Here is a 59066-nt window from a genome sequence, read left to right as displayed (position 1 = left end):
CTAATGTTGAAACGCGCATGTTCGAGTAGGAACGGTTAGTTCATCCATATTTTCACAGAGAGAATTTAAGGTGGCGCTACTACACCATCTGTTGTTAGTTCAGCCGTATTTCACATTCCATTTCATGAACTACATTTGGAACCGTTCAGCGTGTTTCCACCGGCATAAACTGGTTTGCAAACCAGAAAAAATTGTTCTCAGCTGGAACCAAAGAACAGTAGGTTCTTCAGCGCAAACTGGCTGAATAATAGGACATAAGACTGCAACACCTTCTGTTTGTTTCTGTGGCTGTGTTTGGCTCTGCGTTGGTTACGTTAGTTAAGCTCAGCAGGACTTGGCAACATTTAAACATGTATTACATCTCACAGAGAGAGGAGGACTGCTGAATTTGTCTTAATTCTCGTGAGTGTGTGTCTTTGTGATGGGGAGATATTTTGTGTTGTTAGTGTGTTTATAAAATTCCATGTAGCTGTGCACAGCCACATTAAACTTCACATGCTTTAACCTGTTACATTGAATATAAAATGAACTAGAAAGATGAACAAGTTATATATTATGAACAAAACTTTGTGCTCCTTTTTTCATGTCTGCATTTATTAGTCCTGCCCTCCATATTTTCTGTACAACACGTTCACAATAAAAACCACACGTAAACAAAGACATTACTTATTATACGTATGGCTAATGGTGGTCCGGCTAAACTGTTTCTTTTTGCTCTTGTTTTTACACTATAGCTAAGCTTCCTCGTTGCTATCTAGACTTTAGAATTTATTTGACCTCCACTATGTCAACTAGGAAATCATTGCACAGAAGCCACTGCCTGCTAGAAGAGAACAGCACTGTGAAGTCCTATTTTAACCTTAACTATGTAAATGCTTGAGGATACAGAGTTGACAAGTTCATTCACTGCAAGCATCTCCCACTATGTAATTTATGACTCCTGCACAGAGAGTATTTAGAGCTAAGAAGCTAATAAACAACAAAAAAGCACTTTAAAGATTCTAGCCAAACCTGTAATAGACAAGCTCCAACTTATAGAGAAATTTATGGGCCACTCAGATGAGATATCCCACTCGACTGGATCCAAATGCTCTTTTGTGTTCTCACGTACCATTCCACAGACACGTTGTAATACCTAAGAAAATCACAGCCAGCAATGATCTTAGAACAATCAGTAGGGAACGTCATATAAATGGCATTGTTTTCCATGCAATTGGCCAGCCTGTCCATTCACACCACCACAAGGGAACGTATGGTGCATTAAATCTCTATCACATGTTAGTTTAGACTCATTTCCTCAAATCCTAAAGAGCAAAGCACAGACCACCTCTTTGTTCACTGGCTTTAAAGTGCTTTAAGAGAGCATGAAGGTGACTGGGTGTGACATTAATACTCTCACCAGCAGAACTTAGGCCTCTCTGGTCAGCCCTTTTTTAGCTCAGCTGTGCTCCATTCACAGACAACAATGAGGCCTGATATAAAATTGGCATAGGTGTAATATACACTGGGGACCTGTACCCATCACTTTTTGAAAGGGCTGATTTAAACCAAAATGTATAATGTTCCTTATAACAGAATCAGAATATGCTTTTGCTTATATTTTATGTCATACTTTGCCGAGATAATAATCACAGCACAACTGACATTTCCTAAAGTGAACAATACATATATACATCCATACATCAAACAATACATAGAAACAATAAAAGAAAATAAATTAAAAACATTTGTACTAGACACTACCAGAAAAAACTTTTTGGAATTTGAATTTGTGTGAGCACACATTTTTGTCCCCAGGCCATTTTCAAAGCAAAGTTCTACCTGTGATAAATGGAGAAGCGCTGAAAGGGATTTTATTATTGTTGTATAATTGATTTAATTTATGAAAAGTCCTATTCATCTAAAGCCTGAGAATCAAGTCATCATTTGAAAAAAAAAATGATTACAAGGTTAAACCCAAATGCCAGTAGAACTAAAGAGATGGGCTGCAACTATTGGCATTTACTTGTGTTAATGTATGTGTATACTGGATACAGCAGGTCTATATTCCTGCCTTACTTATTCCAGCATGTTCTCTCTCATCTGAGGAGTCTCATCTGAATATTAGTGGGTTAATCTCCACTGTACCGCGACCCTGAAATGGATTAAGCAGAAACGATGATGATGATGATAAGTCTACACTGTAAAAATGGTTACTTTCCTTGGTGTCAAATCATAGTAGTTTTTGAGTAAAATAGTTACATTTAAGGGTAGCACGGTGGTGTCCAAAAACACATGTTGGAATGTGTATTGGCGACTCAAAAGTGTCCAAAGGTGTGAGTGAATGTGTGAGTGTGTGTCGCCCTGTGAAGGACTGCTGCCCCCTCCAGGGTGTGTTCCTGCCTTGTGCACCGTGATTCCAGGTAGGCTGTGGACCCGCTGCGACCCTGAGCTGGATAAGCGCTTACAGACAATGAATGAATGAGTTGCATTTAAGTAATTCATGTTAAGCCACTAATGCATAATCAGAGCTTTAACATTTGGTTTTAGTTCCAAAGCATTCAAACATCCTTGAAGTCAAACAAACTTTAGTGCTTATACGGGATGAATTCAGAGGTTCTGTTGTACTTCTAGTAATTTTCCGTTGAATTATATAATAATGGAAAAAGATTAAAGTATACATACAACATAAGAGCACTTTCAACTGCAATATTAAATGTGCTCTTTGTAAAATAACTCAAGTTATAAGAATAAATGTTTGCCAAATGCGAAAATTATGTAAATTATTTTTTATAAATGTAGATTAATAGATTTTAAAACTGTGTTGATTTCATAGGGCTCATTTCATCCCCAGGGCCTATATTATGTTGTTTTATTTTACATAGTTCTATAATAAAAGCTTACAAATATTCACCATTCCTTCTGGAGAATAGAATGTTGTACCATTGAGGAACACAACTGGACTTTAACACCACTATTGTACCTGTAAATGTACATTTTTTACTGTTTGCATTTTAGTAACAATAATGTATTTCTGCTGAAAGAAAACACACGAAAACATGCATAGCATACAGTCACTGGACATGATTTTGAATAAGCACAAAAGCTTCATCATGGAAGAATTGGTTTCCTACAACCCCTTCATCGGAGCTTAACAAACTTGCTCTGAGGACGTTGCTCTGAGTATTTTAGTCCTAGTTTGACATATCACTTTTTCTCCTCCAGTAAACAAGCATGTTTCTTCTCGTGTTTATGGTCCTTGGCTGAAGATTTGTGCGTGATTACATCACAGACATAAGCAGCACAATGAAAGCCATGCCTCTCACAGGGAACTAGATATTGCCAGAAACCATAGGCTTGATAAACAACAGATGACTCTGCTACAAAAAGACACTTTGTCCAAAAAATGTATAAATAAACCAATGCTCATTCACTGGTGGGTCTTTTTCTGGGTGAATCTTTTTCAGATCAGAATCTGAAAACTCAGTTCTGATGTGAAATGTTGTGTTAAATGAGCAGAATGCAGGCACTATATATATATGTATGTATATATATATATATATATATGTATATATTTTTTTCCTTTCAGGCCTCTGTTACAACACCAACAAAGACAATGTACTTTTGACTCTTGGAAGAGCCTTATTTCAGTAATGTGTAAATAATGATCTTTGACTATGTGAGTATATTCTGTTCTTGTATTTTCCAGCTTCAAAACCTGAAGTAAGATTAAGCAAAATTCTGGCCTAAAACTCTAGTCTTTATATCTTTTGTTTTATGTAGTAGTTTATGTTGTGTTAGTAGAGCACTGTATCCCTGAACCTCAAAGATTTATTTATTTATTTTTTTAATCACTCATAGTTTTATTTATGAATGTTCATGTTCTCATAGTGCTTCACTCAGTCATTGACAATCACGTTGGCTTATATTCCTTCAGACAGAGAAAATAAATCAAACTGGGGTTCAACTAATCTACCAGTCGGTGTAAACCAAAAATATCACTGGACATTACTGTGGACCACTGTAGGATGTGAATAGCCATGACTACAAGAGCAATGGTTACATTTATCATTAGTTAAAACAGCTTCTCACTTTTAAAGATAGGACAGATCATATGATACATGTCTAAATGATGACATGTATCATATGTCATAGTTTAAATGTTTAAATGTGTGGAGAACAAGTGCATGAAAGTCAATGTGCCTTGAGTTGCTTTATGAGCAAGTATATCTGAAAATATTTCTGGAAAAAAAAAACTGTTTTCTGGTTTAATTTAATTTAATTTACATTCAATGGATAAGAAGTCTTTTCCCGTGTCCCATTTTTCCTTTTCCATCATGCACAAATGTAATGGCTTTTTTTACCTTATGTTATTCTCAAAAACTAGATTATTATCTAATCCAAATTAAAGCTTGGATGGATATATATATATATATATATACACACACACACAAGATTTTAAACAATTTATTTTTAGGAGTTGTCTGTGAATGTCTATAAAGCAGGAGCAGTTGTTATGATGTAATTGTGACCAGAGTGGACTCTTTCTACTCTGTAAACCTCTTTCACAGAAATCTCTCATGGGCATAATAAAGTAACAACATCTTTTTACAAAGAAACCACAGTGTGGATCGATCTCTCTCTCTCTCTCTCTCTCTCTCTCTCTCTCTCTCTCTCTCTCTTTCACACACACACACGCACAGAGTTCAATGAAACATAGTAAACTTTATTGACATTGGCACCAATAATACATATATATATAAAAATTTGTTTATTTCTAAAAAAATTAAAAAAACTTTTGAATTAGCAAGAATAGACATGATTAAAGGAAACAACAAATTACAATCGGTCACGGTTCCTGTGACTGCAGCTTCTTGAGTTTCACTGTGGGGCTGTGTGTAATATGGAGCATGGCCCTCTCTCAGCTGTTCTCTTTGGAGACCCGTTCCACCTGGTTCTCACACAGATCCCATCTTCGTCTGCACTGCGTCCTCCGGTCACAAGATTGCAGACTGATTGCGTGGGTGGGCGTGCGACTGGAGGCACATGTGTGTAAATGTGTAGGAACCATGCTGGCCTGTGCAATGCCTGACTGAAAGAGTGGGAATGTGTGTCATTAGATTATATCTGCTCTCTGCCTCAACCTGCTTTTGTGGAGTGTGTATTGACCAAATGCAGACGAAGAGGATGTACTATTGTACTTCTACAGGAAGGAGTTATGATGAACAAGTTCTTCAACAATTACAACATATTTTACATAAGACAGACCAGATATTTCTAACATTTGGTCTGACTGGTTAAAATTTGTAGTTATTTAACATTCACAGTTCACTGGTAGCGCTGTTTCCATAAATTCACCTCAAGTTCTCTGTAGAAGAGAAGTATCTGAAGAAGAACTAGAAGAACAACACAGTAATCTCTTTTTACACAAGCACAAAGCATTGTGGTTTATAACCTTTAGAGCTTTTATTTAAGTATACCATTCGTTTAGGGGTTAGCATTAGGATTAATGTGGGTTTAATGTAAGGGTTGGGTTAGGTGTTAGCGACAGCATCAAACAAGCACAAAACACTGCTGTTTTTTTTTTAGGGTTAGGTGTCAACACTGATAAAAGCATCTGTTAAATGCCCTGAATGTAAATGTAAATGAGATTAAAAGCTTCCTGATATTTGGCTTCTTAATAATGTTAGCTATGTAGCTTCATTTCCTCTGTATTAAGCACTTGGCAGGGGCACAAATTTTGAAACATTTTCCACCTTACAGATGCATCAGGAGAAGGTATGTCCTAGGCTTTAAAGTGGAAAAGCACACTTTCAAGATGATTGTGAAATTTCATTTTTATACATGTAACTTCCATTTTGGTCAGAATATTCCTATTATAACAAAATAAAAGTCTTACACTGGCTTTGTTGACTAACGTACTTCACTTCAGAACAGTGGATTTAAAAACAATGTTACTTTCTCTTTAGCTCTTTGGTGGTGGACAGTAGGGAGGCCTAGCACAAGGATCCTATGTCCATGTCTGTCAACGACCAGCAAATAAAGGGGGAGAGAGAGAGAGAGAGAGAGAGAGAGAGAGATGGGGTTCCATTTGTGTTCCAGCAGATTTTAATCTCTGCTAAGAGCTCCTTTGTTGGGCCCTTTAGCTTAAATTTAATTACCACTGAACGTTAAAAGGTCTTACACAGTCTTTCTGAGTTCATTCTCATGTAGAAGTGGGTGAGAGAAAGGAATGTTTTATTTTGGACGTGAGATTCTCACCCTGTGCCATTGAAAAGAGCTGGTGTATTTGTTGAAAAGGCAAAGCACATGAATGTTTGGTGAAAAATCATGAGCAGCCTCAGAGTCACTGCCACAAGGGGGAAAAAGTGTCCCATCATTACACAGTAACGACATGAAAATACAATCACGGTTTCTAAAACAACCTGTGGTTACACTCATCTTTCTTGGATCCTGGAGACAGTATGAAAGGCCAGACAGAGCTGTTACATAAGAGCAACACTCCCTGATCCCCTTCTATGAAGGGAAAATAGACCTAGTGAATGGATAGCTGTCTTCTTTTGTGCTTTATCAGATTATCAGTGTTTTCCATGACCTCAGACAACATTCTGTGACCTCTCCTCATCTTGTGGTTTCATGTTTGGGGATTTGCCAAATCGTTTAATGCCCAGTGGCAGTCTAGACAAGGCCAACCACTTTTTTTTTTTTTGCATCTGGCCATAATGCGCTGTTATTATTCTCTCTTCATGGCTCCTCTTCAATTAAACGGAGCAAGAGTTAAATCACCTTCACCCTTTGCCTGATTATACCTGATGGAAATCACAGGTATAGCAATTTTCCAGTGCTGCTGATAATGAACGCACTGCATCTCTTTAATGTTCTGCTGCACACATCAAACGGCCCCTTCGCTCGCGGCCTCTTATTATTTTCACACACACCCCCAATGCGTGACTAGGCTTGGTTAGGTGAAGTGCCCCTCCCTGGCCTTTACGCCAAGCAGAAGGACAGTGACGTTGGTAGAGTGAAAAGGCATCTAAGATTAGTGGTGCTTTTGTCTCCCTCTCTCTCTCAGTCATACCTCGTCACACACCCACAAACTTATACACAGAAGTGGCAAATTCAGGTCCAGAAAGTGAAAATTCTTTCCAAAAACAATAATAATAATATAATATAATTCATTCATTCATTCACTGTTTATAACCGCTTATCCAGTTCAGGGTGGTGGTGGGTCTGGAGCCTACCCAGAATCACGGGGTGCAAGGAGGGAACAGACCCTGTAGGGGGTGCCAGTTCTTCACAGGGTGAAATAATAATAATAATAATAATAATGATATAAGTAATATCCTCTTTAAGACTTTTATTCCATTTCTTGGCCTCTCTAATGATCTCAAAGCAGGTTAGAGGTGTCAGGGTAGTCGAAGCCAACTCGTCAAGACGATTTTTAACTATATTCATGCTATGTCTAACTAACACACACACAAACACACCTATTCATTCTATGTCTCTATCTGAGACTCCTTCTCTATAGACCTTGTTTATGTATTTTGTCATCTTTTTCATGTCATGATTTTAAAACAAGATCAGACAAAAGGATACTGAGGTTAATAAGACCACATAGAAGCTGCAGAGCATTAAAAGATAAGATTCAACAGCATCAACAATAACCCCAGATGAGCAGATTCCTCAGAGGTACGCAGGAACACTGTTGCACATCACAGTGTGTGGTTAGGACGCTGAAGCCTATCAGTTCATACATCTACCACAGGAGCGTTCTCAGCATGTGTGGCCCACAGCTCTCTGTGGGAGTCCTCTTTAATTCTCATAGTGAGTCTTCAAGTAAAGTTAAGGTTAGCACTTCTGATTTATGAGCAAAGACAACTTTTGGACTCCTAATATTCAGAGACATGTTCAGACAAAAAAAAAAAAACAAAAAAAAAAAAAACAATTTGTTCGTTCATTATAAACGAGTGGGTGTCAGGTTTTTATGGACATCCTCACATCACAGTCTTAAGAGGGGAAAGAGAACCACAGAATTGATGTTCAGGATTAGTGACGGTTTAAATGATGGTTTGCACAAACGTAGGAGTGTTCGTTCTGCATTTGAAAAGCCTCAGATACTCTGCTGTTCGGACAGTAAAAGCTAGTGGAAGCTTGTTGCACCATCTAGAAGCCAGGACCGAGAAGAAACTTGATGCTTATCTGTTATTCAACTTAAAGTATAGTGGTTCAAGCCGAGCCACACTTGAAGCTTGAAGGATTCAAAGCACAGGTTGAGTTTTGAGAAGTGCTGGCAATATGAGTGCAAATTAATATCAGGATTAATTGTACATTTTACCATGATTAAGATTAATGAACTATTATTTTTGTTTTGTTTTTTTATTATGGACCCTCAGAGTTCAGTGACGAGGCTTGTACTGTAAATATGCTCCTGTAGTAAATATGGGATATTTTTTCAAATGTTGCTGGGAGCTTATTCTTAGCTCTGTTTATATTTGGTGTGTGATTGTGCTTTGGTCGCTGTGCTTTGTTTTTTTTCTCAGCATTTACATTTCACTTTTTTTGGTTAGTGTCGTCTTAATTAAAGTCAAATCAAAACACGTCCAAACCACAGACGCGTCCAAACCACGGTATGAGCTGGTCCAGTCATTTGGTCACCCTCGGTGTGTAAGTTGCTTCCGTGTGGCAGATAGGGGGCATAATCACGACTACAGCTCAGTAGTATGGTCTTAAATGGACCGGACATGAACACACAATGGGGACATAACAGAAGAAAAATAATCAATATAATCGATATAGACAAGATTGCACACGTTACAAACACGTTACTGGAAGCTCAACACTTCTGGAGGAGAATCTTAAATAACTTCTCTTAGTTTAGCTAACAGACACCTGGCTACCATCACAATATGAGGGATGAAGGGAGAAGGAGCGAGGTTAACTAGGTTATAAACATATCAAATTATAACGAGAGGTTCTCCAGTTGTACTGGGTATTCAAATGGTTCTTCTAAAATGTTACTTATGGTTCTTTACCACAGGACCATTGAAGAACAACCATTTTAAACAGATGTTTGATTCCCAGCACTGAACTGATGTGAAGTTCTGCCTGGACTCTGGTTAAAAGGTGCAGGGTTAAAGAGTTCAGGGAAGAAATGATTCAGTCTGTGTTTGTTTAGTGTTCCTCCTTTTTGCCGGATGTTCACATGAGCAGTGGAGTGTGAGTGAAGAGGCGATGGGGTTCATATATGAGTGTGGCGGTGGCTGTCCTCACAGCCGGGACTTCAGCTCTGATCTCTGGGTATGTCCATCAGCCGGAGTCTCCGCCGGAATGACGCAGCTGCTGCTAGAGAGCTGAACGCTATTCGACCATATGAGCACAACGAAGAGTGAGCTGTGTTACACAACTCGTGTGTTCTGTTGAACTCAAGGCGTACAGCCTGGGCCTGGGGCGAGTGGCCACAGAAGACTCTGTCCGCTGCTGAAATAGCCAAAGCCAGACAAAGCTGGGCTAATGTGACCTAAAGACTGAGGACAAAAGAAAAGCAGGGGATTTGTTATACAAGCTTATGATGAGAGAAGAGAAGAGAAGGCAGATCAAGAGGAGGAAAGACAAGAGATGAGTACAGAAAAAAATAAAAATGAGAGGAAAAAAGGGAACTAAAAAGAGGAGGACTATGAAGAGGAAAGATGAGGTGAAAAAGAAATGCAGTGGAGAGGACAAGAGAAGTGATGAGAATTAACAAAAACGAAGAGAAGACAAAAAAGGGCAGAGCAAGAGAAGAGAAGAGAATAAAAGGCAGAGCAAGGGAAGAGAAGAGAAGAAAGGGCAGAGCAAGAAAAAACAGAAGAGAAAAAAGGGCGGAACAAGAAAAGAGAAGAATGGGCAGAACAAGAAAGAGAAGTGAAGAAAGGGCAGAGCAAGAGAAGAGAACAAAAGAGAAGAAAGGTAGAGCAAAAGAAGAGAAGAGAAGAAAAGAAAGGGCAGAGCAAGAGAAGAGAAGAAAGGGCAGGAAAGTAGAGGGAAAAAATTAGAAAAAGGGAACTAAAAAGAGGTAGATGAAGAAGAGAAAAGATGAGAAAAAGAAAAGCAGAGGAGGGGATAAGAGAAGAGATGGGAACAGACAGAACAGAAAGAAGAGAAGAGAGAGCAGATCAAGAGAAGAGAAGATAAAAGGCAGAGGAAGAAAAGAGAATAAAAGAAAGGGCAGATCAAATGAAGAGAAGACAAGAAAAGTAGAGGAAAAACAAGAAAAAAGAAAGAGAAATTAAAAATAAGGTGAAAAAGAATCAAAGGGGAGAGGAAAAGAGAAGAGATGAGAATAGAGAGGAGAGAAATATAAAGAAAGGTTAGAGAATGATACCAGATTAAGGGAGAAGAGAGGACAGCAAGTGAAGGAGAGGGGGAGTCGTGTGTGTGTGTGTGTGTGTGTGTTGGGGTTGTCAGGGAGTGATGGATGATGCTCCTCAGTGATTACAGATTGAGGCTGAGGGACAGTGATTAGCTCTGATTGTGTCGAGGTCTCTCTTTCACAGATGGGGGCCGATCGCTTCACTCTCTGCTCCTCCACCTGATCTGAGGTCAGACACTGGGCCAGACACAGCAGCTGATTAGCACAATTACAGAAATCTGCACACACTCCTTCACTATCCTTCGGGAATACACTTATGGCCAAGAGTTTTTGGACACCTGCTCATTCAAAATTTTTGCTTGGAAAAAAAAATGGGATTGAAAGAGGATTTTATCCTTCTTTACTGCAGTTCTGCACTTCTTGGAAGGATATACGCAATGTCATGAATATTTCTGAGAAGATTTGATGGTATTCTGTATGAGAACATTACTGTGGTCAGTACCTGCTTCAATTCATTCCGCAGATATTCAATATTGTGTGATCATTCCAGAGAATGCTGATCACTGGTCCACAGTCCAGTGTTGATGGGCGTTATAGACGTCTAGCCAACACTTGGAATTAAGCATGGAGGACTTAGAATAACATACAGCTTCTCTAAACCATCCCATTTCATTAAATACTTTACTATAGAGTTTATATCAGCTCTGCCACGAGTGGGTACACCTTAAATTAGCTTCATTAATTTCTTATAAGGGGCGGCACAGTGGTGCAGCAGGTAGTGTGACAGTCACACAGCTCCAGGGACTTGGAAGTTGTGGGTTAAAGTCCTAGGCTCTGGACCCACCGTGACCCTGAACTGGATAAGTGGTTACAGATAATGAATGAATGAATGAATTTCTTATAAGAGGTGTCTACAAAACTTTAGAAAAAATCCCACCATGCATTTTCATCCTTCATTCCTAAGCCACTCCCACAAATCACATCACAGTACACTGCCTGACTACAGCTGGAGGAGTCCATGAGAGGTAAAGGGTTTGAAAAAGAAGTTTCTACTTTTGTTTTCTTTCTTCCTTGATAGTGTAAGCCATTGGTGTCAGTGTAAAATGTCCTGCAAACTTTATACAGTTAGTTCTCTAGCATTTAGCAATATGCATATAGAACAGTGTGAAGGACTCCACACACATGCATATGGGTACATGCACAGAATGAGGAGCACTTACATGTCGGCAGATCCTAAGGTTGGCATTTGGATGGGCAAGTAGGCTATCCAATCATTTCATTTTAGAATCCTGCAGGTTTTTTTTTTTTAAACAACAACAATATAATACATGTTACAGAAGTAAAAAGATATTGCAAAAATAATAAAAATGATTTTAAGTTAAAGACAGTGTTCGCAACTTTCTCAGAGCTGAAATTTCCACCCCCTTCCTCCTTTTGTGTTCATTTAGAAGCAATGCATCTTTTAAGGTGGACCAGTATTGTTGAGTAAGAAGCTGACTTGTACATGGTTGAATTTTATCTTATCTGTATGTTTCTATTCACTGTTTGAATTACCACAGAACCTTGTGTGTAACTTAGTCTTGTAGGTCTGTTTTCTTTCGTGTAGTTAGTATTCTCCTGAATTTAGAATCAGTTCCACCTTAAGTAATCTGTAACAGCAAAAACAATTAAATATGACCCACATTTGTAGCAGAAATAGACCAACATCCTCAAATCTTTTCATGATTTTCAACATTAGGAAGTCTGTCCACCACCCAAAATCCTCCAGATGCTGTTTTTCAGGCACGGCTTAGCAAGCGGCGCACAGAAACACATCCATTTCTGACCAAGAGACTTAGGTTTTTCCCATTTACTGAACCGAGGCTGATTAAAGCACTGGAGGTTTTCCAGTATACAAACGGAAAGGAGCGCTAGCAAATGGTGAGGAACATTCGCTGAATGTTATAAAAAAACTATTTAAATGACCCACTCCAACTTTTTTAACTACTGGGGAAATATAACTTTGTGCATGTTTATTGTTTTATTAACAGACTTTGAAGAATATGAAGCTACAGCTTAATTCTTATAATACATAAAGAACTCTGTGTTCTACACTTGTGCATAATGCTGTAGTAACGCATGATATTAATTGGGACACCATGATCAGTGATAATTCTTGGCTACAGTGGTATGAAGCCTGCTAGCACTGAGCTTTGGAGCAATGGGACTATGTTCTCTGAAGTGATTGAGCTCCATCTAATACCTTTGGGTGAATTAAACATACATCAGAAATCAGTCCTAGAGTGGAAGGGTGAAGAGTGAAAACCAGCATGTGTTTCCTATAAGACACAAGCCACTAATAGAGTGTTATAAGACAGCTCCTCATGCTTGGAGGCGAAAACTAAGTCCTGTTGGGAAGGCTTTGGTTATAATTATTATATAATAAATGGGGACACTAATGTTTTTATTAACAGAAATGCAGTAATATAATTCTTACTGTGTATAATCTATCATATTTTAAATATTTTTTTCAGTCATAATTATATATCATCATATTGCCCATGTTCATTTGTACATTTGCTGGTTGCCCTCTGCTGCTCAAACTGACATCACATAAAAAGATTCCCTTACTACAACAATTATGAATCAATAACACAGGATGAAACTATTGATGTCTTTAGTTTGCTCTACAAAATGGATTTCCATGGCTCAATAAGGATTCCCCCTGCAGGCACCGTGGCCTATCAGAACTACCCCTCTATTCTACACAATGAAATTTGTAAAATCTGTAGTAAACACACAAATAAACACAGACTGGATTAAACACATTGTTCTAAAATGACAAATCTATGGAAATTAGCTACAAAAGGCTTACAGCGAAAGAAAAATGTACCTGTACTGAACTGACTGGACTGTCACACCGCTCGAGAGTCCTGGGGCTTTGGGTTCACACCCCTGCCTTGAGTTTGGTGTGTTCTCCCTGTGTGTCCAAAAATACGTTGTTAGTTAGGGTGGCTGTTGTGAAGTGTGTTTGTGTTTGTGTGTGTGTGTGTGTGTGTGTGTGTGTGTGTGTGTGTGTGTGTGTGTGATGCCCTGTATTGGACTAGTGCCCTGTCAAGAATGTTTTCTTGCTTTGTGCCCAGTGATTCATGGACTATGGGCTATGGACACACCATGACCCTGAATTGGAAAAGAAGTTACACACACACAGACACACACACACACACACTAATCAGCCAAAAATGAATAAGGATCTGAGTGACTTTAGCTAAGGTAAAATAGTGCTGGTGAAAATATTTTGGTCAGAGAATCTCCCAAAAGCAGTTTTTTGAGATTTTTCTCAATAAAATGAATCTGTTTAATATTGAGAATAATGTTAAACAATAAGTAATATGTCATATGATAACTTACAACAAAGTTAGAATCATTAACATTACCAACAATGTACTGCATGACACAGGCGTACAGAAACAGTAATGCACTCACCTAAAAACTAAGCTAAAATAAACCCCCCAAAAAACAAAGATTAAGATGGCTATAACAGGAACAGTGGAGCTGTGTTCTCTGGAGTGATGTCCAGTGCCTTTGGGATGATTGAACTGGAGTTTATGATTCATTGCGTCTGAATACCATCAAATTGTCAAATGAAATGTTGGAAGGCCTTTTCTTCACCAGTTCAGTTACTTCAGCTAAAATTGTTAAGACATAACACTTGACCTTTTAACCCCTCTGCTAAGGCTCTGACTGTGAGTTGTACATGTTGATGCTTTAAACAGAAATAGAAAAAGACATTGATTTTTATGCTTCTCTAGTGATTTCCAGGCTTAACCAACAGTGAAGGAAGTCTCCTCTGAGAATCACATTCCGTCACACAGAACTGACCACTCTGACCTCAGTCAGGTCACATTAACATGACCCATGCACTGACGCCAAGACGTCACCTTCAGTCTTCTGCCTCATGAGCTGCTGCTGTACAAATCTCTACTGCTGCGTATATTTATATACATGTCCAGAAGCCTGCAATAAATTAACATAGAGCAGACTCACTTGCAGCATGTTGATGTTTCCATGTTTACTGTGGTAAATGTGGATAAGCCGCTGAACACTAAATCAAGAAAACAAATCAGAAAATATGCAGATCTTCCATGACAGAGAGTCTGGACTTTCAAACTAGCCCTTCCACATTAAAACAGCCCACTGCTGTGACTCAGAGAAATGCATTTTTTATGTATTTATTTATTTTTTATTGATATTGTACAAACCACATTTTTAAAACTGTGGAACAAAGGGTGAAATTGTAGTAAAAAACAATGTCACTTCATATTTGCTTTTTAGCAATACGATGAATATTTATGGGAGTGAAATCCATAATATATATATATATATATATATATATATATATATATATATATATATATATATATATATATGCACAACTCTGCGTAGTCTTCATTTAAGCAGTATGACAGGAAAGGGAGTGTTATTACACTGAATACGGCTGTGATTCACTCATACATAAGCAGAACATAATCAGAGCAGGGCCTTGAGTAGAGTACTGCTGGTATACAACAGGGCTGGGTTTCCCAAAAGCATCTTTGAACAAAGAATATTCTTAAGTGGTAGAGTGAGCATCACACAGAACACTCTCTCTCTCCCTCTTATAATTATCTAAACACTCATTGGTTACTTTATTATGTCCACCAACTTTTTATCTACACCCATTGTCTGCTTTATCAACTCCACTGACTATACACTTTGTAGTTCTACAATCACAGCCAGTAGTCCACTTGTTTCTCTGCATACTTTCTTATACCAATTTCACCCTGCTTTTTAATGGTTAGGACCCCCACAGAGCAGGTACGATTTGGGTGGTGGATTATTCTCAACAGTGCAGTGACACTGATGTGGTCGTGGTGTGTTAGTGTGTGTTGTGCTGCTATGAGTGGATCAGACACAGCAGAACTGCTGGAGTTTTTAAATCCATTCACTGTCCAAACTATTAGACAAAACCTACCATGTTGGTCCAACTTGGGGATGTAGAATCAGAGACCGTAGCTTATCTGTTGCTGCAGAGTTTATGTTGGTCATCCTCCTGTCCTTCACAAGTGGACACAGGATGCTGTTGGCTGGATATACTTAGTTGGGCTATTCTCAGTCCAGCAGTGACACAGGGTTTTTAAAACTCTTGCAGCCCTGCTCTGTCTGACCCTCTCATAGTATTGCATCCATCCAAAGGAGGATAGAAATGCAGAGAAGTAGACAGACTACAGTTTGTAATTGTAGAACTAAAATGGCTCCTATATGGTCAGAGGAGCTGAAAAAATTGACAGTGAGCGAAGATACAAGATAACGGGTTTCTAACAATATGACCAGTGATTGCTTGCTTTATAGTCAAGCAGTAGTACTTCACAGCTTCACATCACACAGGCATCAACTTCGGAATGAGGATGTAGGAGGGCAGTTGATAATGTAAAACATTAAATAGGTTGCATTGCTTTTGTTTTCACTTAAAGTGCACATTTACCTAGCTCTGTTGAAGGCTTATCATGCAGTACAAATACAGAGGGGATTCAAAGGAGAGTGAAAGAGCAAGAGAGACTGAGTGTGGAGGGGGAGAGAGAAAGAGAAGGTTTAAAACTGCAAGGCCAGCAGTGTGTTTATATTACTGATGAATAAGAGCCTGTACTAGCATGAACTTCCTCCTGCACAGCACCAAACACTCCAAACCTTTCACTGAAGGAGCGCTTCACTATCCTCCGCATCACTGCAGCTGAAGAGTACATTATATTATCGACTGATTTTATAAGGAATAGTTGGGGGAAAGCTGGAAGGACAACAATTTAAGAACAATGTCCATTTATCATAACGTCTTATATTCATAGGGGTTCAGCATGTACTGGATCACAGTGCATAAACATACACTTAGTCAGATTATATGAAGTGGAAGGGCCGATAGTTTTGTTTTTATAGCCAGAAAATAGGAAGAAATCTTTAAAAAGACAAACTTTATAATGATTGTGATATTCCACTGACCTGTAATAAGAAGACCTCTGTTGTCCCCATTTCAGAAACTGAACTCTGTAACTTTTGGTCGAGGGTAGCAAACAACCCCCCACTGTCCCTCTCCCCATTAATTTCAGTACAGTGCTGTAAATATGACTTAAACAAGGGGGAACCCCAGACATCAAAAATACCCTAATCTTACCTCTAAAATAATTTGATAATTTAGAGCTCCAGGCTAGGGGGAGAACTCTAAGAAGACTGGGGCGGAGTTCTTGGCTGTGGGCCAGAGTATAGACCCTTATCACTCAGCAGGAGAACACAATCATTGAAGAGTAGGAAGTAATGAGCTGGTGGTGGTGGAATGAGAAGATTTTGGTCACAGCCAAACTTAAACTTTTCTCCCTTAAGAACAAAAGTTTGGGCACCTTTGTTCTATATCAAATTAATGGATTGTATCAGAACAATAAGTCCAAGACAAAAATCATTCAACATTGAACCTTGAGGGCTTTAGGGGCCACAATAAAATAAAGCATGTAAATGATGGTGTTATAAGTGTGAGATACTGTATTTATGTCAGTAAGTCTTTATAGGTTAATTTTTATTTCAATTTAATTTTCATTATAATAAGGTGGCACGGTGGCGCAGCAGGTAGTGTCGCAGTCACACGGCTCCAGGGACCTGGAGGTTGTGGGTTTGAGTCCAGCTCTGGGTGACTGTCTGTGAGGAGTTGGTGTGTTCTCCCCGTGTCCGCGTGGGTTTCCTGCGGGTGCTCCGGTATCCTCCCACAGTCCAAAAAAATGGATGGATTGGCGACTCAAGTGTCCGTGAATGTGTGAATCTCCCTGTGAAGGATTGGCACCCCCTCCAGGGTGTGTTCCTGCCTCGTGCCCAGTGTTTCTGGGTAGGCTCCGGACCCACTGTGACCCTGAACTTAAGTTAAGCGCTTACAGACAATGAATGAATGTCATTATAATACTGAAGAAATAAAAACATTAGTAATTGTGTATAAATGTAAAATGCACTTCTACTGAGTGGCCACTTCAGTAGCTACAAAGTGTGTCACTGAGCACTGCACATCCACATTGTAGCACAGATTTTCAGTCTCCTTCTCATCATCAGTTTCTGATCACAGAATCAATGTCAATGGGACATTATTAGAGTGATAAATTTTCCAACCACAGCTGTAACAATAAGAGTGTATCAAACACAGTGGTGTTTTAATGTCAGTTTAAAGCTCAGTGTCACTGCTGAGTTCAGAGTGTGCTGCTAACAAAACCTCTGCATCAACCAAAGATTCTCACAGTTTCTCACAATACACCAGAATAATGGCCATTTGGACATACACTGCAGGTGTTTCTAATAAATGTGTGCATAGATATATAGATAGAAATTGCATGGCTTCTAATCAGTGCAGTGTAACAAAACACCTATAGCCAAATTCTTGGTGAAAATAGCCGCCAAACTCCACTATATGTTATTGGTGTACTGCCACACTGTGGTGAAGAAGTGCATTGCATTACTCTGTCACAGTCTGCAAAGGTGTTTGAGGCTGTCGTGTCCGTTGTGTAAAAATAAAGAAATGAGAACTCCTGCACCCTCACATACCGAAAAAATCACAGAGTGTAAGTCTGCAAGTAGTGGGATTGTGAAATATGAGACATTAATATTTATATATATTTTATTTATAGATGAGACATGAATATTATGAAGGCTGATAGCCATGATCCACTGCCACCCCATGCCACCATTTTTTTCTCAAAAAATATACCGTTCCACCTTAAAAGGCATGAAGCTTCTGAACATAAACCAATCGGAGAGAATAACATTTCCCCACAGGCGTGAGACGTCCCGGCTCCATGAATGACGCCAACTTACACTATTTGAAAGTTCTGATGCCTAAAACACTGGCAGCAGACTTTCGTGTCATGAAAGCGTTCGCGTCATTGTAGACCTTAGGGCGTAGAGGAAAGTTGGGACAAGGCCTGACTTTGGAGAATTCAACGCGAGCTTGTTTTTCTTAGCACTCCGTGTGAAAGCATCCTTGCCGGCGTGTCTCCATTGGTTCATTCACTTGAAGGACTCACTGCTCGAGGCCACTGCAGGAGAACGAGCTCAGGGCTCTGTCACAACCACAAAGCAAACACACTTGATCCAGACACAAGGAACAGTTCTTCTCTCGCAGCAGATCCACGAGCAGTTATTTGAGGTTAAGTGCTGTCAGCGCAGTTAGCTGGAGCTGAGCCACCATGGGTTAGAGCACACTGAAGATGATAAGAGGGAAAGGATGTGGTTCTGGAGCTCGCTCTGGTTAGATTGAACAACAACTGAAGCATGGATGCTGTCACTACTAAATTCACCAGAATAGGAAACTTTGTGTAATTTTGACAAGGCTCCCACACTAAAGTACACCATGGCTTCTTTTGTTTTCCCCCTCAGCGTTAGCCATGTCTGCTCTTCTAGCAAAATGCACCTTCTCAGAAAGAGCAAAGTCAAATTGACAAGAAAACTTAAATGTACTTACTCCAGATGCCTATCATCCAATAGGCAATGGGCTTATTGGTTTTAGTGTCTGAAGTTGACAATGGATACATTTGATTGTTTCGTTTGGACAGTCATCTTCACGTTTCATTAGAACTGCACACAACTTCCAGCATCTTCTCCTTGATTTTGTTTTTTACATTAGCCAAGTCCAAGGGTGAACAGCCTCTAAACGTGTTGATTCTTCAGTTTTTTCCAGGGCTAGTAAAATTTGTCTATTTGCATTATAAATATTTGGACCCTTGTTGCAGGCTCCACCATTTGGAGGAAGGAGGAAACTGTGTAGATGTGATTTTGTGCAGACCTATCAAGCAGCACTACTTTAGGTGCTTGGTAAACAGTGGAGTAATGTGCTGTATTCTGTCACTACAAAGCCCCTGTCTCTCCATCCATAAGGCATCTTGTACACCGGTTGCCAGGAATAATTACATGCCAAACTTTTCCATTTTAACAAGCTGTGCCAATGAAAACACTGGTCTCTTGTTCACTGTAGCCTTCACACCTTATAATCAAAGACTCCTCTACTCAGACCCTGCCATGCTCTTGTAAAGGAGGTTCATTTTGTTGTGACTGGGTATAAATCAGATCTATTTATGGAATTTGGCAGCTGCTTTTATCTAGAGAGGCATACAATTGTGTGTGGTTACCCAGACAGGGCAGTGAACCATAGACTGCTATGTACAAGACATGGGTGGACATTCAGATACCCAACAGGCTACTCCAACGACTCTTTTCCAGTGACCATTTAAACGCAAGATGAGCACTAAACTTGTCAAAAACAGTATGTAATTTGATAACATATTAAAGCACTCCTCACGAGGATTTTGAAATTATATTGTAAAATCAAACAAAGAACTCATTTTAATGTGTGCATTGCAGTGGCATTCCACATACACTTTCTCAACTCAAAATCTCTGCTTTAGTAATAGACCCAACCCCATCTAGTGGCCATTGTATGGAATTGAACCCCGTCCCACTTTCGGACTTATATTTTGAATGTGATAGTTTCCAAAATGTGTTTGTCCACTCATTCATTATTGGGATTAAAGTCTACAAACAAAATTCCTAAGGGTCGCACTTCATGATTTCCCTCAGACAAACTGTGGCATAGCAGGACGAATCCAAATCAAAAGACAGTTTCAGGCTGGTTGTGGAAACAGGGGGCGACAGTTCTGTGCCGAGCGGCTCCTCGTTGTTAAGAAGGCTGTAATGGACATTGTGGGGATGAGCCAACAGAGGGCGGTAGCACCCAGGGACATTGAGTTTCAGAGAGGTGATTCTGAACCGACACGCACTTAGTCCATCCTGTTCGAGCCTGTCCTGATACCACTTGCCAAGGGTGTTCTCTGGATACTTCACACTGTTGCCTGGCATGGGGAGGACCACCTAGATGAGGAAAAAAAACAAACAATAAAAAAAGGAGACGTGGTAAGTATAGATGTTGCATCTATAATATTTAGTTTTAAATGAAGATTTCAATGACTTTTAAGTTTAAAGAAAAGTTAAAACCAGCAGGTTTTTTTACAGCAATGTAATTTGCTTGAAAGCTTCTGAATGTTTTACATGTTTCTATATTTCTGCATAAATATGACCTAAAACATCATCAGAGAGTCACATGAATCCCAAAAGTAGAAAAGAGAATCCAGTTAAACAAGTGAGACAAAAGCATTGAACTTTTAATTTATTTATTGAGGAAAATTATCCAATATTACACATCTAAGAGATTATGAACCTCTAGGACTAGCAGGTCTCTGGAAGCTGAAATAACAGGTCAGATGTCAAACAATCGGACGTCATGGATGCAAGGAAAAAAAACTGCTCTCCATTAAGAACAATGCAGCCTGTCAACAGTTTGCTAAAGCTCATGAGGTCAAGCAAAAGTGCCACTGGAAAAACATTTTGTGGATTAGACCAACAGAATTTTAAGTCCCCATTGGCTAATGAGTTTGAGTGGCAGCTCTGTGCCCCAGACTTTGTTGCTATGCAGCAAGTGCATACATTTCGTCTGAGCTGTCATTCAAAAACTCATTAGGAAATGTGTACACACTCATGAAATCGTCAGGCAGAGCAAACTAGTTCAGTTTCAATTTTAGCAAAATTCTGATTCCATTGTATTCATGGTAACACTTTATTTTAAGGTCTACTGTGTATTAACTATTAACAAGCTGTTATTAATGATATGTGATTAATGATGATAAGCAGTTAATAGTGACTTAAGATTAACATATTATAACATTGTATATATACATTTATAACGTGTTGAATACTGGCAAATAGACAGACATTCAGAATAGCAATGTTACTGCAGTTAAAAAATGTTTGTAAGCTGCAAAGCCTATTCACTATTATTGTGGATATCAAGGTGCATCGTGTGTTTCTTTTAGTATCTTTTATATTCCTTTTATATCATGGCATAAAATCTCACTGGCCATTAGAATTAAAGGCTTATTTATTACAATTTCAACACTCGTTCTCAATGACAAGCACTTAGTAGGTGCAAACGTTGGTGCTTATTAATGTTCATGAAGAACAACCTATATAAAAAAAAGCATTTCTTGTGGATTTTGCAAGACCATAATTAAAGTGTTACTAATTCACCTTTTATAACTACAGACTTACATTTAGGCAGTTTTTATTAATTCTATGGTTCATAGCAATGGAGTTGCATACCAAACTGGTACCTCTGGTAAATTTATTGCTGGTTCATAGTCACTTCTGAGCAACAGGACACCCGAATATAAACTAATCCAACCATGCACAAGAACCACAAAATGAGTTAATTTACTAGCAATAACTACCATATTAGATCAGTCTGGATTTAAGTATTATTAACCTGTTTATATTCTAGAGACAAATTTGAGGTCTGCTTGCAACTGAAGTATTACAATGAAAGACATTAGTAAATAAACAGGTAATAACCTATTTAAACAATCTAAAATATATATTAAATAAATACATTGTATTTTACACATTTGTAAGTGCTTACTACTGAAATCTTATTATGGAGCAATGTTACTATGGTTACTTGGAACAATGTTTCAGTCATTAGGCAGTGTTTATAAATATTTCATGTAAAAACTTGTGATGCAAGTTTTTGAAATATTAATGACTATGGACTTCTGGTTCCTATCACCACCACTTCAAACAATCCTGACTCTCAAATTGAGCACTTCATAACACTCCTGTATTTTTAGCCTTTAAAGTTATTATAGATTTGATATAAATATGCGGTAGTGGAGTAATACAGAAAGAGAGGGGATACTGAACCTGTTCTATTGAAAACACATTGTCTCTCTCATCTGCAAGAGTGACAACATGGACCTGAGGGAAGAAAAAAAAAAAGACAGTAATTATTAAACACTTCTGTAACATGTACTGACATTAGACTCTGATAAACTGACTGTTGTAAAATGACTCTACATTTCTCAAATACTCATACTTTAAGTTAAAAGTGCATTTATGGAGGAACATACTTTGTACATGGTTCAACTATGTTGTGTATATGTTTATTTTTGTTTTCCATTATTCTGTACTGTTAACTTATTTTCCTCACTACTGCATTACATTGTAGTAAGTACTTTATTTTTGGTAGCTACTTGAATGAGTATTTTACTGATGTAAAAACAAAGGCTTATAAATTGTTAATGTGGAAATTTATGGAAGATAATTATAGTTTGCAAATTAATTGCTATTAAACAATTATAATAGCTCTAATAATGGTGACAGGCCTTCTAAAATGTTGCTCAAGGTTCTTTGCATAATGACTAAACCAGCTAATCAGTGCATACTTGTTCTTTAAGAACTACTTCAGCTGGTGTGTCAGCATTGTCAACAAATGACTCGCCTGTGATGTATATGATTCTTCTGTTGCTGGATTCTCTCTCCTGGGCCTAATACACACCAGATCTCCTTTGACAGGCCTGTGTGCTAGTGTGTTTAGGCGGTGGGATGCTGCCTCGTTCCAGACCCGGCTGCAGTAGGCATGCAGGTAGAATACCCTCATGCCATGGGGCAAGCTGAGCCACGCTCGACCACAGCCCTCCTGACCACTGCAGTAACGGTGCAGTGCCTTTAGCATCAGTCTTTCTCTAGCTTTATATGCAGGCATCAGTGCCAGGCTCTCTTTGGCATTGCCTGAGGAAGAAACATATACTTCATCAGTATCATTTTTCTCACATTCCACAATGCAGTTGCATAGAGTATCCAACAATACTGAAATTCCTGTACAAATTTGATCAAATATTTTGAAAGATATTGATATTTTATACTAGTTTCAAAACCTAAGGAGGTTTGGCCATTTATATTTACATTTCTACCATTCCCAAACCTATAAACAAAACAATGCCCTTAGCAATGCTTATACAGGTGACTAACACAATATGTAAATGAGCGCACTAACAAACTACATTTTATATGGCATGCCGTGACTAATCTCCATTTTCCTGTATAAGTGTTCTATGAGTGTTGGAATATATCACAAGTATCCAGTACCAGAGGGTTAGTATACCAGTACCAGTAGGTTTGGATTTTCTCTTTCAATAATAATTTTGCTAAATGTAAGAACAAATCTAATAACATTAAAGGATTCAACTAATAATCCAGATGCTAAAAGAATTACATTTTAGATGTGTTCAGAATAATGAAGGGCTGTAAATAATAACAAATCTGTAACAATTGAAAAATAAGAAAACACTGAGAATGAATTACACTAAAATTAACTTGAAGAATGTCTTGTATTTTTAGACTCATGAGCAAATCTTATCATTTAATAACCTACTGCATAACTTAAAAAACTTGAAATAATTAATAAGATATATTTAAATTCCATCTGCTTCCTGACATCTGGCTTATATATGCATAATATAACTAATACATACATAATCTATTTCAAATGCTCTGTTCTACATGTTCATTCTCTGATAAAAAATACTGTGACTGACCCAAGACTCGTACAGTTTACTCATTTAATTATTTCAAATCATCGCTGTTCCAGAAAAAAAGTGTAAAAATAGTGTATTTCCATTTTTGTGGATTTTTTGTTTACTACATCATTTGAACACAGCCACTGTCCTTCACATTGTGTGAGCATTTCATGATAAATGGATCAATAGAAATTCCCAAAAATTAAGTGGAATAAAATATTTTTACAGAGACTGGATATTTCCTTCTCATCTAAAGTCACTATTTTGGAGATTTATTTTTTTTTGTACAGCAACGAAATATTCCCACCATTTCAAACCATTAACAACACTGCAGATAAAAAATAAATCTGCTAAAAATTATGGTTATCACAGGGGTACTTACTATCTGCTTGTGGTACCACAAATCCAGCCTCCTGGACTCCCAGGGACTCTGAAAGTCAAAAACTCAAAAGGGACTCCTTTGGTAAGTGGTATTTTCCCTAAGTAAGAGAATGCCTTGCACTCCGTGGAAACGAAAATCAACCAGGAGGAATGGGACCGCCTAACCTTTAAGGTTGGACTGAATTTGAAAACACACCTTCAAGAGACAACCATCAAATTGCCAGAGGTGGAATGTGAACCAAGCTGACTCAGTTGGTAGAGCATCAGCTCACGAACAGAGTGTTTGTGTTTCAGAGTTCCTTGGTGTGTGCTGGGCTGCAGCAAAATTGAAAAGTAGTTCCCCTGGGGCAGTTTAAATGGTGTTGTAGGTGTACTTGCCTGTGACAAGAAAATGCTTCTTTGCTTTATTTTGAAGGTCATCACTTTCATCTGGGCTCAGAAATAATCGAACAGCTGTAATCTGAGGGAGACACACAGGATGTTTAAGTGTTAGACCACAGTTAAGTGAGCACTGTATTATAAGTTCTGGCATCCACCTGTATTATAAGTCCTGACTGGCCACCATTTAAATATCCACACGTAAATTCAAGAATTCAAGGCTATTGCTGGCATCAAATCCCCAGTATTTAGGGTTCTCCCTGTCACACTTCAGCTACACAAGCATGGGCAAGGACAGCACAGCTCAGATTACAGAACCCAAACACAGACCAATCACTGACCATGCAGGAGTACTTTGTAGCTCTACAATAACACACTTTAGTTCATATGTTCCTCTGCATACTTTATCTCCATTTCACTCGGTTCTTCAATGGTCAGGACCCCCACAGACCAACTGTGATTTGGATGGTGGATCATTCTTAGTGCTGCAGTGAAACTGACATGGTGGTGAAGTGATAGTGTGCGTCATGCTGATATGAGTCGATCAGACACAGCAGTGCTGCTTGAGTTTTTAAAGCCCTCAATGTCACTGCAGCATTAGACTGAACCCCCACCCAAATCATACAGTACCTGCTCTATGGTGGTCCATACAGAGTGAAGGGGGAAGGGGTGGCTGCTAAAGAATGTATATTTCATTTCATGCTTTTGAGTATAGATTACACAAGCTGTGTGCACACAATTTAGCACGTTTCCAAAGTGGGTGCACTTTATAGTCGTTGAATTTGCTTATTATAAGGGTTGTATGCAAACGTAGGACATAGAGTGTACATAAACCCTCTAATCACAACAGTTAAAATGAGAAAAGCCTTCTTACCATGTCTTCCTTCAAAAGAGCAAGTCCAATTTGATCGGCTTGAACCCTCTGGCTATTTCCAAACCTCTGAGGCCCATAATAATTCACAAAGCCCTGAGCCTGCATTGAATTTTGCCAGATGTAAATAGAATGAACACACTTGAATGTTAAATGCTGTGGTTAAGTTACTCCAGCTAGAATATACTTTTATACAGAGTTATAATATCAAGCCAAAATGAGCTTCTCATTAGATTCACCTTCACATTCTCCACAGCCTCTTTCACAAGCATTTCCAGGTCTGAAGAATCACACTTCCCATGAGGCATCAGATCCCGGATGACAAGGTCAAAGTGATTGCCCTGTAACCTCCCGAGTCTAAGAGGTTCATTTACTGGGTGAATATTAGACAGCTGCATTCCCCTCCTGTCAAACTCGGAGGCCTTCTCCAATAACCTATCAAACATATCCCAGGAAACAACCATCACATCAATATCAATAATCAATAATGATCACATCATATTTTATATATATACTAATTTATATAAACATGTTTAATCAGACTATATTTTAGTGCTTAAACACATTCATTAAGTGGAATAAGTCACAGAAGTGTGGCATAAGACATCACCAATATAGCTTTATCTAAACTGCATAGCACTGTAAGGGGTGGGCCTTTGAAATCTACTGTGAAAAACAGATAAAAGCTTAATATCTTAACCCATTTCCAAGCAGTCATAAAAATACATTACGTTTTGGAGGTCCTTCAGCTGAACTATACATTTTTAATTCAGTAATTAATTAAATTATTTAAAGTAAATGTGTATGCATTAAAAATCTAGATTTTATTTTGTTTTTTTAATTTAGACAATCACACAAATCAAGAGTTGTACAGTTTTTAATGCTTTCTTTTTTATATTAAGTGCAGTACATGTTATTGTCATAGCCACCTTAGAAGAGTTTTCACAGCAGACTATTCTTGCCCCTCCCATTTTTTAATCTCTAGTTGCTAGCTAGCAGGTAAACACAGAATTTCACACAGAAAGAGCTAACACTATTTTACCTAACCTGAGTACAGAGTTATAAGAAATATGCACATGGGTTGGACAATGAAACTGAAACACCTGGTTTTAGACCACAATTTCAGTCAGTATGTTGTAGGGCCTCCTTTTGCGGCCAATACAGCGTCAATTCATCTTGGGAATGACATATACAATATCCTGCACAGTGGTCAGAGGGATTGTAAGCCATTCTTCTTGCAGGATAGTGGCCAGGTCACTACGTGATGCTGGTGGAGGAAAACGTTTCCTGACTCGCTCCTCCAAAACACCCCAAAGTGTCTCAATAATATTTAGATCTGGTGACTGTGCAGGCCATGGGAGATGTTCAACTTCACTTTCATGTTCATCAAACCAATCTTTCACCAGTCTTGCTGTGTGTATTGGTGCATTGTCATCCTGATACACGGCACCGCCTTCAGGATACAATGTTTGAACCATTGGATGCACGTGGTCCTCCAGAATGGTTCGGTAGTCCTTGGCAGTGACGCGCCCATCTAGCACAAGTATTGGGCCAAGGAAATGCCATAATATGGCAGCCCAAACCATCACTGATCCACCCCCATGCTTCACTCTGGGCATGCAACAGTCTGGGTGGTACGCTTCTTTGGGGCTTCTTCACACCGTAACTCTCCCGGATGTGGGGAAAACAGTAAACGTGGACTCATCAGAGAACAATACATGTTTCACATTGTCCACAGCCCAAGATTTGCGCTCCTTGCACCATTGAAACCGACGTTTGCATTGGCATGAGTGACCAAAGGTTTGGCTATAGCAGCCCGGCCCTGTGGGGCTCCCGATGGACAGTTCTAGTGGAAACAGGCGAGTTGAGGTGCACATTTATTTCTGCCGTGATTTGGGCAGCCGTGGTTTTATGTTTTTTGGATACAATCCGGGTCAGCACCCGAACATCCCTTTCAGACAGCTTCCTCTCGCATCCACAGTTGATCCTGCTGGATGTGTTTCGTCCTTCTTGGTGGTATGCTGACATTACCCTGGATACCGTGGCTCTTGATACATCACAAAGACTTGCTGTCTTGGTCACAGATGCGCCAGCAAGACGTGCACCAACAATTTGTCCTCTTTTGAACTCTGGTATGTCACCCATAATGTTGTGTGCATTGCAATATTTTGAGCAAAACTGTGCTCTTACCCTCTGCTAATTGAACCTTCACACTCTGCTCTTACTGGGGCAATGTGCAATTAATGAAGATTTGTCACCAGGCTGGTCCAATTTAGCCATGAATCCTCCCACACTAAAATGACGGGTGTTTCAGTTTCATTGTCCAACCCCTGTATATATATAATATTTTCAAGTCTGATTATAATAGTGATAGCTATAATTAATTATATTAGAATTACATGTTTTTTCAAGGTGGATTGGAAAAACAGCAGGTAATGGAACATGAATATCACACACAAATTCAAATAAAATATATCCAATATATACACTTTTAACAGTGTGATTAGTGTAACTGTATGGGACAAAGCAATGGTGTCTTATTATCGTAATGCTCACAATTTACTCCAACCATTACCTCTCTGCAGAAATCTTCTTTACAACCATGGACTGGTAGGAAATTGCCCTTTTATCTTTGATGCCTGCATAGGAGAAATCAGAAGGAAGAACTCCAAGCACTGCTGCCATGTAGCTGATGGCCTCCAGAGTCTCAAGGTTTTCTTTCTTTAGTGTGAAACCTTTTTGAAAAAGCAGAAAGTTGTAAACATCGGTAGCATTCATTTAAACAGTAAAAAATACTGTAAAATAACAATAAAATGGGGACTAAACAGAGACAGGGTCTAAACAAATGTAATACTCAGAGATAACTCACATAATATTTTCTCTATTCTAAATGATCTCACAGCTACTTTACATATTTTGTCCCTGGTTTTATGTTGGTCTGGTGCTTGTTTAGCTGGTCACCTAGCATTATCATACTGGTTGACCAGCATGCCAACATACAAAACATATACTATGCTTGTTTCTTGGCTTTCCTGAGATTAATCATAACCCTAGAAGAGGTGAACAAAGATATATCATTGTTAAATTTAATGGGTTTTTTTTGGTTCTTCAGATACTGTAATAGTCATATGAATGGAACTGTATCAGGATTTTTAGTCATCCTTCTCTTTCACCTGTGTAGGTATCAACCTGCTCTTCACAATTTGCTGCTGTCCTCTTCTTGCCCTGTTTTCCTCTCTCTCTCAGTCTAACTGTAATGGCAGTCCTGTCCTGCTCTGTGAAGCTCTTGGTCTCCAACAGCTTCCCAAACCTCTTGCTCACAAAATGGTGGACAGACTTCCGGTGCTGCTTGCTGTCATCAGGCAAGAAGGTGAAGGCCGAGCCAGGGACTTTAGCATCTATGAACCTGAAGAAATCTTCTGCTTCCTCCTCAGATACTAGCTGTGAGAGTTCTTTAAAGTCTGGATCATGTTTGACCCGGATCTCTGTCTGGTTGGTGGTGGTCATTAGATAGGGGTAGGTGTGTCTCACCGCCCTATGGACACTGGCTCGATGGTGTTTGTCTGGGAAAGACCCAAGAGTCATTTCCATGCCCTCCTTTTGATCCTCACTACACCTCAAAAGTTTGTTGGCAAACTCTTCCAGGGCCTCGTTTACAGAGCAGCCAAGAATGGCATTCAGGTCAAAGGCCCCCTGGGTCAGAATTTCATCCCCATTCACACTGGTGAAGTCATCCACCATCTCATTCAAGTCTTGTTTTTCAGTTCTGATATTTTCACTGTTGGAACACTTTGTGATTTTAGTGTTTGGGAAGTGTTCCTCCAGTTTATCTTTACTTCTCATAGTATTCACAGGTCGCCCATGGACGTCTATCTCAGTGACCACAAAGTCCCTGGTTGAGTTCTTGATGCTGCCCCTGAACCCTTCGTGGTCGTAAATAAAGCGGTGGACACAATGACTCTCCATTCTAACACCGGAAAGAGACAGTAACGCCACAGTTACACAGTTCTTGTTTCTTTTTGAGCGGGTGTGAGCAGGCTCACATTTTGATAACACGCAACAATTTTTAAACCTTTGTTAAAAATAAATCACAAACTCCTGAATGAAATGTGCATGGCGTCCTCGGAGTATTTCATTCAGCGATTACACCGTTCCTACATTCCCCCACATGTAAACAGTCAGAACAGTTCCGTCCCACGTGTGGAAGCTCAAAGGAGGAGCTCCACCTTAAAGCTACAGCGTCCTAACTCCACCTTAAAGAAATAGCGCTACTTTTTTAGTATTATTTTTATCATATACATTTCTACCATACAAGATATGATATGATACCTTAATGTTACAGCTTCAAAAAAAAAACTGCAGAATGTGCACTATGTAACATTTGGAGGAGTGTTGGAATACACCCCCCTCCTATTGGTGATTGACTTCAGTACAGGGATGTATAAAACTGAATCAGCCAAATTGTATTTAGTTTCACTCTGCTAGGCTCTCTAGGGTGAGTCTGATACTTTTTGCCACTTAATGTACAAAAAGTACAGAAGTACAAAATGATAGACAGAAATACGTATACGCAGATGTACAGTGAGGCAGACACTTGGTAGAATCCTGACAGTGAGGCCAACATAATGCTCTAAAAGTATCAGACTCACCGTTTACTTGTGGGCAGATTAGCTGTGGCTGAGACTGGACTCACTGATAGGAACACACCCTTGTGCAAATGGAGTGCCAACAGCCAGTACACCGACCAAAATGTGTTTTTGGATTGTGGGAGAAAACCTATGCAGACATTGGGAACACAAACCAAACTCCTCACTGCGACCTGGCTCAAACCCACAATCCCAGGACCTTGGAAATGTGTGACGGCGGCACTATCTATTGCACCACCATGCCACCCTACTTACCATCTTAGACTTTTTCTTTGTTCAAAGCAATAATAGAATAAAAAAAAAAAATTTTGTAATTGAATATCTTAATTTAACCAGATTCTCCACAGTATATAGAGAGTTTAGAAGAACAAAATCCTTCCCAAGTTAAAAGCATGTGAAAAACTTGTAGATTTCATCAGTCAGCTCAAATCCAGGTTGATTCGTGTGCTTACTGCTCCTCTGTTTTAATAGTCAAATTTCCTTTCACACTTCTTGAACAAATATAGACACACAGATACATGTGATTTAAATATTTTAATATCCCTATCTCATACATTTTGATTTGTTAAAAAAACACATTGGAGACTTTACATGGAGAAACAATGACAACAATTTAATCGAAGACTTCAGAACGCAGGAGAAATGTTATTAGTGGTTTGCCTGTTCAGTAGATTTCCAATAGCTTTTCTCTGATTTCTGGGATTTGTAGTAGTCCCTTCCCTTCTGACAGTGTTTAAAGGAGCAGTCCAATGTTCTTCAACTGTGTGTTTTTTTTGTTTTTTTTTGTGAAATGTGTGGAAGTACAGTGAGCCGTGGTCCAATAAAAATGGTTCTCTGTCTGCTTCGTTGGGAGCATAGAATTTTTTTTTTAAAACAAAATCACATGCAAAACCTTTTAGTAGAAGGTTAAAATACTCATTCATATGATAATAATACATAGAGGTTACATGTCTCTGCCTTTAGAGGCCTTAGAGAGCCACACTTTTGTCCGTTGTAAGTACACATTTCAAAAAAAAAGAAAAAATTGAGGATGGAATATTGGATTGATCCTTCAGTGGTATCTCCACAGAGGTACTGAGTAAACAGCATGTTACGTTTTAGTGAATGCCATGGAATGGAAGCAACCTTTTACTGTACATGTTAAACATTCTCCGAGACAAAGAGGATGGCCACTATGACAGAGCACACTTGATCCAAGATGTTAGACAACATGATCTGGACATACCAGCTGTTCAGTCTTAGAAAAATAGTGTTTCTACAAGTTTAGGTTTCACTTGAAAAAAATTGTGAAACAGATTTGATGCAGGGAGCATCACTCACTCTGACCTTTAGAAAAATTACTTCTCTATTTTCAAAGTCTTCTACATTATAAATCACTAAAGAAGTTAAGACTGTGCAAAGCACATAAAAAAAAAAAGAAAAAGGTATTCTTCATCATTACTACTTTAACATTTGTTGCATTCAGCAACTCCTTCATTAAAATGATCTGGCTATTCAGGGAGAGAGCTGCTTAGCTAAGATTTTTCAAATGTCTGGACACTATTGATTAACTCGCTCTCCAAGCAATAGGGTCAGTGTTCAGGTAAAAGCAATCAACAGCTGATATTCGACTGAAACACCAAGCTAAGTAAATCAATAAAGACTCAGACAAATGGAAAAACGCAGCTGGCTTTCACAGCATTCCTGACAGTCAAACAATTGCATAGGGCTTCATTTTTCAACACAGCCTTTTTGAAGGAACAATCCTGTCCTTCAATCCAAAGGTGGGTTTTAGTGTGTATCTGAGAAGCTAGTGTATATGCCAGCTATAAAGTGTGATAGTGTTAAGTTTATCATCTAAGAGAGAACTCCTGAATGTACCTGAATGCTCTGCAGATGCTCTTAGATTAGTGTATTTTTTTTCTTTGTGCATAGATAAAGCTAAGGGTATGTGGGCTACAGGTTTCAAGGTAATCTGGGAGGTATGTTACAACAAGGGGTCATCACAAGGTGCATTGTACCATTGTTTTGCTAAAAAGGGCCAGAAGAAAGGAGTTAATCATCATCCACATCCCCGGGAGGACGTGTAATCCGGCGTCCCCCCCTCTTCCCTGTTGGACCCTTGGGCTTGGCGAAGGCTTGTTTGTGCGCATGCTGCTTGGGGTGCACCTCTTCATACATGTAATCACTGGTGAGTTCATCACCATTATCAATCTCCAGCTGTGGGAAGAGCAATCAGGTCAGAAAACAGTCACTTGTAACTGCTACAGCATGCAATAGCTTTTAATAAAGATGCACCAACACATGATTTTAGGTGCCATACGACACTACTCTACTATTGCTATTATGGCACTACATTAAACATAGAACAAAATAGCCATAAGAAAAACACACTATAGAAAAATGTGGATTGAACGTCTTTAAAACAGTTTCTTCTTAAAAGTAGTGACACTTATGAGGTTAGAATTTAGAGAGGGTTGATGTTCTGCTCTCACTGGAGTATGTGCCATATTTACTTACATGTCTTTCAAACTACTGATTAAGTTCAGTATTTCTACACCCACAATCAGTCATTCAGCACTCTAATACACCATCATTTTATATCTGTCCACTGCAATTACTGCTGCTAACTTTGCCATTTTGTACTTATGCTGCTTTAGGCTGTGTGTGTTTTTCTCGTATCTCGTATCATTTACAATTCCTATATTTCTTTCCCAACCGTTCCGCTCCCACAACTACCATATGGTTTTGAATGGACAATGTCAATAATGTTTTGAATTAATTGAAATGTTCATGTGGTAAAGCAGAGAATCAAATTAAAGGTAGAATATAAAGATAATTGCAAATCGTCTTTTGTCCCAGCTAGTGTTATTAGCCTTGTCTTATTTCACCTCCAGCTAGAAAACTGTGATTTTGAGAGTTGATTAGCTAACACCGAACATATACACTAAATTTGTCTAAAGGTCTATTAAATGTGCTAAATAGTCAGAGTGTAAAATGGATTGAATGCTTACAGAATGCTTTCATTTGTGAGCTTTACCTTTTTGGCAACTTCTATGTGCAGATTTTTTTCCACTGTGTCTAAGAGAGGATTTTTGCAGCTGGAGTACAACATCCTCTCCCGAATGCTGCATTTATATCCAGGCATTGAGTAGATAAACACTACAAACACACACACATGCATTACTAATTTGCTTATATATACACCAATGTTGATAACGCACAATGCATGTAATAATAAAGTTATCTGATCACGTTTTTTAAAATCTATATATCATTACTGGGATTTAGGACCCAACTTTTCAGGTTTTTCTCTTTTTTTTGACATAATTTGTAAACATCAATGCAATCATTTTCATTGTATCAATATTTCATGATGAATGACCCAACAGAAATTGACCAGAAATTCATATGCAAACTTTCTGTCCAATGACATCTGTTAAAAGTTACTATTCTTTTCGCTTTTATTTACAGTGAGTACATAGAAATCATTTACCTGTGGACTCCAGGTAATCTCCTTCATGTGTGTGTTTGTAGAGGAAGAAGTGGTAGCGTGCAGAATCTTTAGGGATTCTTTTTGGCAGGTCCTTCAGCTCTGTGGGAGTGGTGCTGGACAACTTGATTGATTCATTTGGAAAATCTATTTCCTTCAAGAAACATAAACACATTCAGCAACAAGTCATTATATCCAATAAAATATCAGCTCCCTACTGGAGAATTCAGCTAAAGTCACTTGTGTGGCATTGATTACACAGGAAACCACCAGACAAATCTTCAAGTAAGTAATGTGTTCCCCAGTATTAAAGCTAGGTTTTGACAATCATACAATGACAGAACTATTAGGAATAAGAAGGACTGTTTAAAAAGATGATACTGCAGCTTTTGGCTGTTAATCAGACATAACTTACAAGTTGAACATAGTTTATTCTCTTGTCTCTGAACTGCTCCAGTGCTTGAATAGCCTCTCTCTGCATGGGGAAAGCTACACCCTGCAGAGTCTGCTGCTTTGTGTCCACGTGGAAGTCTGTCTGCACCTGAAAAGACAGACACACACACACACACACACACACACACACACTGAGGTTATTTCCCCAAAACAATGCTCAGAAACATCTGGGAGTGATAGAGTTTCTGCAGTCTCAAAGTAAAACCCTTAACCTAAATCTACAGGACTTTCAGGATCAGTCTGTGTTCATATAATCATTTGTCAATAATATTTGTTACTAGTTTTCAGACAGGCCTCAACTGAGTGCAGCCAATACACTTTATACTGCTGTAGAAACATATTTTCCAAAAGGCCAAATGAGGACACAGCTACATGTGGCTCTAGGCTTGTAGAATGTTTAGCAATTCCACGGCAGAGCACAAAATGAATCCTGCTTGGTTCGTGCTGTGACCTGGATCTGCTCAAATGTTCACATTTATAACTTTTATATCACCATTGTCCAATTAAAATTTTGTTTAATTTTTAGTTTCAAACAAATTTTTGAACACAGCAGCTGACCTTCACATCGTGTGGAAATATGAACCAATAGAATGCTCCAAAATGACTCGGAATAAAATCATTTTACACAGTTTCATTAGAATTTCTCCACATCTTCTAATAAGAATGATAAATCATTTGTATTGAAATTCACCATACTTTTATTATTGGCTCTCCTTACCATGACAGTTAAAAGTTTAAGCTTATTTCACAATGGAGACTTGCCTCTATAAAAAGCAATACGTTATTTTAATCATGGGAATTAAATCACACTATGCTTATATGACCATCTTATGGTTTCTCCAATTATGTTTTTCATGTTATGAAGCGTTAATTTCATGACATCTACTTAATGCTGGGCGGTATACCGGTTCGCACCGAAAACCAATTTTTATTTTTGTTATGATATGAATTTTTCATATACCGGCCACACGGGTTTTAGCCTAACCATGTCCGGAACACAGCATGGTGGTAAAGTGTTTGACAGGGGACGTTCTACATTGCTATTACATTGTAAGTATTAGTGGAGTTGTTGAGCGTGGTGAAATTGGACAGCAGACGTTCTGAACCAGAAGTTGTACCAGACATTGATTTAGAAGATGACCCAGAAGACCTTTTGCAAAGACAGGAGCCGTGTCTGTTGTCAGGAGGTACTTTGGCAAATGCTGTTGAGCTGAAGTATCAATATTGCTGGGAGTTGCACATAGTTGCTATCTATGATTATTATTTATTTGTTTAAGTGTTTTTATTTAATGAAGATATTTGGAACTTCTTCAGTGCAATACAACCATTGACAAGCAGCCCTGGCTACTTTATATCTAAATACCTCTTATTTGTTTAAATATGTTGTAAATTAATGAAGATAATGTTTTCTTAAAAAAAAAAACTGGTGAGAGATTGATAACATTAACAGAGTTTAGCTTGTTTACATAAGTTGGGAAAATTAGCCTATAGTTTTGAAGTTGTCTGAAATGTGTTAAATAAAATGTTCTACATTTTCACTGAAACTCATGCCATATGATTCCTTCACTAATTTATTGCCATGCTCTGAAAACTGATTATGACTGTGGGACCATGCAAACCTGTGTTACATTTAATAATAATGTTTTTTGTTTTTTGTACAATGTACAATTCCCATGACAGTGAAGCAGGGTACTCTTAACCATTCTACTTCAGAATTGTTTCTCGCAATCAATGCGGTTAACATGTCATGCACTACAACTAGTTTTCAGCATGCATTAGAGATTCTGTACTAAACCTATTTTATGCATGGCCACAACATGGGGTCTATTACAACTATTTAAAACAATAATCATAATAAAGAATGCTATTTTAATTTTGATAATGTGATGTTTTGGGACATTCTACTTTCAAGAACCAAGGCAGCTTCATGTTTAATTGTAGGAATGAATGAAATAAAGAATGAATGAATGAATGAATGAATAAATAAAATAAAAATTCTAATTAGTGGTATTTGGTGCAGCATAGTATATGAAACATTACTGCGCATGTTATAACATATTTTAAAAGCTTGATGTCCTCATATCTATGAATCATGTACAGGTCTTCAAATATTGTGTTATTACACTTTGTCATATTACCCTTCTTCCTTGTCCTCTATTTTACACCAGTGGTGCCTCCTGTTCACCTAAGCACACAACACACATCACACGGCTTTAACAAGTCACGATATGAACCTGCTTTTGCATCCATCCACTTAATAGATGAGGCCTCTCATAAAATGAATAGTAAATATCTCAAAGCCTCTTTTCTCTCTGCCCACAAATGTAGCTTAGTGCAGTATTATCTTCTTCCTACAGCTGCTGATCTACTGAGGGGGATGCTGCTTCACAGTTGGCTACATTTTTGGAGGCTGTCATTCTGAAATAGCCCATGGGCAGCTTAAAAGAGCCAGGCTATCCTTTTATGGATTTAGGGGAAGCACACAGCCTATACATCATTGACTACATGTTCGGTGTCTGATTACATAAAGTGGTTTAAATGACAGGGCATATTTGGCATATGTGCCTGGACAGTCAGCTTGCATTAAATCATGCCCAGAAACATAGGACCATGCTGAAGCCAACAAAAACTGTGAAAGAGACACAAAGAGGGTTGTGTCCCAGAAGGAGTTTTGACATATTCCAAACAATTTGGCAAACAAACAAAAAAACATGCAGCCCAACTGTATATATGAATTACACAAAACCACTGTTTTTTCCATGGCTTTAATGTGGAGGCACCATAGATGGGCAGGCAGATGGGAGGTAAAACAGTGATCTAGGCCAGTTTCTAATCTGTTCAGCACACAGTGCAAAATCAATGCCCTGCACAAGCCAAGCATGGTCACATGATCAAAAGCAGACAGCATTCTGAAGCTTCACTCACTAAGGCCTGGGCAATCTTGAACTTAATGGAGAGCATACTGAGAATGTAATGATTTCAACAGTGTGTCGTGCAACTCAGAGAAATTAAATTTTAAATTCTTGCACAGATATGGATCAATGTTTCACACACGTCTTTCATTTGCCACCTTTTGTATGTATGTGCTTCATGCATCAAAAATCATTAAAAAAAATAATAATAACCTTGCATGACAGGAGGTGACATTCTCTGACTGACCATCACTGAACCTTATACAAAAATATAATCTCATTAGTCTTTTCCCCCTCAAAAAAACTGCTGGCTGTGGCAAAAGAGGGAGGACCCTAGCTAAAGACTGGAAGAGAGGGGCAGCCACAGTCAGTGAGGACCCACCAAATAGCAATATATATAACACCACATGTTAACAGAAAAATTAAATTATGTCATCTATAGCCTAAATATTAATCACATTCCTTGTAATCTGTCCACTTCAGGTTACACTTTGCTATTTGTATATTTAGTGCTTATTAGATTTTATTTAAGTATGGTCTGGTGGAGCTTGTATTAAAAAGCTTACGTACACGTATAGTTACAAATATAGGCCTGCAAAATGAAGATGTTTTAATGCACAGAATACTGTAAACTAAATGAACTGCGGTAAAAAAAAATCATCATGACACCCCTACAGCATATGGTATTTTTCTGCAGGTATTTTGCCTGAATGTACTGGTACCTCATTGAGTTTGATTTGCCTCAGTTCCTCTTCAGCAGCGGTCAGAGGGAGGGGAGCAGATCGAGAGGTAAGGTACCTGTTATATCCATTCAGAGATAAGTCATCCTGGGCAGAGAGAAGTCTGTTAGCAGGTCCAAAACAGGGTTGCATGATATTGACAAAATACGATCAACACGACTCAGATGCTACATATTGCAATTGCCATACAACTTGCAATATACTTAATATAAAGTGGTCAATGAATAATTTCCTGTTGTACATTACTGTCCATAATGATTCACTGTTGGAATAATATAGTTGAATTGTATACTAAACACAGAGATATCAATCAGGAATTGTAATGAGTAAATTTATACATTGAACATAGTAAAATACACTGTGACTTGCGGAGGTCTCATTTACATATAGTATTGCAAATGTCACTTCTGCAATAATAATTAACAAATGATATATCCCACAACATACAGTGGTGCTTGAAAGTTCCTTTAGGATGTTCTACATTTCTGCATACAAATGGGGGCGTCCAGGATTAGCAGTTCATTCATTCATTCATTATCTGTAACCACTTTTCCAGTTCAGGGTCGCGGTGGGTCCAGAGCCTACCTGGAATCACTGGGTACAAGGTAGGAATTCACCCTGGAGGGGGCGCCAGTCCTTCACAGGGTAACCCACACATTCACATCTACGGACACTTTTGAGTCGCCAATCCACCTACCAACATGTGTTTTTGGACTGTGGGAGGAAACCGGAGCACCCGGAGGAAACCCACGTGGACACGGAGAGAACACACCAAACTCCTCACAGTAATGCAGTGTTTTGTTTTCCTTCTCCAAAACAGATATAATTAGAGCAAAAATCATTAAAGGGTGCAACAGCTGATGATGGAAAACTACAACTTGGAGGAATGGGGAGGCCTTTCCCTTAAGTGCGGTAGTGCCTTGAACAATGTAGAACCCTCAATATGCAAACTAGACAGTCAACCATCAACTTGACAGTCATGGTATGTGAACCAGATCATCTGTCCACAAAGCTGATAAAAACACAGTTTGCATACCACTTCTAGTGAGTTAATGTTGTCACATGGTGAGGTTCTGCAGGGTATGAGGTACTCTTGCATTTATGGGCAAGGCTGCCATGTTCATCCAGTTTGAAGTTTCTCCTCACCTTTGGTTCCCACATTGAGGTTTCAAATTTGAGTGTTGGGGATGGGGGGAGGTGTGCATGGCTGTGCATCATCTTATCATAAATGTTGCTATTAAACATACCTTTACTGTGCCAAAAATCTCCTCTTTTATGTGCCCACCACCAAATTCTTTCTTTAGTGTGGCCCTGGTAGCAGCATACAACATCTTCTGCCGAACCTGAAAATGTGATTTAAAAATTGAAAATGATGCAAAATCTTTGCATTCCTATCAAAACATAACAGAAACAAATTTAATTTTGGCAGCAGAGTTTGATCTGTTTGGGATTGCAGCCATTTTGCCCCTTCCTGCTCGCTGTGAAGCACAAATGTGTTATTGAACATTGCAGGAGATAATTAGAATTGCAAATTGTTCACACAAGTCCACCCAGAATTAAAACAGTGTATCTTCTGTCTTTGACCTCTCTTTATCTTAATCTAAATCTAATCTAAATATCTCATAAATTAATGTTTAGGAAGGGATACTAATCCAGGGAAAAGCTAACAGTTTAACAGTTTATTGACAGAACAGATACTGTTCTTCATTCAGTTGGTTAACTGAGACTTGCTGGATTCACTGCAGGGGGAAAACACAGGAGCAGAACACTGTGTCCTTTAATGGTTTCCTAAGAAATAGCAACCCTAAGCAAAAAACCATGTAGGCTGCTGCAAACTTAGCAATACGCCCTTGTAATTACATGGTCCTAATTATTCATGTCTGTTTAAGGCTTTTTAAAACTCTGTGTAATAAAACAGTCATATGTTTTTGAGCTTAAGCTTCTGAATATAGTTGATAATGTTCCTATCCTGTTTTTATATGACACCCAAAGTTCTTATGGTTATATTAGTGGATAAGTATGTCCGTGTCTATCTTTTCCACCACTCTTGGGTAGAGAAAAAAAAACATATGTGGCAAGACAGTCATGTACAGTACAATTGTTGTGCAATTTATACAGAATCTGCAAAGGTTTAATTGATTTATCAACATTTTGCTCTCTTGAACTAAAAGTACATTGCACACCTTAAAACAGCTTTCATTCTTTCTCTCTAACTGGGAAGGGACACCAATGCATCACAGGATATCACACACTCATATTTATGGACTAGACGTGGGATTTGAACCCACAACCACAGAACCCAGGAGCTGTCTGACAGTGACACCAGTTGAGCCACCGTGCCACCCTAACTAATACAATAACTTGAAACTTGCATTTTTTCTGTACTTGTCCCTTTTTTATTTTTATTTTTTTCATTTTATTTAAAGATAACAGTATGTAATAGTGTCAGAAACCACATAAATAAGTAATTAGAATGTGAGGTAAATATGCCATGAATGAATCATGCATTTTCACAAAGCTAACATTGAGAAACAAACTAATATAAAGCTTAGGCATGCTCTCTTTATCTCTTTTTTCATTCTTAAAAACAGTAATCATTAAAATGTGCAGAAATGTGTTCTCTGTAAAGGAGGAGTACTTATTTGCACTTAACACATAAACTGATCATGCTTAATTGGAGAGTAATTTGGGGACTTGTGTCTGGGGGATGTTACTGAAATATGCTTTGAGTTATCTTCCTTGGTCCCAGCTTCAAATAAACAACAAATGGAAACAAAAAATTATAGTGGTGTGGATGATTGAGAAATTCTGTACTAAGCCAAATTTTAAATGGCTGCCCCCTTTTGAGGGAACCATAAGCTGATTTATTAAGAGACTACAAAGCAATTTGATTTTACATAAATGTAAAAATTATCAACTTTCTGCTACATTTGCGTGGTAGAAATTACTATTCCACCATGGCTACTAGGTTATCAGGGTCATAATCTCATTTCCATATATAAACCAGAAGCTGACAACAGTCTGAAGGTTTGATTTGCATGAGAGGTTTTCAACAATGTGAGTGTGTTACTCACAGGGGAGTGGTCTGGAGACCAGGCCAGGAATATCCACTCGTAGCCCTGATTGTTGGTGGTGTCCAGCCGGTAGAGGAGGTAAGAGGGCATGTCTTCCTCCAGCTGAGGGAGAACATAGCTATCCCATTCCTGCTCCCATTTCTTGGCGGCTCGTTTGGTTCCTCCCAGAACAAGCTGCTCTGAAAAACAAGAGAAAGAGCAAGCTGGATGTCAGCGGCTCTCTCACCTTATATAGCAGCTTATTATTATAAACAAACCTGGACTCTAGCTACCCACCATATTCCTCTCTGACCTGGTATTTTATATAACAAAGCTCTTTATATGGACATTTAAGCAAGTTAACAAGGTGTTTCCTTTACCTCACACTTACCATTTTCAATCACGACTTTAATGAGGCGATAGTCTCCGTTCCGTGCCTTTGCAAAAACCTCTTTGACTTCGGCTGTGGCTGTGGAGAGACGAAGACACTGTCTCTAACAAAGAGTCTGTTTAGAGTTGACAGAAACAGAGCAGAGGGCTGAACAACAGCTCAGGACAAATTTGGACGATGAATGAGAGCCAAGTCTGTGAGAGGGCATTGTTTGGGACTTTGTATAAACACAGCTAGCGTTCTAAAGATGAACGAGCCTCTCACATTTATCCACAAAACCACCATAAACTGACATAACTTTCAAAAACTATATTACTTTCATTGAAAGAGTTGTTGCATTGAACTGTCTTTATTCAAATGGGTTCCATATGAACAAATAACAGTGCTATAGCACAGTACTTGCCAAAAAGGCAGTAAAGTGAATGCTTTAAATTGTTTAAATGTTAAAGCACAATATTAGGTTCATACGTGAATTATGTCAATTTAAGTTCGAGGACACCAACCATATTTTCCACTGTAATTATGCTAAAACCCTGAAGGATCACTGAATTAGGAATAACTATCTTGTACTTACAGTCACTGTCCATTTTATTAGCTTGACTGACCATATAGGAGCACTTTGTAGTGAAGACAATTACAGACTGTAGTTTATCTGTTGCTCTGCATACATTCTTATTCCCATTTCACCATGTGCATCAATGGTCAGGACCCCCACAGAGCAGATATAATTTGGGTGGTAGATCATTCTCAGTGCTGCAGTAACACCGGCATGGTCATGGTGTGTTATTGTGTGTTGTGCTGGTATGAGTGGATCAGACACAGCAGTGTTGCTGGAGTTTTTAAACACTGTGTCCACTCACTGTCCACTCCGTTAGACACAGCTACCTCACTGGTTCACCTTGTAGATGTAAAGACAGAGACAGTAGCTCAGTAGTTTGTGTTGTGTTCTCTAGTCCTTCATCAGTGGACACAGGACATTAGCGGAAGCTAAATGTTACGGAGGGCACTGAGGGCTTTAAAACTCGTGCAGCACTGCTGTGTCTGATCCACTCATACCAGCACAACACACGCTAATACACCAACACCATGTCAGTGTCACTGCAGCGCTGAGAATGAACAGCCATCAAAATTACAGCTGCTCTGTGGGGGTCCTGACCATTGATGAACATGGTGAAATGGGGATAAGAACGTACGCAGCACAACCGTCTGTAATGGTAGAAATACAGAGTGCTCCTGTGTGGTCAGTGGATGATAAAATGAACAATGAATGTATACAAGGTCATTATTCCTAATTAAGTCATCGTTTAATGTATAGCCTAATGTTAAGGTATCCATAGGTAAAGGATTTATACTTCAATGAAACTACAAGTGTAGCATAGCAGCCAAAATATTACTACAGAAAAAAAAAACCTTCAGTCCACACTACTATAGTTTGTCAGGCTTTGTTCTCTTCATTCCCTCTTTTGGTCTGAACAAACAATAAATGAACCAAACATTTTCATCACTATCAAAGTAACTTAAGCAACTTAAGGCTGAAGCAACCTGCCAGAAATCAAAGACAAAATGCAGGATCTAAATGTGGACTAAAGTGCAGATGAGCTACAGTTTATCTGAGAACTAATGTGGAAACCAGCAAAGCACAAACGCATCAGAGCCGTTGCCTTCTTAAATAAATAAGTCACTGTATCCACCTTTTATTACTTTGAGTACAACACTATCTCTGGCAGTGCTTTTAAAGGGCGCCGCACAATGAAACTCCTCGGAATGAATGACCCGTTCACTGTCTTTATGGAGAAGACCTTTGAAACCTGCTGCTTCTGGGAAACGACTTCTTAAGGCACTGCAGCTACAACTCCGCTGATGGACGAAGATACCACGGTCCGGTCATTTGCGTGAACATATGAGAGTAATAAAAATCTAAATTTCATTTGACACAGATTTCTTTCTCTCTCTCTCTACACAAGCTCACTCTAAACACCGGTATCGAGGCTGAGCCGTCTGTACATAGCAACCTGAACCCTGCAGTACACACTTATTAAAGAACAAACAATAAACAGCGCCATATCATGATGTAAACAAATCGTGTGTGTGACAGTCCAGTGTAAGCTGAGAATAAATCTGTACCTTGAATACCGGTTTGATGAGACATGTCTGGGCTCTGCTCGCTCTCTCTTCGACCGGATCACAAACACGGAAACGGAGCGAATAGCACAGGCCCCGCCCATATTCATGACGACACGCTGTAGCCCCCTAGTCACGTGACAACAGCTTCAGGGCTAGCGCACACTGTCCCCCCACGCACTGACCACTGTGTATCACTTTAGGAGATTAAAGAATGGATTATTTCATCCATTTAAAATTGCATACCTGGTACAGGTGGCTGTCTGCACACAGTTTTGATCTGAATCTGTTACAGTTTCACATGAGCCCAAGTTAACCATACCCAATGACAAGTGTGGGCTAGAAGCGTATAAACCCCCCCCACCATGAGGCTTTTGCAGCAGCGGAACTGCCTTCTGTGGAACGAAGAGATACTTTTCAATACTTTTGGATTGAGTTGGAAGTTGGAGTGAAGTTTGTGACCAAGAACTAATCATCCATCAGCGCCTGACCTCGATACATTTCTTAAGCTTAATGCCACCAAATCCTCATAGAAAGTCTCAACATAGTGTAAAGCCTTCACTGAAGAGTAGCTTTTACTGAAGCAAACTGGCCATATATGAGATGTATAAATAAGTTTTAGTGTTTTTTGTAATACATGCTTTATAATTGTAATTCAAATATTCTCCTGCTCTTTTTTCATTACAGTAACCTGTGTGGAGAATGTCTGAAATTTGAATTACAATTATATGGTTTAGTATCATTTATATTTTAACTCATTGGTTATATTATGAGTTATATTTTATAGGTTCATTGTAGCAGTGAATAATTACAGCCACTTCCTTCATCATTGATCAGTTTCTGACAACAGGGCCACTGACCGTTCTGTTACATTAATGCCAGTGACAACTGTATGATGTCAAGGGTCATCATTTTTTCCATGTTATTTAAAGCAATATTCTGTGTTGTGTTAAAAACTAACTTTTAGTGCCTCTTAAATAAATGAAAGGCAAGTTCACTAACTAACCACCTAACCAAATAAATAAATTAATAAAATGTTTTCCCTCATTGGCTGAGCAGGTGCTAGGCAAATTTATGCTGGGCTAAATCAAAAGTCTTTGAGGCCAGGTTTGGCTGGCCTTTTCACAATTTGGGTGTAACACAAATAATACTTTACATGACAAAGCAAGTGACCTATGAGGTAGGCTCTTATAAAAATGTAGTCAAGGGGTTATTTTGTGGAGACCAAGGTTGGACTCTAAACTATTCTCAAGTCAGTATTGTTAGAAGTAACTTAAACTTGATAAGTAAATCCATTTCAGATCAAAACAATTGTGAGTTCTCAGTGGAAAACATTATGTTTGCCTTGTCTTAGTACATTTTAATTAGTTACATCTCTGATGTACTTAAAGGCTTACAAAGCTTTAATGCTTAAGATGCCAGCTTCCTATACAGACCTATTACGTTAATCTATAGTAAGTTTCAGTAAGGAGTCTGACAGGCCATTTTTAATCCTGGCCTAGGCCCATGGTGCAGAATGTTGAGTGTGTTGTATGCGTGGTCCTCCCCGGACCTTGCAGCTACAAGAATTTTTGAAGTGCAGGGTGGGGCTGTGAACTCCACCCTACAGGCTGGCTACATAAATACTTTGCCAGACTGCAGTGTTGATTCAACTGCTTTGTGTGTACGCGTGTGTGTGTGTGTGTGTAGAAACCACAGAGTTAGGAGGGAGGGGTGGTATAAAGACTATAGAGAAGAAATGACATGGTAGGAAAGGGCTTAAATGCTGTGGATTAGAGGCTCCTAGGAAACACACCCTTGGGCATAAACTCTGAAGAACTGACTGAGGTAGACACGCTCTCCTGGGATTCTAAAAGTGGGCATTATTTTACAACTACTATAATGCAGATTTCATGTTATTTAAATCATCAGTTATTTTTATTGTATAAAAACTATCTTCATGCTGTGTGTTGAAAAATATTTGATCAGTTCCTATCAAACCATTTGTGGATAGTGTTGCTATGACAAGAAATGTTCTAAAATGCAGTTTCATCCCACACTACTTTGTACAGCACTCTTCTTAAATTGGATGATTTGCAAGCGTTTGGTTGAATAAAATCTGAATAAAACAACTTATGATTATATACTGTATGTTTTTGATTATGATTTTGAGCACTATTTTAATTAATAATAATTAATTCATTCGTCTTCTGTAACCACTTTGTCCTGTTTAGGATCACAGTGGGACAAGGCAGGAACAAACACTGAATAGGCCACCGGTTTGTCACAAGGCACCACACATTCACACCAAAGGACACTTTGGAACAGCCAATCCATGTGTGTTTTTGGACTGTGGGAGAAAACCCACACAGACACTGGGAGAACACATCACACTCATGAGGTAGATATATGGATGAAACTGAAAGCAACAGTGCCGCATATAGTTAGCCTTAAAACTACAGTTTCAAAAAACATTGTGCTGTTTCACTGACCTGTAATAAAGATAGTAGAGCATCTGCTGTTGCTACTCTGTACAAACTGCAGTTACATAACTTTTGGTGGAGGGTTCCCTCAATCTCCCTACTGGTTTCACTACAGTGATGTAAAAATGAACTACAGTAGGGGGAGCCCCAGGAGCACAAAAATCATAATCTTACCTAGTCTTCATATATTTTTATCTTAAAGGTCCTTTAAATGTACAACCACCATCCCTGCAAACCAGAAAACACAACATGACTAACTCAACACAACTACACTTCACTACACAACAATCACGGCAATAAACAACAATAAATAACAATAATAAATCCTTTACCAGCCATAACTATGGAGGCGTGCAGGGAACATATTGTCACATATTGTCCAGTGAAAAACATTTATCTCCCAAAAGGAGAAGGAAAAATAAAACCTTAACTTTCAGTAGATGTCAGTGTAAAAAGGTTTTATTCCAAATAAGTGTGGAGTGTTTCTACTTGTTCATTCATCATGTAATTTTTCACACAGTGTGAAAGACAGTGTTCATATGATGTAGAAAACTAAAATTCCATAAAATTAGAGATAGCTAGGGACAGAATTTTATTTTAGAGATTTGTAATTGGACAGTGACGATATGGGACAGTTGCAGATTCCCCATTACTATGGATCATCAGTGTATTATATAACTATGGCATTACATACATCATCCAGCTAAGGCAAAGACAGCAGTGATGATTAATGAAGTCACAGTAATGAACAACACCAGAACCAATCTCTCTCCCACATTTCACTTTATAAAAGTTTATATAGGGATAATCACTATAGATAAACCAGACAGTGTTTACAGCATATAGCCACTAGATGAAGCCATTTCCAAACTATTTTTGGGCTCTGTAAATCCTCTACCATTGGCCTGGATCAACCCATGTTACAATGGGGTCTATTACAGATAAAAGATTAAGGTAGATTTAACACACAGAGAACTGACTGTTCCCTGGCTGCCCATGGCTACATTTTACTAGTAATTTTATGGGCTGAATTCAAGACAGGAAGTTTACTGCACCTTTAAAATAGCACTCCGACTAAACGCAATACACACTGAATTCTAAAGAGCAAATAAAAAAAAACCATGTTGCTCTCCACACACACACACGCATGCACACACACGTTCACCTAACCCCACTGACAGTTGGCCTTCCCCTAATGAGAAAATAAATGGACCAATCAAAATCTGCCATCAGGTGTTTGTCCAAGACTGAGAAGCCATATCAGGCAATGCACAGGGGGCCATAACTCAAGCTGTCTGGCATAAAGGGGAAGGGGGAGAAGGTGTGTGTGTGTGTGTGTGTGTGTGTGTGTGTGTGTGTGTGTGTGTGTGTGTGTACCAGAAATATATTACATTGTAAGGATCACACTGATATTGTAGGGAAGTGTGCTCATTGTGGGGACCAGCCAAGATGTGAAGACATGTTGTAAGGTTGGGTTAAGATTAGCCAAAGCTCCCACAGTTCATAGATACAAAACTGTGTGTGTGTTTGTGTCCATGCATATTTCATTGCTTCAAATATGTGTAATAAACATATCATATGGCAAAGTTGCAACAGTCATAATAACACTGTACTGACATTAGAGCTGACCAATAAAAAGCATGATTTAAAGGTCATGTGTAGGTCAGCATCACAATGGAATATTTGTAGAATCATATCATATGAAAATCCTTCCATCATATCACGTCCAAACCTCGACAAACAGACATCATAATTATATTAAATAACTAAAAAAGGGCAGAGGCAGTGAGGCATAAAATTGATGGTTGCCTCTTGGTTTTATGGCTGTGGAAAAGGAGCGAGCGTGCCTGCATCCATCTGTCACTGCTTTCCTGCACTTGCTTTAGCACCAGCCGTCTGGAGGCTTTATTATCCCCCTCCCCACGTTCATTCAGACAAGCCCCACCCACTGTTCCACAACTGCCTGTTATTATCCTGTTTCCTGTGTTAAGATTGGCCGACCAAACTACTAGAAAACTACCACTATCCTAATATTGTGCAGATGAAAATTATCTATATAAAAGTGGTGGGAAATACAGGTTTTAAAACTCCCTTGACCTCTACAGCCAAAGCAGGACCTTGAATGGGGCCCAGTTCTGGTGGAATTTGCATCTGATTAGAAGAATCGCTTAAATGTCCAGTTTTATTGGCAAAACATCTGGTACCTAAGGATCTGGACAGCATCTGGAGAGAACATTTACATTCTGCATCTGCATTTGCCACCTATACAATGATGTTTTTGTATTGTGTCCTGATCTGAGCAAATGTCTGGGTCTATTGCTGTGTCATCGCACAGTTCTATCCCTTTTCTAGCATTATTTGCCCAGAAAGTCAGAGTGGTTGATTCTTCTTATGAGAATAACAATGTAAAATAACTTTCATTTTCATTTTTTTGAAATTTATATATCATTAAATGGTCCTTGCTCAGCGATAATATCTATGGACCACTGAGGAAAGCTCCATCGCACTGGTTAGGAGAGCTCCCTCATACCCATGAACCGCGTTCTCTCTGCACTGCGTTCACACCGACAAAGAATAACAACACTCTGCATCCACTCATTGAGTTCCCTTAGCACAGTAACTACTCCTGTTCTCCATGAACTTCTGTATTCCATGTTGATTTGTATACATGGTGTTGGTGTATGTGGACCTCTGGAAGTGCTTTTGGTGACAGAAAAGCAACAAGATAAGCAATAAATATGACCCTGAACTAGATAAGTGGTTTCAGACAATGAATGAATGAATATTACATGAAGATTTTGTTTGTGCAAGCAATGCTGCAGAGTGGAATGGTGGACCTCCGCTTCTGACTCTAGTAAAACCTAGGTTTGTAGGTTCTCAGTAGTCATATGGGGTTTGAATTGCCTTTATTACCTTCATATGAGCAGTTGTCCCTGAGACTTACCGTGTTTCCCCGATAGTAAGACACCCCCGATAGTAAGACGCAGTGTGGGTTTTAGGGGGGTCGGCTAATGTAAGACGTACCCCGAAAGTAAGACATAGTAAACTGTACGTTGGAAAAATACAAGCCATAGTACCGGTACCTTTTGCTGCATTAACTGCGGGATGCGGACGGATCTGGAGCGGAATGAGCGGAGGGATGTGGAGGCCGCGGGAGCAGCAGTAATGTTGTCCGTGGTCCAACACGCAGCCTCAGTGCCCTCATGTGCAGCCGCTGGTGGCCACTCTGATTGGCATGGCCATGGTTGTCATGGAATAAATCTGTTTTATCTTCCAGTATAACATATTCAAACTGTTCGTTCTTACCGTTTTTCATTGTTTTACATGTTATACATGGAAATACCGTCATGATACGGTTGTAACAAGACATTCTTGGCACTTGCTTTTATAAAACTGTTTTATGGTGAATACCATAATGTTCAGGTTGTTAATAAATGTTAATTTTATGGTTAAAACAAAAATCGACATTTTTTACCAATATAAGACATACCCCGAAAGTAAGACATAGTGGGACTTTCGGGGGTAAAAAGAATGTAAGACACTGTCTTACTTTCGGGGAAACACGGTATGTAGGTCTTATAGATCTCATCTTGACCCACAATCCTCCAGAACAGCCTGTTATTAATGATTACACACTACAGAGACTGCAAGGTGAAAACGTCAGGCAATTTTCTTATAGCGTTTCTATAAGAGTGCTGTCTGAAGAGTCATAATTTATAAGAGTAATTTTCCAAATATTTTCCAACACAAAGTGATGATTTTGAATTTCTGCATGTATGATAATATTATATTTTAATGTTGCATTAGGTTTGCTGAAAATATTATTTCATGTTTTATTATCTACAGAGACTGTGTTTATGACTGAACTACTGCATTTTCAACATTAACAGCTGAGAATAAACAGCTTAACCATGTTTAGTGTCTGAAGTCTGTTATTTAAGTTTTGCAGTGGAATTACAATTCTAATGTAGTTAACCACCATAATATGCATGGTAATGGAAGCTTATACCCCAATGATTGAAAAAGAAAAAAAACACTAATATAATATCACAGTTAGCTTACATAATATTTAGGCTCTGACTTAAAGCTTGTGTGGCCTTGGCTAGTGCGTAGATTAGTGTGAGCCCGACTACGCCACCTAGGGAATTTCGCCCTAGGAAATAACCCCAAGTACTTTCCCAAAAGCACACAGGTACGTTCCAAAAAAAAGAGAAGAGACACGAAATGGAGTTCAGCGTACAAAGTCCTTTACTCTCAGTTGTCTTGCAACATTTAAAATAACGATTTTATTAATAAGTTTAAAAAAAATAATAAAACAAAAGAATACAGTGGGGTTTTACCTACTGACTACTAAAAATAACCCCTACAAGGTTATTAACTAGATTCGCTCATCATAATGATCCTACCATTTGCATACATTTTAACTGGGTTCCAGCAGACGCTATCCTATACAGAGTTCCAATACTAGAGACTATACAACCCACACACAGGTTACCAAAAAGAACCCCCTTGGGGTAGTGACTTCACACACACAACAGATCGAGTGCCCAAGAAAAAGGAAAAAAATGTACAAAAAGGATAACCAGTCAACCAAAGGGACACTCATATACCAGGTTGCTCTGCAAGAACAGGTAAAAATACACAAGTACGTTAAACAGGCAGATCACACGCTTAAAAGGACTGTAATACCCACAGCCCGAACACCATCCAAAATAAAAGGGTTAATTTAAAAGGCAAGAAAAACAAAAGAACTCAATAACAAACAAGAAAAACCCACAAGGGCAAATAATCAAAATAAAAGAGACAACCAGATAAAACAAGATAAAAGTGGTTCGACCCCACAATGTATCCACACAGGCAAAACAGCAGGAGACTAGGAGAAGCTCTGCTCCACACCACCTGGGCCACCTCCGATGGCGACACCCCAGAGCACCTAATAAAAGGAGCATTTTAATCATAAAAAATATAAAACCGTCATAATAGGTGGGATAAAGCTAGCCATGTGCTAAGCACACATACCCTCTGTGCCTCAAACCCTTAAACCCATCTATAACTAAAAACATTCACCAGCATAACTAAAAGAATGGAATTTGTACCTTGATGCAGCTTGAAAGCCCACTCGTTCTCAGGCACACCAACATACATCAACTGCCTTATATGCACTGTCCCGGATTAGAGCTGCCGCTAACGGCAAGCAACGTGGTGAATCGACAGGGGGTGTGACACCTGTCTTCTTTCCAGTAAGATCGTCCAAGACACTCAGAAGCAAGCACCGCAGTACCGCGACCCAAAGAATAAAAAGTGGGAGCTTAGCCTACCACATGCTAACTGTGTGTATATATACACTGGAGCTAATGAGCAACAGCATGACCCAGGAGAGAAAGGGGAGGGGGGGGGGGCGGAGGAAGACTGCTCCTGAACTACGGTGGCTGCACAAGCCCAAAAATAACTAATGGCCCAGTGACAGCTCTACCTGCTACATTCTACCCCCACATTTTGTGTCGGCGTCCCGTCGACAAAATATTACCCAACACATGGACTAACACCAGGGTCTGAAGTGTACAACAGCCATACTACCTGAATCAGATACCAAAGGTGCCGGGTTAGGAGCTACACTTGCCATGGACATTGGTAGATGATGAGGGTTCCTATGCTGGCCTGCTGTTACTCGAGTTGTTCGTCGCCTCTTATCTAACACTTGCTCAGCAACTTCTACCTCAGATATAACAGGGGAACCCGGACCACTAGGTCCAGCCCTGGAAGGAGGACTGGCTTCAACTGGGTTAACCCCTGGTGGAACTGGAATGGGCAATGGCTCCTGGGACCCAGCTTGAGGATAACCTACCACTAGCCACTGACCTAACTCTTCCTCCTCTGACTCTGAACCATCTTCTATGTTTGGGTTCCCTACTGGAGGAGATGCTGCAGAAGAGTTTGGAGAAACTAACTTTAACATTACCCGGTGTACCTGCCGGACCTGGCCCAAGTCTTGCAACGGGGCCACTGAATACACCACACCCCCAGGTTCAGGTACTTTTACTACCTGGTGAACAATGGCACTCCAAGCATCCTGGATTTTCTTACGTCCACGAACAGAATGATTCCTAAGATAAACCAACTGGCCTACCTGCAACTGGTCAGCTAAAAAACCCTGATCATGACGTTCCTTGCGCCGCTGTGCTGCTACCAACAACCTCTCCCTTGCCCCTTTGAAAGCAACCTGGAGACGCCTCTGATGCTCCTGAACCCAATCACCAACTGCTCTACCCTCAGTCTCTGGGACCCTACCCAACAGGAAGTCCACTGGGAGTTGGGGTTCTTGGCCAAACAAGAGAAAATATGGTGATTCCCCTGTAGACTGATGAACAGATGAATTATAGTTAAAAACTAACTGAGGCAAATAATCTGGCCAATGGCTCTTCTGTTCCTGGGATAATGTGCGCAGCAGGTTATGCATTGTCCGATTAAATCGCTCACACTGGCCATTGCCTTGTGGATGGTATGGAGTAGTTCGTATCTTCTGAATTCCATACAAATCGCAGAGCTGATAGACAAGAGAACTCTCAAAGCTTGCACCACAATCTGAATGTAAACGGGCCGGGACCCCATAACGATAAAACCAGTGCTGAACAAGCACCCTGGCCACTGTCTGAGCCCTTTGATCTCGAGTAGGAATCACTTGAGTAAACTTAGAGAAAACATCAGTTATAACTAAAACCTGTTCAGTACCATCCCTAGCAGGCTCCAGAAAAGAGAAGTCAATGGCCACTACCTCATTTGGTCTCGAAGCCAAAAGGTGTCCCATTGGAGCACGCAACTGTCTCTGTGGGGGTTTAGCGATGGTACACCTCTCACATTGCTGACACCACTGCTTAATATCATTAGCCATTCCAGGCCAATAACACCGCTCCCTTACTAATGCTGTAGTACGCTCTACCCCTTGATGGCCATGCTGGTTGTGCAATTGCTGCAGCACTTCCTCCTGCAGGCATTCTGGAAGCAAAAGCTGCATAATCTCTTCTCCACCATCTGGCTTTAGAATCCTACGGTACAACAAGTCATTACGCTGGACAATCCTATCCCATTGGCGAAGGAACCCCTGAGTCCGGGTTGACAAGTCTTCCCTCACACTCCGACTAGGTAGCCTATGCTCCTGCCAAAAAGAATTAAAACTGCGGATAGCTGGATCGGCTTCCTGCAAACACTTCAGGTCCCCAAAATCACGGGAGGGAAAAGCAGAAATAAAAAACTGAGCTACTGATGAAGGGGCTGCCTCCCTACCCGGCTGCCGAAGAGCCAGAGGCAATGTCACACCACCCACTACTGAACCCTGCAGCTCTTCTGGCGTGGGCATTCTCTGCCGAGATAAGGAATCAGCATTTTTATTTATACGGCCTGGCCGATAACGGATAATATAATTAAATGCTGACAACTGAGCAACCCAACGCTGCTCTGTAGCACCCAACTTGGCAGTATTCAAATGGCTCAGGGGGTTATTGTCAGTCCAGACAACACACTCCTGACCCCAAAGATACTCACGAAATTTTTCTGTCATTGCCCACTTCAAACCCAAAAACTCCAGCTTCATTGAGCTATACAACTTTTCATTAGGGTTGAGGCTACGACTTGCATAGGCCACGGGACGCACTCGACCATCCTGTTCCTGGGAGAGCACTGCTCCCAAGCCCTGGTGACTAGCATCAACCTCTAAAATAAATGGAAGCGAGAAGTTGGCAAAGGCAAGTGTAGGTGCGTTCACAAGCTTGGACTTAAGGGTCTGAAAGCTGGTCTCACATGGCTCTAACCAGAAATCTGACAACTGGGAACCAGGGCCCTTCCTAGTCCTTGTCCCACCCAATTCAGCAACTAAGCGGTGCAAAGGAGCAGCCATTTTTGAAAACCCCTTAATAAACCGCCGGTAATAACTAGCAAAACCCAGGAATGAACGCAACTCTGAAACAGACGTGGGATGGGGCCAGTTAGCCACAGCAGATACCTTCTCAAAATCTGGGGATACTCCCTTATCAGACACCAAATGACCCAGGTACCGGACTTGATGGCGGAAGAAACAACATTTCTCCAACTTGGCCTTCAGCCCGGCTTGATCTAGTCGATTTAGCACCAACTCCAAACGACTCAAGTGCTGATCTAGGTCAGAAGAGAACACAATAATGTCATCCAGATACAGCAACACTGATTGGCAATTCTGATCACCGAACATCCTTTCCATCAGTCTCTGAAAGGTGCTAGGGGCATTACACAACCCAAAAGGCATGCGATTATATTGGAATAGACCAAAGGGGGTACAAAAAGCTGTCTTTGGCCGATCACCCTCCGTAACTGGAATTTGGTTGTACCCACTAGCTAAATCCATTGTCGAAAACCACTGGGCACCTGATAGGGCATCTAAAGTCTCCTCAATCCTAGGCAATGGAAATGCATCCTTCCTGGTTTTGCTGTTAAGCTTACGGTAGTCAACACACATCCGGAGGGTACCATCTTTTTTTCTAACCAGAACAATAGGCGAGGCATAAGGACTACAGCTTTCCTGAATAACCTGATTCTCAAGCAGCTGCTGAATGTGAGCCTTAACAGCCTCATAGTCAGATGGCGGGATGCGTCTGTATCTCTGTCTTACTGGCACCTCATCCAACAAAGGGATGTCATGGGAAATCAAACCCGTACAGCCAATATCCCCTTCGTAGGAAGAGAACACTGCAGCATACCTACAGAGAAGGGACCGCACCCTTCCCTGATCTATTGGGGACAAAACAGACAGATCCAATGCGTCAATTTGCTCCAAAATTGAACTGGGCTGAGCTGTTTGAGACTGAACCTGGGCAACCACCGTAGGGGGCTCACTCATTTCCTCTGTAACTCCAAGAGGCAGACTCACAACCTGTGCGCTAGTCAACAATCCTAAGGGACGGCGTGGGGGCAAAACAACCCTAGAGCAACCCACATTTACCAAGGGGACATACACGGTCCCTCCGACTACCTTGACTAGAGAAACAGCAACCAACAAGCCATCAGGTAAGGCACCTAAAGTATCAGGAGGTTCGAACAAAACCCCAGTAGTGCACTCACTGAGATGACTGGAACAGGTGGCAGCAACCATCTTGAATGTACCTGCTGGTATATGAATAGGTCTCCGCCCCCTAACCCTAGCTACCCCTGTGTCTTGTATAGAGGACCTATCAGAAACCTGATGACAATACTGCAGGGCTTGCTGCCAAGGTGGGGATGCGTGCACAACTGGCGGTAGGTCAAACAATGCAGGGCCATGCTGACAGAAGAGTTCCTGATAACACTCTCGAATGACGTTCATACCCAACACGCCAGGGACTATAGGTGAGGTACTACAACCTGGGGGATCTTTAATTACCAACCAACCACGGTTAGGGAGGGATTTTCCAAGTACCTCCACGGTTAACTCAACGTAGCCCACATAGGGTATTTCTAGCCCATTAGCCGCACGAAGCTGCAACCACCGGCAAGAACGCAAATCACCCTGAATGTGTTGACGAAAGAAACTCTCAACTATGGTTGAAACCATCGACCCTGTATCAAGCAAACAGTTCACCACCACACCGCCCAATTGAATAGCCACTTTTGGGCACTGCCCAACTAAGGACGGACTGGTCAACTGAAGTAAAGCAGGCTGTGAGGTAGAGCCAATACTGTCCCCTCCCACGGTGTGGCTCTGCACCTGGAAGGGAGCTAGTTTTCCGCCGGCTGAGAATTAGGGGCTGCACGACTCTGAGGAGGAGTCCCTATTGGATGCACTGAAACACGTTCATTATCACAGTCGCTGGCGTAATGCCCTGGTTTTTGACAGCGTCTACAGATAATATTAGGCCGGCTAGGACCAGTAGGCCGAGAAGAGGCACCTAATTTAGCGATGCTCTGGGCTAACTGATTAATCTGTTCTTGCTGTTTAAACAGCATAGCCCTTAATTCTGTCATCTCAGAAGATTTAAAATTATCTGCAGCATGCTGAGCCTGATAAGACTCCCCAGACATCTGCAGTGCACACATAGAGGGGACAGAATAGCTCCTACCTCCCCCATTATCAGCTGACCTACTCTCACGCTCCCATCGGATGGCCGCTGCCCGCACCTGCAGCATAGAAAGTGCTGGTGTCTGACGAATCAACTGCTTTAGCTCCCTACACAAGGCAGAGTCTAGAACACTCTCCACAAACTGGTCACGAACCAACGTATCAGCATCCGGTACTACAGAAGGTGCACACTGCTTTATTTTTTCCATAAGGGCTAAAAGGGCATGAGAGTACTCCTGTAAAGATTCCCCCTCCCATTGCTTACGGCGAAAGAAACTCTCCTGCAGGGCAATATATGACTTCGAGCACCCATATAGCTCTTTAAGGATAGATAGAATCTTCTGAGGATCCTCCTTTTCCATTCTAGGCCTATACCTTATTTCATCCTTAGCTTCTCCTTCTAGATGATCTAACATAAAATAAGCCTGATCAATAGGCGCTAAATGGCGTGCCCGAATGCTTGCCTGTACCTCTTCACTCCACTCTTCTATACCTATACCAGCCCTGCCTCTAAACACTGGGCATTTACGCTCACGAGGAAGGTACAACACCCTTTCGACTGGGGTAGGGTTACTCACCAGCCCTCGAGATTCACCACCACTACTGGGACCTGGCTGAGACTGGGAAGAAGCCCTTTCCTGTAAAAGGCGCTCATTATCTGCCCGGAGCTGTTGCACCAAATCCCTCATTTCCTGAAGCTCACTGGCCATCATAAGGACAGAAGGGAAAGAAACAAATAAGAAAATGAATTAGCTTAACACCTCCTTACAGGCACACAAGTACAATCCTTGTGACCCAACGTCAACTGCTGTTTTGCCTTTGAATAAGAACAACAAGACAACACAACTGAACTCCAAACCACGTCTCTGTTTCTGGATCCTGCCGACTACGCCAAAAATGTGGCCTTGGCTAGTGCGTAGATTAGTGTGAGCCCGACTACGCCACCTAGGGAATTTCGCCCTAGGAAATAACCCCAAGTACTTTCCCAAAAGCACACAGGTACGTTCCAAAAAAAAGAGAAGAGACACGAAATGGAGTTCAGCGTACAAAGTCCTTTACTCTCAGTTGTCTTGCAACATTTAAAATAACGATTTTATTAATAAGTTTAAAAAAAATAATAAAACAAAAGAATACAGTGGGGTTTTACCTACTGACTACTAAAAATAACCCCTACAAGGTTATTAACTAGATTCGCTCATCATAATGATCCTACCATTTGCATACATTTTAACTGGGTTCCAGCAGACGCTATCCTATACAGAGTTCCAATACTAGAGACTATACAACCCACACACAGGTTACCAAAAAGAACCCCCTTGGGGTAGTGACTTCACACACACAACAGATCGAGTGCCCAAGAAAAAGGAAAAAAATGTACAAAAAGGATAACCAGTCAACCAAAGGGACACTCATATACCAGGTTGCTCTGCAAGAACAGGTAAAAATACACAAGTACGTTAAACAGGCAGATCACACGCTTAAAAGGACTGTAATACCCACAGCCCGAACACCATCCAAAATAAAAGGGTTAATTTAAAAGGCAAGAAAAACAAAAGAACTCAATAACAAACAAGAAAAACCCACAAGGGCAAATAATCAAAATAAAAGAGACAACCAGATAAAACAAGATAAAAGTGGTTCGACCCCACAATGTATCCACACAGGCAAAACAGCAGGAGACTAGGAGAAGCTCTGCTCCACACCACCTGGGCCACCTCCGATGGCGACACCCCAGAGCACCTAATAAAAGGAGCATTTTAATCATAAAAAATATAAAACCGTCATAATAGGTGGGATAAAGCTAGCCATGTGCTAAGCACACATACCCTCTGTGCCTCAAACCCTTAAACCCATCTATAACTAAAAACATTCACCAGCATAACTAAAAGAATGGAATTTGTACCTTGATGCAGCTTGAAAGCCCACTCGTTCTCAGGCACACCAACATACATCAACTGCCTTATATGCACTGTCCCGGATTAGAGCTGCCGCTAACGGCAAGCAACGTGGTGAATCGACAGGGGGTGTGACACCTGTCTTCTTTCCAGTAAGATCGTCCAAGACACTCAGAAGCAAGCACCGCAGTACCGCGACCCAAAGAATAAAAAGTGGGAGCTTAGCCTACCACATGCTAACTGTGTGTATATATACACTGGAGCTAATGAGCAACAGCATGACCCAGGAGAGAAAGGGGAGGGGGGGGGGGGGGGCGGAGGAAGACTGCTCCTGAACTACGGTGGCTGCACAAGCCCAAAAATAACTAATGGCCCAGTGACAGCTCTACCTGCTACACTTGCTATGTTTGTTTTCCAGACCTTAATATAGCACAGACCAGTGGGATGTGTAATCAGATTTGAAGATGGGATACCATTCTTAGTTATGAATTTTGAGAGTTGTCCATGTTTTCTTGTTACAGTGTCACCATTGGCCCTGTAGGACTTGAATGACATAAGCAATTTGACATTAATGAGACCAATGCCATTTCAGACTACTATGTGCTTAATGCACTTTGTAGTGCTAATTGTACACATAGCCTTGCATTGTTATATATTTGCTATTGGCTCCAGGGCAAAGCAAAAGCATAATTCTCTCTTGTAATCACACAATGCTAATGAGTAGGATGGTGAAAGCTAGATCATGCTCCCTCTGAGACATGTGAAGCCAGTCACCTGTCTAATTTTTTTTCAAACTGCTGCTAACACAACATTGGCCAGATCGACACACTTGGAGGAGAACACTAATTGTCCAGTTCTGTTATGTTAGCAAAAAGATACCCCTGTTGTCTGCCACTGTGGTTAGTTTTTAGGGGAGAAGTGGGGTCATCCTTCTCACCCCGAGGGAATGAGGCTAATTGTGCTCTCTTGGACTCTTGGCCTCAGACATTACAGGAGATTTTAAAGGAGCAATCAGCAATTTTTCTCCATTCATTCTTCTTTATGTAATGAACCAGCAATTTTACTGGCACCTAGTGACCTGGATGTGTCAGAGATTCTGTACTAAACCCATTTTAAACATGGTTCATGTAGTAGGGGTTAGTTCTATGGAGTAAAGTCTGGTTCATTCAGGGACTTCAGAGCAATTTAATTCTTCACTTCATTTGAGGTTGCACTAAGGAAAAAATTTGGAAAAAAAAGATAAATAGGTTTTGTTAGATTTGCTGGCAAAAAATGACTTATTGCTCCTTTCATTTTTCTCAGGTTTTGGGAGTGAAAGCAAACCACTTACTGAATAGACTGATGTCTGTTCTACAGGACTCTCTGCAGGATTCATTTATGCATGAATCCAGACATAAAGGATGCCGGAAAGCAGACACAATGCACCACAGTCCATATTCTTATACTCATCTATTACATTTGC

General features: G+C 39.9%; 2 protein-coding genes across 3 annotated transcripts; both read right to left on the bottom strand.

Moving 5' to 3' along the window:
- Positions 1-18039: 18039 nt before the first annotated feature.
- On the bottom strand, positions 18040-29585 carry pus7l (pseudouridine synthase 7 like). Its single transcript, XM_066666867.1, has 8 exons — positions 28573-29585; positions 27975-28134; positions 25639-25834; positions 25403-25501; positions 24529-24610; positions 22692-22981; positions 22115-22168; positions 18040-20233 (listed from the first exon to the last, which is right to left on the bottom strand). The coding sequence occupies exons 1-8, from the start codon at positions 29363-29365 to the stop codon at positions 19913-19915; spliced, it is 1995 nt and encodes a 664-aa protein (XP_066522964.1). The 5' UTR covers positions 29366-29585; the 3' UTR covers positions 18040-19912.
- Positions 29586-30578: 993 nt separating this feature from the next.
- Positions 30579-57852, bottom strand: twf1b (twinfilin actin-binding protein 1b). 2 transcript variants are annotated; one of them, XM_066667731.1, is made up of 10 exons: positions 57613-57852; positions 56288-56411; positions 41067-41144; positions 40697-40875; positions 38870-38965; positions 37605-37709; positions 33933-34058; positions 33521-33671; positions 33065-33186; positions 30579-32244 (listed from the first exon to the last, which is right to left on the bottom strand). In XM_066667731.1, the coding sequence occupies exons 4-10, from the start codon at positions 40784-40786 to the stop codon at positions 32080-32082; spliced, it is 855 nt and encodes a 284-aa protein (XP_066523828.1). In that variant the 5' UTR covers positions 40787-40875; positions 41067-41144; positions 56288-56411; positions 57613-57852; the 3' UTR covers positions 30579-32079. The 2 variants fall into 2 exon arrangements, with proteins under 2 accessions (XP_066523828.1, XP_066523827.1); XM_066667730.1 differs by lacking the exons at positions 56288-56411; positions 57613-57852 and adding an exon at positions 43191-43256.
- Positions 57853-59066: the final 1214 nt, after the last annotated feature.

Source organism: Hoplias malabaricus, chromosome 4 (assembly GCF_029633855.1).
Source record: "Hoplias malabaricus isolate fHopMal1 chromosome 4, fHopMal1.hap1, whole genome shotgun sequence".
NCBI classification, from domain to species: Eukaryota; Metazoa; Chordata; class Actinopteri; order Characiformes; family Erythrinidae; genus Hoplias; species Hoplias malabaricus.
The sequence above is the reverse complement of the archived record's forward strand: the minus strand, read 5'-3'. Positions and strand labels throughout refer to the sequence as shown.

Bases quoted from the DNA above. Each gene is read 5' to 3' on its own strand.
- pus7l (XM_066666867.1), bottom strand. From the start codon at position 29,365: ATGGAGAGTCATTGTGTCCACCGCTTTATTTACGACCACGAAGGGTTC. The intron at 25,835-27,974 runs GTAATGGTTGGA...TATGTTTGATAG, and splicing joins AAGAAGATTTCTGCAGAGAG to GTTATTGGAGAAGGCCTCCG. The intron at 20,234-22,114 runs GTTCAGTATCCC...TTCCTCATCTAG, and splicing joins ATGTGTTTTCAATAGAACAG to GTGGTCCTCCCCATGCCAGG.
- twf1b (XM_066667730.1), bottom strand. From the start codon at position 43,215: ATGTCTCATCAAACCGGTATTCAAG. The intron at 37,710-38,869 runs GTATGTTTAATA...CTCTCTGCCCAG, and splicing joins AGATTTTTGGCACAGTAAAG to GATGACTTATCTCTGAATGG. The intron at 33,672-33,932 runs GTAAGTTATGTC...TGTTTCTTGAAG, and splicing joins GAATAAACTATGTTCAACTT to GAAATAGATTTTCCAAATGA.